Raw genomic sequence first — 69,847 nt, 5'->3', positions numbered from 1 at the left:
GGCCCAGTTGAAGCCAGAACAGGTTTTGAGGGAACCCGCCTAGCCTTCTGGGAACCCCCCAGGAGGAGGCGACGTTGGGTTCACCAGTCCAGCCGCCCGGAGGGCTCCTGTCCTGGTCGTGCAAAATACCTAGCCTCGTTCTTTGAGGACTCAACCTCCGAGACAGAGTCTTCACCCCCGGCAGACTCTCGAGCCGCTCGAGACTCTCCACCCCCGAGACCCACACCGCAGACGACCTTTCGGAGGCAAGGTACCTCCCAGACAAATTTATCTGGATGTTCTGGAACAGGATGTTAATGGCCAGTTATTAGGTCTCAGACTAATGGAGTCTGTAGTCTCCTGCTGGCCCTACCTTTTGGCTATACCCTCTGTTTTGAAGACTTTAAGTAACATGAGCAAAGTTCGGGAGTGCCTAGAGGGTTTTTTTGGGAGATCCCCGTGGTTCTCAAGAGTGGCCGGGTCTTAACCCCGCTACTCTACGCCAGTACCTGTGTCAAGCAGCGTCGGATTTAATTGCATCATTGCCCAAATCGGCCTCAGTAACTCCAACCTGGGCAAGAGTTCCAGACGCCATTAGGGCTGGGGGGCTTGCCAATCAGATCCTACAAGACAAAGTTGAACCTGGAGAGGGTTTTGAAGGAACCCATCTGGCCTGCTGGGAACCCCCCAGGAGGAGGGGGTGTCATGCTCACCGGTCCAGCTGCTCTGCGGACTCCGTTCCTGTTCCTGTCTCCAGGCGGGTCGCCGACACCGGGCCACCAGCTTCTGGCCAGGTCGACACCACGCCTCCAGCTCCACGTCTGGAGGGATTACGCCTTCGCCACTGACCTCCTGCTCTGCACCCAGAAGGGTTCTGCCTTAGCCAATGCTCCCCTACCGGCCTCCGAGTGAATATACGCCGTTGGCTTCCTGCCGTCCTCCCAGTGACTCTCGGCCTTCGTGGTCCGCTCCCTTTACTGCCTCAAGGTCGTCCTCCAGAGAGGTTCCTCAAGTCTGTCCTACCTCGCGGTCGTCCTCCGGAGAGGTCACTCAAGTCTGTCCTACCTCGCGGTCGTCCTCCGGAGAGGTCACTCAAGTCTGTCCTACCTCGCGGTCTTCCTCCAGAGAGGTCACTCAAGTCTGTCCTACCTTGCGGTTGTCCCCCAGAAAGGTTCCTCAAGTCTGTCCTACCTCGCGGTCGTCCTCCGGAGAGGTCACTCAAGTCTGTCCTACCTCGCGGTCTTCCTCCGTAGAGGTCACTCAAGTCTGTCCTACCTTGCGGTTGTCCCCCAGAAAGGTTCCTCAAGTCTGTCCTACCTCACGGTCGTCCTCCGGAGAGGTCACTCAAGTCTGTCCTACCTCACGGTCTTCCTCCAGAGTGGTCACTCAAGTCTGTCCTACCTCGCGGTCTTCCTCCGGAGAGGTCACTCAAGTCTGTCCTACCTTGCGGTTGTCCCCCAGAAAGGTTCCTCAAGTCTGTCCTACCTCACGGTCGTCCTCCGGAGAGGTCACTCAAGTCTGTCCTACCTCGCGGTCTTCCTCCAGAGTGGTCACTCAAGTCTGTCCTACCTCGCGGTCTTCCTCCAGAGTGGTCACTCAAGTCTGTCCTACCTCGCGGTCTTTCTCCAGAGTGGTCACTCCAGTCTGTCCTACCTCGCGGTCGTCCTCCGGAGTGGTCACTCCAGTCTGTCCTACCTCGCGGTCGTCCTCCAGAAAGGTTCGTCAAGTCTGTCCTACCTCACGGTCGTCCTCCGGAGTGGTCACTCAAGTCTGTTCTGTCTCGAGACCGTCCTCCGGACTGGGGCTTGCCTGTCTGTCCACCAGTGCGGTTCAGCCACTCCATCCACCCAAGTTTCCTTATTCGTTGTCCTCTGTTGTTGTGGTCCTCTGTCCCTCCTCCAGACCCCGTCCTCCCACCCGGTCCAGTCTGGTCACGGAGAGGCTCCCGTTGGGGGAGGGGGGTTTCTGTCAGGATCCCTGTCTGACCCTGTGGCTGCTGCCCTGAAAAATAAACATGAGCTTGAAGCACAAAAAGAACAATTACAGAGAAAGAACAACTGGAACTACAGACTGAACCGGCAGCTACAAACACTAAACTTAATGTGCTTGAAACAAATGGATCCAGAAACAACTCAAAAGTGTCTGATGGGATGAATTCTTATTATAGAAGAGGAACGGCTCAAAATGGAACATCTGCTGCATCACATCCACATGCAGGTAAATACTCACCCTGTGAAATGCAGCAAAACCAACATGTGTTAATGGAAAGCCGCTCTGCTTCTCAGCAACAGGTTGAGAGACCAAAAGTAAAAACTCCTGGATCACCTGTCAAAGCTCATCTAGCTCAGTACTCTCTCAAAGGCAAAATGTTGGGAGTCGTATACAAGAAGCTGAGCTGATGCATGTTAACGCTGCAGAATGACATCATTCAAAGACAAAATGACATCACTGCTCCTCTGGTTCAACTTTACCACCTGGAGACATTCCTGTTCATGATTCTGATGTTTTGCAGTATGAAACGTTTATCAGAGCATTTGAGGGAGGAGTGAAGAGAAAAACTAATGATTGCAGTGGCTGCTTGCACTTTCTAGAGCAGCACACCAGGGGGCGTCCAAGAGCTCATCAGCGTCAACATCGACCTCCTGACCGGGTTAGAAAAGATCCTGTTAGAAAAGATCCTGTTAGAAAAGATCCTGTTAGAAAAGATCCTGTTAGAAAAGATCCTGTTAGAAAAGATCCTGTTCAGCTTCAAAACTGCAATCAAACGGCAAAATCCGGTACTCGTCTTCTGGTCTGCGTAAGATCTAATAAACCGAGCTGTGTAGTAAAACGGGAACATGGACTAGCGGTACACAACCAATGTTTACTTTTCCAAGTTTTTGGACATTGAAAACAAATGTAATAACGAACTACAATCATTAATTCATTTATTTTACCGCCGCGCACAATTTATTATTTTCTGGTCTAGAATGGAAGATTGTATAATGGGGTCAAATAAATGTAAATATAACAATTGAATGCAAAAATTGTATTACATATTTTGAACATGAAAATCATAATTTTAAATTCATTATAAACGTATTAATTCTTTATGGCAAATTCTTCACTCACAAATGTAGAATCTCAAAAGTCTCCCCCAACTTCACCGGATTTTTGGGTGAATTCAAAGATTATATTAAAACTCTCAAACGTTAAATACTGAGAAAAGAAACAAAACCGTCCAACTATATGAAGAAATTCTTAGAGGAATAATGTTATTTTCAGGTATATGTATTTTTCTCCTTTAGTGTCTTTGCATCAAGAGAATTTATACATTTAAATCCATCTGTGTTTATGTATTTTTATTTTATTTATTTTCTTATTTTATACTTTTGTTATTTATCCGGAGAGACAGCAGACGAATAATGACTTTTACACTCAGAAGACTTTTTTTTAATCGCTATTTATAGATGATTGATTATTAATATTAGACGTTACGAGGTCTGATGTGTTTGGATTTACTGACGTTGTTGTTGTTTTTAACTGCAGGATGGTTTTTTTTTTAGAAATTATGTTGGAAGTTTTAAAGGAAACATTTTCAACAGTTTATTCTTAATAATCACAGAAAGAGAAACTGTATATTTATGTTACGTTTATATGTTGTGAACCAGGTCACCACAGGAACCACCGACACCGCAGTCTCGGAGAGGTGAGACATGTTTCACTTCCAGACCATCACAGGAGTCGACAGGAAACGACTGATCTCGAGTGATGAAATGTTTAAAAATGGAAAGAAAATCTTTTTTTAAACATTTCATTTTTTTTACGTCCAAATTGTTGAACTTTTTTTTTTTTTATGGATAATTTCAGTTTCACATACTGACTGTTTGTTGAAGTAAATCTTCTCCGGTCTCTTCAGCAGAGTTTAATCTGAAGATTAGTTTAACTTCAAACCTGCTAAAAGACGAATCGTTTCCACGTGATCGATCTCTTCTGGATCCGAGGAAATACACAAAACGGGTTTATCGTGAACAGATTCTGTAAGTTTGATGTAGAAATAACAACTATTCACGAGTCGAGAGGTTTTTCTGAGAAAGATGATGTCATTTTTTCTGCATAAATTTCTCGAACATAAACTCGAAAAAACAGAAGTAAAATGTGTGTTTTTGACTTTGAGTCACGTTTTGCTATAGTATGACTTTTTCTTCATATTTTGGACGACATGCTGGGAGGCACCAGCACTAACCAACCTTCTCAAGGAGGTCTGCAGTGATATTAAATATCTTCCTGTATTGTGTTGTGGATGCAAAACTTTTTCAATTTCTCCAAACGTTTCAACTAGAAGTTGAATCAGCATCAGCAGGTGGAATCTGAACCTTTGACATCAACCTTGGAGCAGTGACATGAGGAGTGAAACAGACAAACACCTTCTCACGCTACCTCCGCCTTTAGAGTCTCGTGGAAGCTTTGAACGGACAGCCGAGCCGCCCGGTACCGGAGAGAGCACAGGTACGGAACTTCTTCTCCCGGTTTGTCTCGTTGATTGTTCTGAACGTTCCTCTTATTCTGAAGTGAAAACGCGTTTCAGATGGATGATTTAATTCTGTAATGAATGAAGAGTCTGCAGTGATGTCTGGATGAAGGTTCTCTGTCTGTTCACAGACTTCACACCAAACTTATGTTTCCGTTTACAAACTCATTCATAGTTCATATGAGACAACTGAGGCGCGCGGGACACCGAGCAGGAAGCGGCCGGTTTGTCATCTCACCGGAAAACTATTACAGTGATTTAGATTATATTAGATTCAAGTTTTACTCAACAAGAACATCACGTGCGGTGTTTCACATAGAAACAGACAAAAAGGAACATTTAAAAATATAGAAAAGAAATGAGATTCATAAGAAACAGATCAAATGCCTGAAATTAAACACAAATAGAGTTCAAATATAAAATATAAAAGAATCTCGCGTCTCCGGAAGTTATCAGCAACAGATCAGACAGGAAAGGAAAGAAAGGACAACTTCCTGTTTCTTCACCAGGGTTGAACTTTTGTCTTTGTGGTGTGTGTGTGTGTGTGTGTGTGTGTGTGTGTGTGTGTGTGTGTGTGTGTGTGTGTGTGTGTGTGTGTGTGTGAGTGTGTGTGTGTGTGTGTGTGTGTGTGTGTGTGAGTGTGTGTGTGTGTGTGTGTGTGTGTGTGTGTGTGTGCGTGAGTGTGTGTGTGTGTGTGTGAGTGTGTGTGTGAGTGTGTGTGTGTGTGTGTGTGTGTGTGTGTGTGTGAGTGTGTGTGTGTGTGTGTGTGTGTGTGTGTGAGAGTGTGTGTGTGTGGTGTGTGAGTGTGTGTGTGTGTGTGTGTGAGTGTGTGTGTGTGTGAGTGTGTGTGTGTGTGTGTGTGTGTGCGTGAGTGTGTGTGTGTGTGTGTGAGTGTGTGTGTGAGTGTGTGTGTGTGTGTGAGTGTGTGTGTGTGTGTGTGTGTGTGTGTGTGTGTGTGTGTGTGTGTGTGTGTGTGAGTGTGTGTGTGTGTGTGTGTGAGTGTGTGTGTGTGTGTGTGTGTGTGTGTGTGAGTGTGTGTGTGTGTGTGTGTGAGTGTGTGTGTGTGTGAGTGTGTGTGTGTGTGTGTGCGTGAGTGTGTGTGTGTGTGTGTGAGTGTGTGTGTGTGTGTGTGTGTGTGTGTGTGTGTGTGTGTGTGTGTGTGTGTGTGTGTGTGTGTGTGAGTGTGTGTGTGTGTGAGTGTGTGTGTGTGTGAGTGTGTGTGTGTGTGTGTGTTAAAATATAAAAGAATCTCTCGTGTCTCCAGATGTGGTCTTTCAGCTGTTATCGGTGTCTCGACCCGGACGTCCAGAACGCGACCCAGTTGTACACGATGGAGAATGACCGTGGTTACCTGTGGTCCGGAGGAGGTGCTGCTCCCCTCTGCTCCTCCACCTCCCCTCCTCCACCCTCCCGGTGTGTGGTGTGTTTGGCCTTCCGGCTCCTCCACGCCGTCTGCTCCAGGCTGAACAACAGGACGCTGGTGATGGAGGGAGGCGGTGTTCAAATCCCCATCCAGAGCAGCGGTGAGATGCAGCTTCTTTATGTTCCTTTCTTCATCCGGAAATCTGTTTTTAAAGTTTCCAAATATCTGCTGAGTGTCTTCATCTTCTCACCTGCTTTGTTGTTTCTTGTTTTGCAGCGTGCCCTCAGCTCCTCGGAGACGGTGAGTCACCTTCAGACTCCAGTTACATGGTTGAAGCTCCGAGTGAAACATCTTCACCAACAACTGCTCTTTTCTCTGTTTCAGCCGCTGACCAGGATGGTGCATCCTCTGGGGACCCAGCGGGTCGGTCGATTTTCTAAACTACACCACGTCGTTTTTTTGAACACAGTATTCTGTCGTGGACGGTGAAGTTGTTACGATCAGTTTCTAAACTCTTTGAGTTTCGTATTTAATATTCACCCACTGAAACGTACGACGTGCTGTCTCCTCTGCGTCCGACAGGTCATCAGATGTTGTGGCTCCTCCTCCTCCTCCTCCTCCTCCTCCTCCTCCTCGTCTTCGCCATAGTCGTATTTGTTAAGTGGTATAAAAGATGAAAGGGTGAGGAAGACGTCTTCTCTTCCAGTATTCTGTTTTCTTTAAAGTGTATTTCACGCTGACTCAACAGTCCTGCTCAGAAGAAAAAAGTGCTTCTAGTGAAAACTGGAATCAGGGAGCTCCAACTTTCTGCCGGTTGTTCTTGTTTGCATAAATTCATTCAGTACATTTTTGGTCTTTGAAAAAGGAAACATGACTGAAGGTTGGACGTGTTGTTTGCAGGAGGAAGAGCGACGCCGACGCTGATGACGACCCTGGAGCACTTTGTTTTATCAAAACTTAACCTAATTATAACTGGATCTTTGTGGACACAAAGTTTTATTATTATAAATTAATTTAATTCAATTAATTCAATTTATTACATGTGAGTTGTCTGCAAATTTGATTAAAGTGCTGCGGTGTTTAAACCTCTTTCCTTTTTTCTTTTTTGGCTTGTAAAATGAAGCCGGTTCGAGTCGGACGTCTTCTCGGTTCTTCCAGTTTAACTTTTTATTCATGAGCTCAATAAATGAAGATGAAGAAATGAAAATCACATTCGACCCTGATCCACAAACAAACATGTTTAAAGATGATCACGTTCGGATCGAGATGTACGATTTCCAACAACAGGTGTAGATGTACCAGAAGAACAAGTTGTAACCCAGCACGAGGTCACTTTAAGTGTTTTATTTTGAAAAGCAAGAAAAACAACATAAACATCCTCTTCCATTTTTCTTATTCCCGGCATAAAAAGAAAATACACATTAATTACAAAGACATTTTTTATACTTTTAACTTTCAACTCCTTGTAATCACTTTAAATTGATACATTTATTTTTGTCGGATTTATTTTATCGATGTTTAAACAAATCAAGTTCAAATTAAAACTGCAAGTAGTGATGTACGGGCCCTCGCACTCCGGCACGCCGTGTCCCCGAAGCCGTCTCCCCGAAGCCGTGTCCCCAAAGCCGTGTCCCCGAAGCCGTGTCCCCGACGTGCAGCGGGCGAGGGACCACGTATACCCGCTTAAAGTTGCTATTTTTGTTTCGTTTCCTGTCTCCACTCGCAAAACACATCACATATGTCTCACCACGGTGGATGTATGTGACACGTTTCGTGAGGTTTCAAGCATCCTTTGATCTTAAACATCAACTTCCTGTCACAGCGAGACATCAAAGTTTGCCGCATCGTCATGGCGACGCCCATTGACAAAGTCGAAAACACACACATCGATGAAAACAAATTATTTTAAGAAGATTTAATCCCAAACATGTTTTCTATCCATAGAACCTAAATTCTCTATAGTTTATACAATATACTCTATACTCTATAGTCTATAGTCTATAATCTATAGTCTATAGTCTATAGTCTATAATCTATAGTCTATAATCTATAGTCTATAATCTATAGTCTATAATCTATAGTCTATAGTCTATACTCTATAGTCTATAGTCTATAGTCTATAGTCTATAATCTATAGTCTATAATCTATAGTCTATAGTCTATACTCTATAGTCTATAGTCTATACTCTATAGTCTATAGTCTATACTCTATACTCTATAGTCTATAGTCTATAGTCTATACTCTATACTCTATACTCTATAGTCTATAGTCTATAGTCTATACTCTATACTCTATACTCTATAGTCTATAGTCTATAGTCTATAATCTATAGTCTATAGTCTATACTCTATAGTCTATAGTCTATACTCTATACTCTATACTCTATACTCTATACTCTATAGTCTATACTCTATAGTCTATAGTCTATACTCTATACTCTATACTCTATAGTCTATAGTCTATACTCTATAGTCTATAGTCTATAGTCTATACTCTATACTCTATACTCTATACTCTATAGTCTATAGTCTATAATCTATAGTCTATACTCTATACTCTATAGTCTATACTCTATACTCTATAGTCTATACTCTATACTCTATACTCTATACTCTATACTCTATAGTCTATACTCTATAGTCTATAGTCTATACTCTATACTCTATACTCTATACTCTATAGTCTATAGTCTATAATCTATAGTCTATACTCTATACTCTATACTCTATAGTCTATAGTCTATACTCTATAGTCTATAGTCTATAGTCTATAATCTATAGTCTATAGTCTATACTCTATAGTCTATAGTCTATAATCTATAGTCTATACTCTATACTCTATAGTCTATACTCTATACTCTATACTCTATACTCTATAGTCTATACTCTATAGTCTATAGTCTATAGTCTATACTCTATACTCTAGAGCAGGGGTCTCAAACTTAATTTACTTGGGGGCCGCTGGAGGCAGAGTCTGGGTGAGGCTGGGCCGCATCGGGTATTCCACAAGAAAAGCTTTGTTAAAAAAATCCCAATCTTCTCAAATGTCTTTATTTTTATTTTTTTAACACAAAATAAGATGAAAAAATAAATAAACAAATTAAGAATTAATAAGTAAATAAGTAAATAAATCAGTAATAAATAAAATAATAATAATTAGATTTCTCTCGTCAGCAACTGTGTGGTTTCTTCAGTCTTCTATATCTGCTGTATTCAGATTTAAACATCTTTATTAACAGTTCTTTAACCTCAATGGGTTCTTCTGAACATGAATTGTCCTGAACATGAATGGAACATTGAAGAACATGAACTGTTCTTCTGAACATGGCTTCTCTTGCCTACTCCTTGCTGCTGGAGACCTGGCAGCGCTTCCTCTCGCATAGCTGAGCCACATTTGTCTCGAGGGAGGAAGCAGTTGAGACCCTCAGTATGGCTTGAAGATGATCATCAGTAAGTCTGGACCTGTACTTGGACTTATTGAAGTTCAAGGTGGAGAAGAGCTTTTCACACAAGTATGTGCTCCCAAAAAGGCACATGGTCCGCTTGAACATTCGGGAAAGCTCAGGGAAGCTGGGGGTCAATTCTCTCAAAAATGGCCCAAGCTTGTCTGCTTTTCCACTCACCTCCCTGAACTTGGCTTTGAGGTCAGAGTTGCACTGCAGGTCAATGAGCTCCATTTGAAGCACAGGAGGGGCATCTTGCACATCAAAGGAGAAGGGGTCCGCAAAAATGTGAAATGTGGCTCTGTGCGTCTTGAAGTCTGCAAATTTGTAATCAAATTCCTCCTGTAGCTTCAAAATGGCATCAACATACTTCTCACCACTGAATGGTGTGCCTGCATCCACGAGTGCCTTGCATGCTGGGAAATGGCAAAGGTTTGTCTGAGAGAGCTGGGCTTTCCATAACACAAGGTTTGTGGAGAATGCTCTCACGTTGTCATAGGCAGCACTGACCAGTTGCCCCTGGCCTTGTAAACTCTTGTTCAGTACATTAAGCTCATGTGTGATATCAACAAGAAAAGCTAAGTCCATGAGCCATTTGGGATCACTTAGCACAGGAACAGCCACCCCATCCTTCTCCATGAAGGCTTTCACTTCTGCTCTCAACTCAAAAAATCTCTTCAAGGCGTTTCCCTGCTGAGCCAACGTACCTCGGTGAAGTAGAGCACATCCCCATCTTCTGACTCTATTTCCTCTAAGAAAGCACAGAACCTTCCCTGGATCTGATTTGGTTGATGCATTTCACAACGACAGACATCACATTGTCAAACTTCAGGCATTTGCTGCAAAGGGCCTGCTGATGGATAATGCAGTGCAGAGCAATGGCCTCCTCTACACCCTCCTCTTCCAGTTTGTTTTGAACAAGTGCCACCAGTCCATTTGTCCTCCCTGTCATTGATGGCGCTCCATCGCTTGTTATTCCAACAAACCTCTTCCATGGCAAACCGGCATTCTCAATGGCATCACACAGCTGGTGAAACATCTCCTGAGCGGTGGTCTGGCCATGCATTGGGATTACTGTGAGCAACTCCTCTATCACTTCACAATTGTCATCGATACCACGGACATACATTGTGAGCTGGGCGGTGTCTCTGATGTCTGTGGTCTCATCAAGAGCGACTGAGTATACACTGAAATATTTGGCTTTCTCACACAGTTGATCATAAATGTTACTTGACAGGTCAGAAATGCGCTCTGCTACGGTGTTGGCAGAAAGGCTGATGTTGCTAAACTGACCTTTCTTTTCCAGACAGACGATACTTGCAGCCTGTAATATGCACTTTTTGATGAATTCACCTTCTGTGAACGGCTTTCCCGCCTCAGCAATCATCTCACTAACCACGTAGCGAGCTTCGACTGCTGCATTATTCTCTTTGGTTGCTTTCTTGAAGAAATCTTGTTGCCTCAGTAGACGTGTTTTAAGATTTGCAGCCCGGTTGGCTCTCTCATCTCCCTGGTATTTTACATACTCCTCAGCATGTCTAGTTGTGTAATGACGTTTCAAATTGTATTCCTTGTGCACCGCAACTTTATTTTGTCAGAGAGACATATATACGTATAATGTCCCACTGGGCAGCAACTTAAAAAACTTTTTTTTGAAGTGTAGTGAACGCAGCGCGCTGGGACGGATGTCCGGTTTACCGAATAGAAACGAGGCAGCCAGCCAGGCCCGGAAGAAAACTCTCCATGGCAACGCTGCTGTCACTTTCACTCATTGAGAAATGTTGCTCTGCTTGCATCAAGCCCGGTCGATGTCCCGCCCCCGAGAGCCAAATACCCACCGTGATTGGTCGGTTCGTTCAGCTCCGCACACAACACTGGAAAGTGTCATTCAGAGAAAACTCGCGGGCCGCACTAACATTAAACTTTCATATGAAGGTGGGGGCCACAAAATATCGTCTCGGCCCGCGGGCCGCGAGTTTGAGACCCCTGGTCTATAGTCTATAATCTATAGTCTATAGTCTATACTCTATAATCTATAGTCTATAATCTATAGTCTATAGTCTATAATCTATAATCTATACTCTATAGTCTATAATCTATACTCTATAGTCTATAATCTATAATCTATAGTCTATAGTCTATAGTCTATAGTCTATACTCTATACTAAAACTATATACTCTATACTCTAAACTAAAACTATATACTCTACTATATACTATATACTATATACTCTATACTACATTTTTTTTATCCCTTTTTGGAGTATGACCTTTTTCTGAACTGACTTGCATGCCTCAAGTTATTTCTTGGCAACTCTAACCAGTGCTCAATGAAAAAAAAGAAGTAATTCCATTAGTATGGCTGCACATACAAACCTGAATCTGTGGGGTTTACCCTTACATGGACTCACCTTTGGCGGTCACACCCACTCGCGACTCCACTAAAATAAGAAATTTTTCGCCGGGAGACATTTTTGTACCAACTTTCATGAGTTTTTGAATATTATAGAGCCTCCAAAAATGCATTCAAACTTTTCGGATAAAAAGAATAATATTTTTACAAATAAAAATAAGGCTTTCACACCTTTGGTGCTCGGGCCCTAATAAATATTTTGTATTATTTGACAAATTTTAAAGTTTTATCGCAGTTTGTTCCTGAATCCTCAAGATAATCCAGATTTATTTTTTATATATTTTTTTTGGATCAAAGATTTCCAATCTATCACGTGACTTCATCTAATTGTTTGTTTTCCAATAAACAACCCATTTTTCAGGATCCGATCGATGAGGAGCGTTGAACATTTAAAACATAATTTGGTTCGTTTACTTTTTTTTGTTTGTTTACTGAATAAACCTGAATGTGTTATTTCCCTGTGTTGAACCATGTTTCTGTCATAAAGCAGAGAATTCATCTTCCACCCCGAGACATCAGGGGGCGATGTGCGACTAAAACCACGAAGAAGAAAAACCGGATATTACGCAGTTTTCGCGCGAAACTCTTCGTCTTCATGACGGTTTCAGTCGAAGCTGCTGCTGAATTCAGGCAGATTGTTCGTGTCCGAGCGGACAGGATGGAGTCTTTCACCAGGATGGAGTCTTTCACCAGGATGGAGTCTTTCACCAGGATGGAGTCTTTCACCAGACTCAGAGTCCGGAGAGCTTTCAGGTGGCACGGGGAGCCGCAGAGTTTCAACCGGAAGCTGAAAACCTTCGACTACGAGTGAGAAACTCTTCTTCATCTTCATCTACACGTTTTACTTTACTTTTAAATCTGCTGCTTCTTGTTCTGTCGACGGTTTGAAACGCTTCAGTCGAGATGAAAGTACGTTTATTAAAGTAAAACATGCGGCGAAATTCGCATTTAGTCGGTAATTAGTTGACAGAATATCAAACTGCAAACAAACGTGAGAAGCGTCTGTTATTTCCAATCATGTATAAAGTACCTGAAGGCAACACCTCACCTTATTATCTCACCTGGAAATAACTATAAAATTATTAAAAAGTTTCAAACTTATTACTTTTTATCTTAAATGCACTCAAGTATTGAACGTAAAAGTTTTAAACTGTTATTAATAAGTGGTCAGAACTTTATGCTGTTAAAGTATAAATAATTCAACTTAAATGCTTCCAGATGCATTCATGTGCATTTTTACTGATCTAGTTTTTTTGTGATGTGATTTGTTTTGGCATTTTTATTCAGGCTGAGAAAACTCAGGAAAAAAAATAAACCGACTATAAAAAATGTTGCGTAAAACTCCCGTTCTGTGTGACAAAAAACTAAAATAATAAAAAATACATGTTGATTTAATGGTTTAAATGTGTGTGTGTGTGTCAGCTCCCTGCTCATCAGCGTGGAGGGCCTCCCGAGGACCACCCTCATCCGGACCGGTCAGCACATCCTCATCGAGGGCGAGGACGAAGAAAACCCGTACGTGGCCAAAGTCGTGCGGCTGTTTGGAGACGGTGAGTTTTAATCTGAAATCCTAAACTGGACGCGTGACTTCGACTGTAAAGACTCGTCTCCAATGACCCGACTCGCCGCCGTGTTTCAGAGAGCGGCCGTCAGAAGAAGGCGGCGGTCCAGTGGTTCGTGCGACTGTCCGAAGTGCCGCCGAGCAAACGGAAGCTGCTCGGCCGAGAGCCGCATCCTCAGGAGATCTTCTTCTACCGCAGCCGCCACGGCGACGACGAGGTCGACGCCCAGTCCATCCTCCGACCTGTGCAGGTGAGTCCGTCGCCATCTTTGCTAGTTTGGATCGTTAAGGATGGTTGTGGTTTGTAACCCCCACCCCACCCCACCCCCACCCACCACCAGGTGAAGCACCTGGATGGCGGCGCTCCGTTCCCCGACCCGGTCGACAGAGACACGCTGTACGTGAAGCTGTCCTGGGACTCCAAGACCTTCACGGCGCTGGATCCCGGTCTGCTGGGGTCTGAACAAGCTCCACCCACTTCCCCTCCTCCCCACCTTAAACCCTCCCTCCCCCCCTCGCCCGCTTGCACCCCGCCCACCGCCACCCCCCGCCTCCCGGGGAGCCGCCCGGCGGGCCCTGCCCACGCCGGACCTCGCCGTCCTGAGCAGAGTGGCGTTGGGGGAGGGGCGGTACGACGGTGTCGCCGCTGTGGAGGCGGAGTCTCTTCACTCGGTCACCAAACTGTCGGCTTCCAGATGTCTCAGTGCCAAGAGGAGGTCGGCGGCGGCGAGGACGCCCGGCATCCGCAAGAGACTCGTGCTCAGCAGTGAGTGTCGGCAGAAACACTTCCTGTTGGTGGCGCCAGAGAATCTCTATTAAACTGTCTTCCTTCCTCTGTCCTCCTCGTCTCCTCCTCTGTCCTCCACCGTCTTTGTCCGTCCTCCTGCGTCCTCGTCTCCTCTGTGCTCCTCCGTCCCCGTCCGTCCTCCTCTCTCCTCGTCTCTCAGGCCCTCAGAAGAAGCTGATGATCGGTGAGGACGTCCTGAACCAGCTGTTGGACGAGGAGCTGCTGTCTCGCAGGCTGCCGTCCTCCCACACCCCTCCGTCTCTGCCCCTCACCCACAGCCTCACCCCCCTCAGGAAGTCCCGCGGAGCCACGCCCACTCAGCCCGCCGTCGTCCTCACCAGACTGTCCCCCTGTGAGACGGACAGTCCTCCGTCTCCCGCCAGGCTCGACTCCACCAGGTCAGAAACACCAAACTAGTTTAAGAAGTTTGAGTTTAAAACGGTTCAAACATTCAGTTTGGATTTAAAATGGATTTAATCACAAATAAACTGGTTTAAAAGGCTTTAACTAAAATTAAATACATTTAAATTGGTTTGTTCAAAACCAAAGAAACTAGTTAGCTAGTTTAAACCGGTTTAAAGATGTTAAACCGGTTTATAACTAGTTAGTTTAAACTGGTTTCCCACCGGACCCTCTGGTCCTCTAGTCCTCGGCCGGGTGGCGAGACGGTGGCGAGGAGTCAAAACGCCACCCCGAAGAGAATCTATCCAACCAGGCGGCAGACGTGAGTCAGACCCTGAACGCCTCATCGGGTTGCGTTCACACCACCTGGTGAAAGTGGGAAAACTCAGAGACTGTCTTTTTAAGAGCACAGGGAGAGGAACTATGGGGTGCACAGCAGGGTGGAGCTCAGACATGTTCAAAATAAATGTTTAACCAATATGTCGTCCAACAGGAAGAAGGGGGAGGAGCCAAGAGCCCCGAAGGAGCCGCTGGCCATGTTGTGAGTTCCTGCAGACAGAAATCAAGCAGACAGTTTATTAAGTATCGCACACTTTTTAATCGTGTGTGTGTGTGTGTGTGTGTGTGTGTGTGTGTGTGTAGGGCTGAGGTGGACAACGAGAACTCTCCGCTGCTGCCGGTCGAAGGCACGCCGCGGACCTCCAAGAGGAAATCGGCCCTGCTGGTGTCATCTCGCATCAGGAAGCAGCTGTGAGTAAAAAAAAAAAACTGAGCGAATCGTCCCGCCGTGACCTTTGACCTCCCTGCAGCAGTTACCTGGACTCAGTTCAGCTCCCTGAAATCTGACTCGTGTGTCTTCGTCTTCGTCAGGAACCTTCTGGACAACCAGCCGGACCTGAACTCAGACGGAGACGAAGAGGACGAGTTCGTTCCGTCCAGGAAGGAGTTGCAGAGCAGCGAGGAGGAGGAGGAAGAGGAGGGGGCGGAGCTCGATAGTGATGAAGAGTTGGTGGTGAAGAAGAAGGGCCGGCGCTCTGCAGCTGGATGTCACACGCCTCAATCCAAGAGGACGACTCGTTACTCCACCAGAACGCCGCGAAAAACTCAGAGTTCAAAGGTCAGTGTCCTTCCCCTCACCTTGTCTCCTCACGTCGTCTCCTCACCTCGTCCCCTCCTCACCTCCTCTCCTCGTCTCCTCTGTTCTGACAGGTCGCGCCCGGCACGCCGCGGACGCCCCGTCAGGCCACGCCCATCATCCCCAGCCGGTCTCTGCCGGCCCAACAGCCCGCCAACGTCCTGGAGGAGGCCAGGACCAGGTGAGTCCACGTCTCGGACTGACTGACCTTTGACCCTGTATCCGGCTGGGATAGACTCCACCCCGCCTGTGAGCCTGCACAGGCCCAGATTTGATTGATAGGTGTTACCGTGACGACCTACAAACTCTGTGTTTCCTGGTCAGGCTGCACGTGTCCTCGGTGCCCGAGTCGCTGCCCTGCAGGGAGCAGGAGTTTCAGGACATCTACAGCTTCGTGGAGAGCAAAATCCTCGACGGCACGGGAGGGTGAGACGAACCCAAACCTGGAGAGGCTCGCTGGCTCCGCCCACTTCTGTTTTTTGTTTAATGACGCTGACCTCCCGTCCGCTCGTCGTTGCAGCTGCATGTACATCTCCGGCGTTCCGGGAACGGGAAAGACGGCGACGGTCCACGAGGTGATGCGCTGCCTGCAGCACGCCGCCGACGTGGACGAGATCCTGCCGTTCCGCTTCATCGAGGTCAACGGGATGAAGATGACGGACCCTCACCAAGCCTACGTCCAGATCCTGCAGGTGGGGGAGGGGCGGGGGCGGAGCTTAGCTGACGAAGGGTTTGATCTCGTTATTTATTGTTATCGATGTGACGTTATATCAGCAGCTAATTTTCCAACATTTGTCTTTTATTTTCTGAGCATAAAGATCCAGCTGCGTTATGGGAAATGTAGTTTTTGTTTGTTTTGTTTTTTAGTTTAACCCACTCTGAGGATTTTAAATCCTTATTCCTGCTGCAGATTCTTTGTATTCGGCCTCTTGTGACTCCATGAAAGTCTGTTACTGAATTTTCGGCCCCATGTGTGAGGATGATTTCTGATATTATATATTTTATATATTATTTTATATGTATTTCCCTGCAGAAGCTGACGGGTCAGAAAGCCACCAGCGACCACGCCGCCGCCCTGCTGGAGAAGAGATTCAGCAACCCGGCGCCGAGGAAGGAGACGACGGTGCTCCTGGTGGACGAAGTGAGAACCGTGTTTTAACTACTAATTTAAAACATTTTCTGGTTTCACCACCGACCTGAAACCAGAGCAGAGAAACCTCTGATTTCGGGTCAAAATTTTATGCAACAGAAAATTTTCAACACGCCTGTGTTTGAGCCCATGCAGTGATTTCCACTGCAGAATCATGGCTGCTTTTTTTTTTTTTAAAGCGATGTCGCCTGAAGGCCCGAAGATTACAGACATCCAATATTGTTTTTTGGTCTTTTATCCCTTTGTCTTTAGATTTTGTGGAAATCCCTGCATAGGCTCAGGAACACCTGCACACCTTCTACCTTCAGTAAATTTATGACTTTTGATAATCGTATCAACACTAGTGACAACATTTCTTATTACTTTCAGAGGTTTTATTTATTTTGAATTTTATTTCTTGCAATAACAATAATTAACATAAATTCAACAAATATTCACAATATTTTTAAATGTAGCAAAATTCCTGTGATTTAAAAAAATAAATAAAAAATTCACACAAAATTGCGTCACAAAGTCGCACAAAAACCCACTCAATTTAACAACTTGCTTTTATACCGCCACACTGCCCCCTACTGTTCATGCAGTGAAATGTGAGGCAGCCATAAAAAAACAAGTAAATCAGCCGTAAAAAGAATAAACGTGTTTTTTAACGAGACCTTAACGAGCTGTTCTTCATGTTTTTGGACGCCTGCAGTTGGACCTGCTGTGGACGAGGAAGCAGAACGTGATGTACAACCTGTTCGACTGGCCGACGCGGCGCCACGCCCACCTGGTGGTTCTGACCATCGCCAACACCATGGACCTGCCGGAGAGGATCATGATCAATAGGGTGGCCAGCAGACTGGTGAGGACTCACATCAGCGCTGATGTCAGCTCGTGAAGATCGCAGGTTTTGTAAATTCAGGGGAGGAAGCGACGACCTTCACGAGGGAAGAATCCAGTGTCGCCTCTTCATCGAAATCAACGTGACCGCTGGTACGTGAACGTTTGTGATTTCACCACGGACCATTTTGGGTCAAACTTTTGGAGAACAGAAAATCTTCCAACAATGTCGAGTGTTCCTGAGCCCATGCGGTGAGTTCCACTACAAAAATCACAGCTGTTTTTAAAAGCGTACTGGCCCAAAGATCACAACTGTCCAATATTTATTTCTGGCTTTGTCCTTTGCCCTTTAGATTTTGTGGAAATCACTGCATGGGCTCAGGAACACTCGGCTGTTAGCGAACATGTTGAAAATGTGAAAATCTGATGTTTCTCTGCTGCAGTTTCAGGTTTCACGGTGAAATCACAAATGTTAACGTACCAGCGGTCACGTTGATGTCGACCGAGAGACGACTCTGAATACTTCCTGCTGCTCTGCGTGCATCGCCGTGCTGCGTTCAGGAACACTCTCTGAACCCTTTGATCCTGGAGGGTTTTAAAACTGGTGTGAGCTGTTGTGTGGATGTTTTTTTTCAGGGTTTGACCCGGATGTCCTTCCAGCCGTACAGCTTCAAGCAGCTGCAGCAGATCATCACGTCGCGGCTGAACAAGTTGAAGGCGTTTGAGGAGGACGCGCTGCAGCTGGCGTCCAGGAAGGTAAGACGGGTCGACCCGGACGCTTCTCACGGGTCTCCGTGGCAGCGCAGGTCTCAGTGTTCCTCTCCTCCACCAGGTGGCGGCGCTGTCGGGCGACGCCCGCCGATGTTTGGACATCTGTCGCCGGGCGACGGAGATCTGCGAGCACTCCGACTCTTCTGCCTCCGCCGGATTGGTGGGAATGAGTCACGTGATGGAGGCGCTGGATGAGATGTTTTCCTCGGCCTACATCGCCGCCATCAGGTGAAGCGTGTCGCCGTGGTAACAGACCGTGAAATGCTGTTTTTGTGTGCGTGTGTGTTTTTTGACTGTGTATGTTTGCAGGTGTGCGTCGGTGCAGGAGCAGCTGTTCCTCCGGGCCGTCATCGCAGAGTTTCGGCGGCTGGGATTGGAGGAGGCCACGTTCCAACAGGTGAGAAACACACGAAGAAGACGCAGAAAAAAACAGGATTTTAAAACTAAAACTAAAATAAAAGGAAAATAAAACGGCTACAACTCAAATATTGTGAATAACTTTCGAGATAGAAAATAATCGACCCCTGAAGGTTTTGTTTTCGGCGTGTCCTACCTGTGGTAACGCCTCCCTGGGTTCGGTCTGGCAGGTGTTCGTGCAGCACCAGGCTCTGTGTCGGGTGGAGGGTCTGCAGCCCGTCGGCGTGTCGGAGGGTCTGGCGGTGTGTCGGCGTCTCGGCGCCTGCAGGCTGCTGCTGCTGGAGCCGAGTCGGCTGGGAGTCCTGCAGCGCGTCCGCCTCAACGTCAGCCAGGACGACGTGCTCTACGCCCTGAAGGCCGACTGAGATCCACGCAGAGGACGACGGATTGGAGCTCCGCCGGAGGTGAGCCGTCTCTGGAGGCGGCGATCTGATCTGTGGGAGGAGTTTCCAAACCCCGCACAAGTTTTACGATGCTGCACATTTTACTGAAACTTTTTCCCCACAAATCTGACTTTCGTGTTTTAGATCTTTTTCTTTTTTAATGGGAGACTTCTTGACGTCCCCAGTTTTATTTGAAATGTGTGATTTTTGCTGTTAATTTTAATGTCTTATTTTTTTGTTTCAATACTTGAATATGCAATAAAACTCTTATCTTTAATATGAACCGATGTTCTTTTTTGTTTTTTCTTACAGCGAGAGCATGAATTTTTAAAGTTTATGTAAAAAAAAAATGTTGGTGTTGTCCCTGAATGTTGTAACAACAGGTAGGTAGGTAGGTATTTACTTTATTAATCCCCGAGGGGAATTTTTTTTTTTAAAACAACAGAGTTCATATTAAAAAAACGGAGTGGCATTTAATGGCAGCTGTTAATATTTAGCTGCTACGTTAGCATCAAAATAATCTTGTTCGCCTAAACAAGCAAACGGTAGCTGCTACATTCAATTCAATTGTATTTATAAAGTACCAATCAGGGATCAGAGGTGGACGGAGCTTCTGTTAACAGAACCAGGATCAGAGGTGGAGAACATCTGTTAACAGAACCAGGATCAGAGGTGGAGAACATCTGTTAACAGAACCAGGATCAGAGGGCGGAGCATCTGCCTCCATTGGTTGGGGTGAGAGGAGAGCAGAGAGAGAAAAGGACAGCATAGAGAGAAGACATGAACGTTAGCCTTAATAAGATAATATAATATAAATAAAATGTTCTGCAATTTTTTTACACTGTAGTTTTATGTCAAATTTAAAATATAAGTCTTCAGTTTGAAATCTTCAGAAATGTAAATGTGTTTTAAATGGAGCTATTATCATACATGGTTTTATAAGCACTATATATATATACACTTCCATACTGAAAATCAGGAATTACGTTTTTATTTCTAAACCTGCATAAACTACAAAACAAATATGTTACCAGAGGGGAAACGGCTGTATTTTATTTTGAAATGCAGCGGAAGTGGTCGGAGCTACTCGGTCTGACTTGCAGAAGAAGAAGAATCACAAACAGTGGAGGGGAAAGAAAAGTGCCCGAATCTGCAGCTGTATCTGAGGGGAACGTTCAGAACCACATTTGTTGGAGGAAGATGGAGTCTCCGGCGGCGGAGATCGACGGCAGCGCGATGGAGGGCGTGAGTACCGCGTTTTATTCCCCGGAGCACGACGCCAACAACGCCGCTTGTTCCGCGCCGCTCGCGTGCTAACAGAAGGCTAACGAGCGAGCGGCGGCTAGCAGCCGGTTGTGACCGTCTTTCGATGTCGGTTCTCCGCAGGGCGGACAGATCCTGAGAGTCTCCGCGGCGCTCAGCTGCATCACCGGCACCTCCATCAACATCACCAAAATCCGAGCCGGCAGGAGCACACCGGGGCTCAGGTGAGTTAGCGGCGCCGCGCCGGCTAGCACGCTATAACGTTAGCCTATTCATTAAAGTTGGCTGATTTCACTCAGCATCGTTTTAATAACACAATCAAACGCCTGTGTTATTAATTTCAACCATAATCTATTAATACTCAATAAATCACATTCATCGGCTTTAACCTCGCGAAATTTATCTGGACGCTGCTGCTGAGAAACGAAGTGGAGACAACAGAAAAGAGCAGCTGGTTTATCATGAAGAGGAGCAGCTCGGTTTATCATGAAGAGGAGCAGCTGGTTTATCATGAAGAGGAGCAGCTCGGTTTATCATGAAGAGGAGCAGCTCGGTTTATCATGAAGAGGAGCAGCTCGGTTTATCATGAAGAGGAGCAGCTGGTTTATCATGAAGAGGAGCAGCTCGGTTTATCATGAAGAGGAGCAGCTGGTTTATCATGAAGAGGAGCAGCTCGGTTTATCATGAAGAGGAGCAGCTCGGTTTATCATGAAGAGGAGCAGCTCGGTTTATCATGAAGAGGAGCAGCTGGTTTATCATGAAGAGGAGCAGCTGGTTTATCATGAAGAGGAGCAGCTGGTTTATCATGAAGAGGAGCAGCTCGGTTTATCATGAAGAGGAGCAGCTGGTTTATCATGAAGAGGAGCAGCTCGGTTTATCATGAAGAGGAGCAGCTCGGTTTATCATGAAGAGGAGCAGCTGGTTTATCATGAAGAGGAGCAGCTGGTTTATCATGAAGAGGAGCAGCTGGTTTATCATGAAGAGGAGCAGCTGGTTTATCATGAAGAGGAGCAGCTCGGTTTATCATGAAGAGGAGCAGCTCGGTTTATCATGAAGAGGAGCAGCTCGGTTTATCATGAAGAGGAGCAGCTGGTTTATCATGAAGAGGAGCAGCTGGTTTATCATGAAGAGGAGCAGCTGGTTTATCATGAAGAGGAGCAGCTCGGTTTATCATGAAGAGGAGCAGCTCGGTTTATCATGAAGAGGAGCAGCTCGGTTTATCATGAAGAGGAGCAGCTCGGTTTATCATGAAGAGGAGCAGCTGGTTTATCATGAAGAGGAGCAGCTGGTTTATCATGAAGAGGAGCAGCTGGTTTATCATGAAGAGGAGCAGCTGGTTTATCATGAAGAGGAGCAGCTCGGTTTATCATGAAGAGGAGCAGCTGGTTTATCATGAAGAGGAGCAGCTGGTTTATCATGAAGAGGAGCAGCTGGTTTATCAGGAAGAGGAGCAGCTGGTTTATCACGAAGAGGAGCAGCTCGGTTTATCACGAAGAGGAGCAGCTCGGTTTATCACGAAGAGGAGCAGCTCGGTTTATCACGAAGAGGAGCAGCTGGTTTATCACGAAGAGGAGCAGCTGGTTTATCACGAAGAGGAGCAGCTGGTTTATCATGAAGAGGAGCAGCTGGTTTATCATGAAGAGGAGCAGCTCGGTTTATCATGAAGAGGAGCAGCTGGTTTATCACGAAGAGGAGCAGCTCGGTTTATCATGAAGAGGAGCAGCTGGTTTATCACGAAGCGGAGCAGCTGGTTTATCACGAAGAGGAGCAGCTCGGTTTATCACGAAGCGGAGCAGCTCGGTTTATCACGAAGCGGAGCAGCTCGGTTTATCACGAAGCGGAGCAGCTGGTTTATCACGAAGAGGAGCAGCTCGGTTTATCACGAAGCAGAGCAGCTCGGTTCATGATGAAGCAGAGCAGCTCGGTTCATCATGAAGCGGAGCAGCTCGGTTCATCATGAAGAGGAGCAGGCCTTCCAGAAAGCTCCGTTATCCTGCAGCTCCATTAAGTTCATTAGATTTTACTGATTAAAAATGTTTTGCCAAAAATACTTTTAGTTGACAAAAGCAGAAAAAAAACATTGACAAATTAAATATGTATTTATGTACGTTTTTCCTTTTAAAATCATGTTGTCAACGGGTTTTAACAGTCCCCTCAAAGGAAACTTTAAAATATAAACTATTGAAATGGAGTTTGGTGAGTATTGTTTGTGTGTGTTTGCAGACCGCAGCACCTGAGCGGCCTGCAGCTGGTCTCAGATCTGTGTTCTGGCGATCTGCAGGGAGGAATCATCGGTTCCACTGACATCAGTCTGACTCCAGGAAAGATCCAGTCTGGAAACCACACGGCCGACCCGCAGACGGCCGGGTGAGAGCGACGGACAGACCCAGGAAACAGCTGCTGTGACATTTGTTGTCTTGTTTTTAACACTGTGATGTGTATTTGTGATCTCTTTGTGTGTGTTAGGAGTGTGTGTCTGCTGATGCAGGTAGCTCTGCCCTGTGCTCTGTTTGCTGACGCCACCTCCCAGCTCTGTCTGAAGGGGGGAACCAACGCAGAGATGGCTCCTCAGATTGACTACACTGTCAAGGTGCACACACACACACACACACACACACACACACACACACACACACACTCTGTATCGCACACATCTGGCCCGTGAACCATCTTCATGCATCTTGATGACTACAGTGAGTCTGTGCTGCTATTTGACATAGTTTCCACCAGAGGGCGCACTGATGCAGGCAAAGAAACCAGACAGACCTGCTTCATCTCCATAGCAACGACCCTCTGTTGGAGTCTGTAAAATGGTTCTGATCCAGAAGTGTCTTCAGCTGCAATACCAGCGAGTGCCACTAGAGGTCGGCTCCAAAAAGCCTCCGGCTCCATAGACTCCCATTCAACTTCTCTCATCAAATCCAAAGTGAATAAAATGTGTCCATCAGTTATCTCGGTGTTGTTAGCTGAAGTCACTCCTTCTTATTAGTTTTCTGGAGGTCCATCTGAAAATAATCCCTCATTCATTAGAAAAGAAGATTCAAGAAGACCTGTTTTTGGGGGCGTGTCTGTTTGATTGACAGGCCTGTGGTCCAGTCAGGTTACAGCTATCGGTGGGCGGGACGTAGTATCGTCAGGTTTCAATCAGATCGGTCAGATCCACCTCTGGCTCCTCCCCCAGCTCATCCAAATATGGTCACTGAAACTGCTGAGTCAACATTTAACGGTTTCTTCTTCAGGTCTTTAAACCCATCGTCGAGCGGTTCGGATTCCAGTTCGACTGTGACATCAGAATGAGGTCAGTTTACAGACACGGTAGAAAACAAAGTAGAAGTGTGTGTGTGTGTGTGTGTGTGTGTGACTGACTGTGTGTGTTGTGCGTCAGGGGCTTCTACCCTAAAGGCGGAGGCGAGGTGATGGTGACGGTGAACCCGGTCAAAGAGCTGCTGCCCGTCACCATGACGGAGAGAGGAAACATCACCAAGATCCACGGCAGAGCGTTCGTCGCCGGCGTGCTGCCCTACAAAGTAAAGTTCACCACACACACTTTAAACACTGCAGGGTCACAGACAGGAAGTGATGTCACAGTAAACTTTAAAATAAAAGTTTTTTACATCCTGAGGTGACTTCTGTGCGATTATTGCTCGATATTAATGATGATTATAAAGTAATATGGAACAAATATTCAGCTTAAAGTTACGTAGCACTTTATTTTTTTCCCAGAATTGAAGATGTGTTTTTATTGCGCTGACTGTAGTTTTTTGTGCGTTTGTCGCCCTCAGCTGGCTAAAGACATGTCGACTGCTGCTGTTCGAACCATCAGGAAGGAAATCAAAGATCTTTACATCAACATCCACCCGCTGCAGGAGAAAGAAAATGCTTTTGGCAACGGGAACGGCATAATGTAAGCCCCGCCCACCTATCAAGGCAGCTATAATTCAACAGGAAGTGGCAGCTGAGTGACAGTTTGACAAAAGCTGTGATAATGTAAAACAGTTCAGTGACTTTATATTTAAACTGGAGTTTCCCACATCCAGTAAATGCAGCATTACAAAGCAGGTGTGTCATCAGCAGCTCTCTGATTGGTCGATTTCGTCTCTTCTGTTTCAGAATCATAGCAGAGTCCTCTACAGGTTGCATGTTTGCAGGTTCTGCTCTGGGAAAGAAAGGTGAGGAGTCGACCAGCAGGTGGCAGCAACGCTGATCGGTCAAGCTCTATAGAGCAGGTGACGGGTGTAAGCAGACAGCTGTGATTGACAGCCAGGTAAACACTCACCTGTGTGTGTGTTTCAGGTGTGTACGTAGATAAAATCGGTATCGAAGCTGCTGAGATGTTACTGAGAAACATCAGACACAACGGCTGCGTTGACGAATTCCTGCAGGACCAGGTGAGACACGCCCACTGATACGTACCTGCAGACCTCGCTGTGACCTCACCGTGACCTCACTCTGACCTCTTCTTCCTCCACAGCTCATCATCTTCATGGCGTTGGCAAAGGGAACGTCTCGGATTCGAACCGGCGCCGTGACACTGCACACGCAGACGGCCATCCACATCGCAGAGCAGCTGACTCAGGTGAGAAGGACACACACAGTACACACACAGTACACACACACAGTACACACACACAGTACACAGCACACACACAGTACACACACAGTACACACACACAGTACACACACACAGTACACAGCACACACACAGTACACACACAGTACACACACACAGTACACACACACAGTACACACACACAGTACACAGCACACACACAGTACACACACACAGTACACACACACAGTACACACACACAGTACACACACACAGTACACAGCACACACACAGTACACAGCACACACACAGTACACAGCACACACACAGTACACAGCACACACACAGTACACACACACACAGCACACACACACACAGCACATACACACACAGTACACACACACACACACACACAGTACACACACACAGTACACACACACAGTACACACACACACAGTACACACACACAGTACACACACACACAGTACACACACAGTACACACACACACAGTACACACACACAGTACACACACACACAGTACACACACACAGCACACACACACACAGTACACACACACAGCACACACACACACAGTACACACACACAGCACACACACACACAGTACACACACACAGTACACACACACACAGCACACACACACACAGTACACACACACAGTACACACACACACAGCACACACACACACAGTACACACACACAGCACACACACACACAGTACACACACACAGTACACACACACACAGCACACACACACACAGTACACACACAGTACACACACAGTACACACACACACAGTACACACACACACAGTACACACACACAGCACACACACACACAGTACACACACACAGTACACACACACAGTACACACACACACAGCACACACACACACAGTACACACACACAGTACACACACACAGTACACACACACACAGCACACACACACACAGCACACACACACACAGTACACACACACACAGTACACACACAGCACACACACACACACAGTACACACACACAGTACACACACACAGTACACACACACAGTACACACACACACAGTACACACACACAGTACACACACACACAGCACGCACACACACAGCACACACACAGCACACACACACAGTACACACACACAGCACACACACACACAGGACACACACACAGGACACACACAGTACACACACACAGCACACACACACACAGGACACACACACAGGACACACACAGCACACACACACAGGACACACACACACAGCACACACACACACAGTACACACACACAGTACACACACACACACACACTGACTTCTGAAGCTCCGACATATTGAGTCTGAACTTTAACGTGTTTGTTGGTTTTTATTCGCAGGCAAAGTTCACGATAACGAAGTGCGAGGACGAGCTGAGCAGCAACGTCACCTACATCATCGAATGTCAAGGATCAGGAGCAACTAACCCCAACCTGTAGTCCAATACACACACACACACACACACACACACACACACACACACACACACACACACACACACACCGTCTCCTGGACTCGGCCGACCCGCTCAGCTTCTGTCTCTCAGGGTTTTTCCTTAAATACTGTAATGAATAAATAAAACTCTTTCCAGCGGTCGTTTCTGTCTGTTTCTCATTGATTTAAAGGGTCATTACATATTTCTCACTTCTTCTGGACCTCGTTTGAGTCGCAAGATACCGAGTCAAGTTCAAGCCAAGATTCTTCAATAAGTCGAGATTTAAAGGGTTTAAAATTGAATTTATGGCATTTGAGTCAAATTAAGTTTATAAACCTTCAGAGAAAGTTCTGAATCGTACGTAGAAAATTATGATTGTAAAAGATTATTACTCGTGTGTTTACACTTCGTTGATATGACTTTTCACGCGTGAGACGAGAACAATTCCTCCATTTAAAGAGTTTAATATCTGAAAGATTTATAACTTTTTAAAGCATAAATGAACTTTCTAGCTGAAAGTATGTTAAACTAGTTAAAGTTCAAAGTAGAGAAAGTTTTTAGAGGTTTCAAACTCTTCATTTCAATGGGAAAAAAAGTTTTAATAAAATGTTTCATATTTTCCAAAAGTATAAAAACAGTCAAAAGGAATCCGATTTGCTCGAAAGAGCTGAAGATTTTGGTAGTTTAAGTGTTTAAGCAAAATAAATTAAAGACGGAAAAACTTACAGAAGCAAAAACAAGAATCATAAATAATCAAATAAGTCAGTGAGAATTTTTTTTTTTTTAATTTTTATTTTAAAGGTCGGTTACGACTTTTTGAGTGACAGTTCTCGGATGAAATATTTTGCTTTTGCAGTCGAGATCCTGAGATTTCTCTCCTTTAGCTCCAGTTTTTTTATTTAACATTTCATCTGTTGTTGCTTCTGATTTTCTGGCTCTGAAGTTGATTTTGCTCCGACAGTTGAATTCTGGGAACTGTAGTTTATTTCAGTTTGAGTGTCAACAGGCCGCAGTGAGACGGTCGGTTGTCTCCGTTCGTCCCTGCGGGTTGAACCGGGTGACCTCCGCCAGGCTTCCCTGCTGGACCCGGTCCCAGACTTCCTGCGGTCCCCGTCCTTGTTTCCGTGATGTCACCGGCGTGGTGTCGTGTTTGATAGTCCCTCTAACCTCTTTAAGTCACCTGCCGCAGGTGAGCCGATGTACAGTGTGTACAGCAGGAAGTCCAGCTCGGACCTCAATTGTGTGTTGAAACCGGAGCAGGCTGTAAACTCACACTTCTGTCCCCTCTGGAACCAGGAGAAACCCGATCCAGGTCACTTGACACCGCCTCGGCTCGGCCAAGTCCTCGCAGTCTGCTTGCCGCCCTGCAGCATGGCAGACACCGGGGCCTGGAGGATGCACCAGGAGGGCCCCCGGATCCTCCAGCCAGGACCGGGACCGGGACCGGGATTAGGACCAGTACCGGGATTGGGACCGGGACTGGGACCGGGGTCCGGACCAGCTCCAAACCGTGTGTGGATCTCACTGATCGCAGGTGAGTTTGATAAACAAAGGGTCGGCAGATATTAAAGGACCAATCTGTAGTTTAAACAGCAATACATTTCAGCCAATCAGAACAGATTATTTCACCTGCTGCCAAAACAAATAAATTGATTTATTCTGCGAAGGAAGGAAGAAGTAACACCAAAATAAAATAATAACTTTCAGTCTTGTTTATAACTCACCAAACCGAGAACAGGCGAAGCCCCGTCACTAAACTGGTTGTTTTCCTTTTCTGGGGACGAGAACGAAGACGTCTGCAGCTCCTTGACATGTCTTTTAATGTCCTTTAATGCAGTTTGACAAAAATATATGTACGTCTCCCAGTTATTATTTTCCTGAAAGTCTGCTGTGACTTGAAAGATTAAGAAAATGGTGAATAAATAACAATACATAACTACAAAACCTTTATTCAAAGTGAGATTTGAGATTAACTACAAAAAAAAGTGATAATTATAGTTAGATAAACTGGGATTTAACTGTAACACTCCTATAACAACAAAATAATAATAACCCCAGAGAGAAAAGAAAGATGATGTATTCTCTAATGTTATGTCTACATGATAATAACACACACAAAAAGTCGCGTTTTTACAGCTCTTTTATGTCCATGTAAACAATTGTACGTTTTAAAAAGTTAAAAACAACAATTACACGCACAGTAAACCGAAGTTTTCGGTTTAAAATCTGTTCTGCAGTGTCGCAGTTCAGTAAAAACGGCCTCCGCGTCGTCCTTTGTTCCTCTGGTACCCTGAAAGCCTCATTGTTGACGTGTTTCCCAGCGGACCGTGAAGGCAGCACGGGGGCTGTTCTGTGGGCAGCGGCTCCCGTTGCCCCGGCAACGAGTCTTAAAGACGGACTCGGTCCATCAGAGCGCTCAGACTCTTCGGAGCGTCGAACCGGGAGCTAACATGCTAAACCGGGAGCGCTTACCGGGTAAAAAAACCGAAAAACAAAACAGCGGAAGCGTTCGTCAAATCAAAGAGGAGCCGCGGAGGCTGATGGGAAACTGAGGAGAAAGTTTTTAAAACTTTTTAAGGAACTCTGCGTCCGGCTGCCCGCTAGCCGGCTAACGGCTAAACGAGCGGGCTCGCAGTTTGAAAAGTTTGCGGAGCTCGAAGGAGTTACCGACCGGGAACTAGACGGTACCGACCGGGAACTAGACGGTACCGACCGGGAACTAGACGGTACCGACCGGCAGTTAGACGGAACCGACCGGGAATTAGACGGAACCGACCGGCAGTTAGACGGGCCCCATGACGGTGGAGCGCGTGAAGCACTCCCCGGTCCTGTCCGTCCTGTTCAGGGCGGCGGAGGACCGGGAGCCGCAGGGAGCCGCGGAGTTCATCAAAGGTACCGTCCTCCAGCGGGACGAACACGGACGAACTTCTGCTTAAAAACAGCTCAGCTGCTGAGTTTATAAACGTTAAAAAGAAAATCAATGTTTTAGGTTTTTTGACTCTAAAAATCAATACAACTTTATTGTCTAACTTTGGAGCACAAAATTCAGTTTACAAAACAATAAACATCAGACATCGGTGGGAAGTAATCAGATTACTGAGGTACAAGTACAAGTACTGCAAAGTATAAATACTCAGGAAGTTGTTGTTTGTTCGCTCTGCATGATATCTGATTATATATGACATCAGATTACTGATAATTATATTTTACTCTTATTTTCCTCCGTCTGCAGGTGTCACATCACAAAAAGTAAAAACTATATTAAAGTCAAACTTAATAATAAAACAGTAAATGATTGAAAAGACAATTTAATTTAGAGTTTTGTTGAAGTCGTAAATACACATTATTTTATGGGTTTTTCAATACAAACTGAATGAATTTAATTTAAAAATGTTTCATTAAAAGGTTAAAAATGAGTTTTTAAAGTAAGAATAATTCGGTATTTCAGGTTAAACGGACATTAAACAAGAAGTTAAAGTTAAATACATCAGGTGGTCGTTGGTTTTAAAGGAAACACACTTTTTACTTCTCATTAAAACTTTTATCTTTGATTACAAACTTTTTCCAAAAGCACATTTACGTGTGAATATAAGTTTGCCGTCTGTTCCTGTCCGACAGAACGTTTGTACTTCGCCACGTTACGCAGCAAACCGAAGAGCACCGCCAACACGCACTACTTCTGCACCGACGACGAGTTCGCCTACGAAAAGTAAGTCCACCGCCTGCCGCACGGCATTCTGGGTACCCGGGTTTGTGTGATTATGATTTTTAATGTATTTTATTTCATGTATGTTATTGTATTTTGTTTGACATTATTTTAATTTATTTAGCGTTATTTCATGTTATTTAATTTAACGTTATTTAGTTTTATTTATTTTATTAAACTTTTTTGTTCCTCATAAAATAAAACCACTTCAGCTCGTTGTTACGTAGCTGCGTTGTGTTTATGTGCGCTGCTGTAACTCCACGTGATATTTATCCGTCGTAAATATCATTTTTCAAACGTGTTTGTTGACTCGAGGCAACGAACAGGAGTTTCAGCTCTGACAGATGTTGACAGATGTTAGTGAGTTCAGTCAGATCAGTTCAGGACCGACGTTTGTGTGTCAGCAGCTGGAGGATGTGTGTGATGGACTCGTCTAAAGTGTGTGTGTGTGTGTGTGTGTGTGTGTGTGTGTGTGTGTGTGTGTGTGTGTGTGTGTTTCTACAGTTTCTACGCTGACTTCGGCCCTCTGAATCTCTCCATGTTGTACCGATACTGCTGCAAACTCAACAAGAAGCTCAAAGTGAGTTTCTGCTGCTGCGACGCTCCCAAAGCAGGAATGTCCAGAATGCAACAGGAGAGTCACAGATTCACTCCTTCACAGCGAGGTCTCACTCTGTCACAGATTCACTCTGTCACAGATTCACTCCTTCACAGCGAGGTCTCACTCTGTCACAGATTCACTCTGTCACAGATTCACTCCTTCACAGATTCACTCTGTCACAGCGAGGTCTCACTCTGTCACAGATTCACTCCTTCACAGATTCACTCTTTCACAGATTCACTCTTTCACAGATTCACTCTGTCACAGATTCACTCTGTCACAGCGAGGTCTCACTCTGTCACAGATTCACTCTTTCACAGATTCACTCTTTCACTGATTCACTCTTTCACTGATTCACTCTTTCACTGATTCACTCTGTCACTGATTCACTCTGTCACTGATTCACTCTTTCACTGATTCACTCTGTCACAGATTCACTCTTTCACTGATTCACTCTTTCACAGATTCACTCTTTCACTGATTCACTCTTTCACAGATTCACTCCTTCACAGCGAGGTCTCACTCTGTCACAGATTCACTCCTTCACAGATTCACTCTGTCACAGCGAGGTCTCACTCTGTCACAGATTCACTCTTTCACAGATTCACTCTTTCACTGATTCACTCTTTCACTGATTCACTCTGTCACAGATTCACTCTTTCACTGATTCACTCTTTCACAGATTCACTCTTTCACTGATTCACTCTTTCACAGATTCACTCCTTCACAGCGAGGTCTCACTCTGTCACAGATTCACTCCTTCACAGATTCACTCTGTCACAGCGAGGTCTCACTCTGTCACAGATTCACTCTTTCACAGATTCACTCTTTCACTGATTCACTCTTTCACTGATTCACTCTGTCACTGATTCACTCTGTCACTGATTCACTCTTTCACTGATTCACTCTGTCACTGATTCACTCTTTCACTGATTCACTCTGTCACAGATTCACTCTTTCACTGATTCACTCTTTCACAGATTCACTCTTTCACTGATTCACTCTGTCACAGATTCACTCTTTCACAGATTCACTCTTTCACAGTGAGGTCTCACTGTCTGATCGTTGGGTGTCTCCGCTCCTCCTTCACACTGTAAACATTCGTCCTCTGTGTTTTGTGTTTGATGTACGTTGCCATGGTGACCACATTCCTCCAGTCGACTGGTTGTCAATTCATCATGACAGAATCCTCCTGTCCTCCCTGGTCGTCATGTCCTCCCTGGTTGTCATGTCCTCCCTGTGTAACACAGTGTTTACCTGTCGCACAGTGTCCACGCTGAAAGTGTCTCCATCTGTATATAAAGACGGACGTGTCCCCCTGGTGGTCCTCGGTGGTTTTACACTTTAAGACGTCGCTGCTCGTTGTTTTTTCTTCTCTTCACTGTAAACGTGACTCGCTGCATGTTTTTCCTCTTCATCTTCTTCTTCTTCTGCGTTCTTACCTCGTGTCGGCGGTCTCTGTGGGGTCGTGACCTCCTGCGGGAGCTGCAGCTCGGTGTCAGGTGTTATTTTGGATGATCGGAGGATCGGCGGTCCGTCTCTAATGAGAAAAATGAGGCCGAGCATCTGACGGTCGGCTGTGAGAATCTGCAGCTGACCGTTGATCGCTGACTCAGCAGCTCCGTCCACAACAAAAAACACACAGACGGAAATTACAGTCTTGACTATTAATCAATGATTTAAAAAAAAAAAAAAAAAAAAGGTTTCTAACGATCTTCCTGTGCTGCTTCCTGTTGTGTGCAGTCGTTCACTCTGACCAGGAAGAGAATCGTTCACTACGCCAGCTTCGACCAGAGGAAGAGGTCCAACGCTGCCGTACTGATCGGAGGCTACGCTGTGAGTACATCGCTTCTTATTGGTCAGCGGGTGGAAATAAAAAATAAAAACAACAACAACCGAGGTGTCCCTGAGGAGACCTGAGACGTTAAAGTCCTCAGAGACCGAAACCCTTTAAATCCACTTAAATCAAAGGAAAGAGGTGATGCAGGACCTGCTTTACAATTAAGGTTGTTTTTAGGTTTTCTTCGTTGTCACGGTGATCCAGTGATGGTGATCTGTACATCTGCATTACACACAGGAAGTGTTGACGGGTAATTCGGCTGCCAAACATTTTAATTTACTGTAGAAAAACAAGTTTGTGTTTGTGAGAGATATACGATATAAGTCCAGTGTTTCCCTTCGATTGGGACCCCTGGAAAAAAAACAGCTCCACCTCTGCTGTGTTTCTGTCCTCTGATCTCTGTGTGTTTGACTGTGGGCGGAGCTTAAACCGCTGCTGCTCTGACACGGTGAGGAGCAAACACACACTCGGACAGATTAAAAAATAAAATGATACAAAATGCTAAAAAGGGTTGCCAAATAAACTAAATACTAAATGTCCTTCAGGGCAAATTGAAAACAAAGTTACAGTGATTTAAAATACAAATCAGGCTTTTACCCCGATGTACAACGGAGGCTGGAAAAAAGAGGAGTGACCCTTTAAAGTGGACTCTGTCTGAATACAGACCTCTGCAGGTGGATCACACACACACACACACACACACACACACACACACACACACATACACACACACACACACACACACACTCTCCTGCTGTGGTTTGTGTTGAATATTTGATGCCGGTTGAAGCAGCTGAAACAAAAGTTGATTGTGTGTCCAGAGCAGCTTCAGACAAGAACACACAATGTACACACACTGTACACACACTCAACACACACTCAACACACACCAACGTGTGGAGTTTATGTGTTTTCTCTGGAGAAAACTAGTTGACCTGTTTTTAATTCTGCAGACCAGTGAAAAGTGAAGGACTCATCCCATTATTTCTCCGTCAGGTGATCTACCTGAAGAAAACCCCAGAAGAAGCCTACCGAGCTCTGATCTCTGGTTCAAACGCCTCCTACCTGGCCTTCAGGTGAGTCTCAAACATTAGCCTATAAAAGAACATTATGAGAGTCTTCGATAACATCGTCTGGTCAGACGTGACACGTGAACACGTCTCTGGCGTGTTTTACAACATGAGGATCAACAGGAAGTTTAATAAAGACGATGACAGCAAACAGGGCGGCGAAAGTTAGTTTGAAGCTTCACTCGTTTCTGACAGAGGAGACGAGCTGTGTGTGTGTGTGTGTGTGTGTGTGTGTGTGTGTGTGTGTGTGTGTGTGTCAGATAAAGGGCTTTTTGTTGCCACCACACACACACACACACTCTGACTGAGCCGTTATGTAACATCAGTAAATGGAGGAAGTCTCCGTTCTCCTGTCGGCCTCATGAGGAGCTCCGACCTCCCTACAGGCCTTGGAGGATTAAACACAGCGAGGGAGGCCACGCCCACCAGTGAGGGGGGGGGGGGGTTATTGTGCTCCGTGCAGTCTGAACTGCTGACAGCTGAATTATTGATGTTAAATACAGATGATCCAATATTCAAATTTAATAAACAGCTGGTGACGCTAAATCCTCCAGAAGATATAAATACCCGCCCCCTCCACCCCCCACTTCCCCCGACGTGGAGGTATGCGTGAGAGACGTGAGAGTTTCTGTCGCCGCGGTGATAACGAAGCTGAACGTTCACACCGAGGACAATGTTTAAAAAACAATCTGCAGCTCCTCAGACGTGGACGTTAATGAGAGTTCAGCTGCAGGTGAAGATCCTGAAACACCTGACGGGTGACGTCAGCTGACAGTCAGCTGATCCTGGACCTGCTGCAGCTGACAGTCAGAGTTCCTCACTGTCAGCTGCAGCAGGTCCAGGATCGCTTCCTGTTCTGGTTATTTAACCAAATCACATCTAACAAATGATGTAAAGACAAAAACAAAATGGTACTTTAATAATTTAAAAAGTTTAGTGACACTGAAAACGTTTCTGTTTTTATGTTTATGCTGTTATGACTATTGATCTCGTGATGAATTAATTAGTAGTTAATTAAACCTCCATCAGGCCGAGCTGTTAATCCGTTTATCTCACGTGTCTCCGCAGGGACGCCTCCTTTGGGAATTGCACCTACAACCTCACAGTGCTGGACTGTCTGCAGGGCGTCAGGAAGGTGAGAGGAAGGAGGGGGGGGACTTTTAGTGTCCGGTGGTTCCAAAAGCGCCGCAACGATAACCTGACGAGATCCTATCCAGGTGATCTGTGATGACTCGTCGTCGACCAATCAGGTGCGAGCTCTTCGGTAGCAGGTTAACGACACCGCGGGGACTCGGTGACTCACAGCAGAAAGTTACGAGGTGTTTGTTTGGGATCCAGACTGTCGGGATCACAGTCTGCAGCTCTTTCAGCAGATTATTGTTACGTAACAGCTCGGCGACACAAGGAGCCGTTGTCCTGAGACGGCGGCCAATCAGAGAGCAGCAGCAGCTCCGTGTTCACTTCAGCAGATAAGTTCTCCCACCTGGGACCTGACGGACGTGGGAATCATTCACACCGTTAACTGCTTCATTGATGAGCTTTGACAGTTGTTGTTGTTTTTCCTGATGAATACAACGCAAAATATTTTAGTTTCATGGTTTATGAAGAGGTTAAAAAGACATAATAAAACCAAAACATGTCAGATTTATCAGAAGAGTCTGAAAGTATAAAGCGGCATTTCTTGCAGGAGGATTAGATCATAACGGTTCAACGCTTCTCTCCCAAACACAAAAACACCTCAGAGGCTCTGCAAGAGGATTTATTTCATTTCATTAATGGTTTTTAGTGATTCAGTGATTTGAACCCTCTTCTGAAATGATTGTTTATTTTACTGTCCTGTCTTTAAAACATTAGATTTATATGTTCTCTTTTCATCAATATCTCTACGTCTATCTCTACGTCTATCTCTACATCTATCTCTACGTCTATCTCTACATCTATCTCTACGTCTATCTCTACATCTATCTCTACGTCTATCTCTACATCTATCTCTACGTCTATCTCTACGTCTATCTCTACGTCTATCTCTACGTCTATCTCTACGTCTATCTCAACATCTATCTCTATGCCTGTCTCGACATCTATCTCTACGTCTATCTCGACATCTATCTCTACGTCTATCTCTACATCTATCTCTACGTCTATCTCTACGTCTATCTCAACATCTATCTCTATGCCTGTCTCGACATCTATCTCTACGTCTATCTCGACATCTATCTCTACGTCTATCTCGACATCTATCTCTACGTCTATCTCTACATCTATCTCTACGTCTATCTCTACGTCTATCTCTACATCTATCTCTACAGCTCTACATCTATCTCTACATCTATCTCTACATCTATCTCTACAGCTCTACATCTATCTCTACATCTATCTCTACATCTCCATCTCTACATCTATCTCTGCATCTCTATCTCTACATCTATCTCTACATCCATCTCTACATCTATCTCTACATCTCCATCTCTACATCTATCTCTGCATCTCTATCTCTACATCTATCTCTACATCTATCTCTACATCTCCATCTCTACATCTATCTCTACATCTCCATCTCTACATCTATCTCTGCATCTCTATCTCTACATCTATCTCTACATCTCCATCTCTACATCTATCTCTGCATCTCTATCTCTACATCTATCTCTACATCTATCTCTACCTCTCCATCTCTACATCTATCTCTGCATCTCTATCTCTACATCTATCTCTACATCTACCTCTACATCTCCATCTCTACTTCTATCTCTGCATCTCTATCTCTACATCTTTCTCTACATCTATCTCTACATCTATCTCTACATCTCCATCTCTACATCTATCTCTGCATCTCTATCTCTACATTTATCTCTACGTCTATCTCTACAGCTCTACATCTATCTTTACATCTCTAACTCTACGTCTATCTCTATGTCTATCTCTACATCTATCGCTACGTCTCTATCTCTGTATCTCTATCTCTACATCTATCTCTAAGCTTATCTCTACATTTCCATCTCTGCATGTATCTTAACGTCTATCTCTACATCTATCTCTACGCCTATCTCTACATCTATCTCTATGTCTACCTTTGTATTTATCTCTGCATCTATCTCTATCTCTATATCTTTATCTCTATATCCTTATCTTTATCTCTATCTTCATCTCTGGCGGACTGAATTTAATGAGAAGCTGTTTAACGGATGGAAATGTCCCGTCAATATAAAGATCCTTCGTAGGTTCAATACCACCATATTTTTTGTTTAATATATGAAGATACAATATTGGATTAAATCCACGTTAATGTTGTTACTAATCCAGCCTGCAAACATTTTGGTCGCACACGCCAACAAAAACCGATGAAATGTGAAGAAATATTCTCATCGGTCAAACAACGATAAAAGTTTTCTGCTGGCCGTCTTGTGTGTTTCAGGCTCTGCAACACGGCTTCTTCGACTTCGAGACGTTTGACGTGGACGAGTACGAACACTACGAGGTGAGAGTCCTGCTGGCGCTAAGCTGACTGAGCCGAGTCACGATTCAACGAGACGACGCGACTCCTTTCTGTCTGATTGGTGGAGATCTGATGGAAAAATGGCTCAAACCAAACTCAATGCAAATTTTAGACGAAATAAACAAATCTCAGTGCTTTGATTCTGTGGCGGAAAACAAAAAGCGCAGGAAGCTGCTGTCTCCAATGCTGTAGACCATTTTAGTAAATCGGCCTGTAGCGCCCCCCTCAGGACGACCAGAGTAATGACAGACAGACAGAAGAACTTTCATCAGAGAACAATTCAGAGTTTAATACCTGCAAACATTCATCCATAATCAAAATGACTCCTTTATTTAGAGATTATTAACGTGAAACTTGTTTGTGTCAGCGGGTCGAGAACGGAGACCTGAACTGGATCGTCCCGGGGAAGTTTCTGGCTTTCAGCGGACCTCATCCCAAAACCAAGATAGAGAACGGTGAGCGAACGCCTTCGGTCCCAGGAATTTAACCAAGTACATTTATTCAAGTACTTGTGTACAAATGTGAGGTATTTTATCTTCATTTGAGTATTTCCATTTAATACAACTTCATACTTTCTGTAAAGTCTCTTTTTTCTTCTTTTTTTTTTTTTTTGCTGGTTTCAAATTCAAAATAATATGCTCTTTATTTTTCATAAAACAACATTTTATATATTGTCTTGGTCTATTTTTAATTACATATTGAATTTGACATGATTTGCAAATAGTTGCATTTTGTGTTTATTTACATTTTACACAATTAAACCAACTTTGTTAGAAAACACGGTTATAAGTTGTAGAAATTCAACTTTTTACTTTTTAGTTTAATATAATCTCCATGGAAATGTAGGACATTAAATTCACAATTTTATTTAAACAATTTTTAATTTTTACTTTAAATTTTTTTAATATTATATATTCATATTGTATTTATTTTTTTATTTTTGACTGTTTGTTTCTTTGACAGTAAACCTAATAAAATATTTGTCATAAAACCCCATACATTTTTAGATTTTCTGTAAAAGTCCACAAGTGTACCAAGTTTTTTTTTTAAAGTTTTATGATGCTCACAGTTGTCATGGAAACAGATGGAAGGTTACAGGATCCTTTTTATTAATTACAAAACAACAGTCACATCTTGTAAACTTCTAATTTCACTTATTTGTAGTTTATAAATTGTCAATAATTCAGAGAGGTGCATTTAATTTGACTTGACGAGCACGTGAGCAGACTGTCCACCCAGCAGGGGGCGCCGCTGCATAGAGAAGGCAACACATTGACATGAAACCCTGTTAAAAGGATCTTAAAACAGACAACCAGTGAAGGGACTTTGGTACAGGTGAGGTGTTAACACCTGTGGTTGCTCCACCCCCCCTGTAGGTTACCCTCTTCACGCCCCCGAGGCTTACTTCCCATACTTCCGGAAGCACAACGTGACCACCGTCGTCCGCCTGAACAAGAAGATCTACGACGCCAAGCGCTTCACCGACGCCGGCTTCGACCACTGCGAACTCTTCTTCGTGGACGGCAGCACGCCGAGCGACATCATCACGCGCCGCTTCCTGCACATCTGTGAGAGCACCGAGGGCGCCGTTGCCGTCCACTGCAAGGGTGAGACGCTTCCTGTCCTCTCTGATGTCCTCCCACCTCCTCCTGTCATGTAAACGGGAGGTGTAGTTATCAGAGTGTCCAGCAGAGGGCGGCCTGCTCCTTCTAAGAGCTCATATCTGCAGATTAAGATGATGTCATGGTGAAGACAGACTGTTTACAGCTCCGTGAAAACTCACTTCAGATGTTTAGATTCAGAGTTTCTCCTGAAACTCAAGAAAAGCAATTTATTTTCATTCTGATGCTGCGTCCGTTTGAGATTTATTTCATGTTTGGAAATCTCTGCTTTACAGGTTTAGACTGAATTTATGATTGGTTTTGATCTGGTTTTAGAACTAGTTCAGACTGGTCTTATACCTGTTTTGGAACTGGTTTTTATACCAGACTGGTTTTTAGAACGGACTGTTTTGGACCGCTTCAGTGTGACTTCAGAAATGAAGCAGTGTGCCGGTACTTTGAGTGCATCGGGTCACAGTGTTCATCTGCAGCTCTGTTCTTTGGTTCTGATCCGGACAACCAGCAGGAAACCAGCCAGTGAAGCGCATCAGAGGTAAACTGCTCTGCTGAATCATCACATCTCCTCTGGTCTCTCCGTCTCTCATCAGCTGGTCTGGGCAGGACGGGCACTCTGATTGGCTGCTACCTGATGAAACACTACCGCTTCACGGCGGGCGAGGCCATCGCCTGGATCAGGATCTGCAGACCGGGCTCTGTGATTGGACCGCAGCAGAACTTCTTGGAGGAGTGAGTCTCTCTCTGGTGCTTCAGTTTAACCCGAGACGTCAGAATTTATTTTGTGTTTTTATTGTATTAGTGTTAAATTGGTGTTTTATAATCAAAATTTTAAGATGCAGCTCAAAACCTCCAAAAAAATAAGACTCATCTCTTTAATCTTCCGGTTCTGTTATCAGAGTTGAAACAAAACCAAATTCAACAGGAAATTCCGACGGTCACAATGCTGATTGTGTTCTGATGACTCGGTGGAACGCTTGTTGTTTGTGCTCTGACATGTTTTACATGGCTGCAGGACAGAATTCCAAAACTTGAGGGGAAAGAAAAGGGAAAGTTGAGGGAAAAACAAATGTTGGTGTGAACAGTTTCAGTTTTTGAATGAGCAGCAGGTTTTTCCACCATGAGGTCAGACTGACAGGAGCTCGGTTGTGTTATCTGCAGACCTGCTCCTTTACCTTGAATAGGTAGCACTTAAAATGGCACTTACTGACAGCACTTTGAAGTTTGGCTCTCTTGAAGAAAATTTTACTTTCTTAATTGTTGTTGTTCTGAATTTGTACCCTCATGGTTGAAATGTACTTATTGTAAGTCGCTTTGGATAAAAGCGTCAGATAAATGAAATGTAATGCTCTGTTATCTCGGGTTCCCACGCTGCGGCTGTTTGTATCTCTTGGTGCCGAACTGTGTGTTTGTGTTGGCCTCCCGGATCAGGACCAGGACCAGGACTCTGAGGCCGGCCGAGGTCTCCTCTCCAGAGCACCGGGTCGATCAGAGCTGTGTTTCTATCACATGTTTGACTTAAAGTGTTAAAAGTACGCGTGTTTGTGTCTTTGTACTTGTGTTCACAGGAAGCAGACAGCGCTGTGGTTGCTAGGCGACAGCCATCGTTCCCAGAAGGCCAAGCTGGAGGAGAGGGCGATGCCTCACCTCGTCAGCGGCATGGACGAGCTCGCGTTAGGCCCCGCCCACAACAGCAACATGTGCAGATCGCCGAGCTCCGACCATCTGCAGGAGGTCGGATACACACACATTTTCCAACAATGAAACAATTTTGTTTTAAATATTTAGCAAAGTCATTCAAGAAAAAAAACATGATTTTTCTTATTTCTATCATCACGTATCTTGTTTGTCTGAGTTTAGTCTGAACTGTAACATGGTGCGTTTGTTTTATCCTCCAGAGTGAGCTGACAGACGGTGGGCCGGGTCTGACTCAGGGAGACAAACTCAGAGCCTTGAAGGGCCGACGTCCGCCCCGACCGGCCACCACCGGAGCCCTGAGGTACCAGAACCAGAACCAGAACCGGCACATTCTGAGACTCTGATTATTGCACTAGAGAAGGTGGAGACTGACGGACGTGTTGTGTTTCAGGTTGGAGGAGATGAAGACTCACAGCCGGTCGTCCTCTCAGCCGCTCAGGTACCTTCAACACCACGAACTGGTTCCACTGGTTTTAAAACTATAATCGATGCATGTGTTGATCTGGATTTTACACGTCTGCGCCCAGATTGTCGATGGGGGTCGGTCAAGGCCCCGCCTCCCCCCTTAAGTCCTCCAAGTTCCCAGCATCCTCTGCTTCTGCCGCGGCCAAGAGGATCGGGAGAAGTCCGTCGGCATCAAACAACAGGAGGTCAGTGATCTCAGCGACTTCCTGTCGGACTTTAAACTGATTTAGACCCAATGTGAACCGGATTTAAAGTGGTTTAATGATTATATGAATTCATGTGTTCAGAACCAGATTAAACCTCATTTTAATCAGGTTTAAAGTGTGATTACATCATGTTTTAAGATGACTTGATCTAGTTTTAAACTGTTTTAAACTGATCCAGATTTCATTCGTGTTTAAACCTAAATCAAAGATCCAGATTTATTTGTTGCATTATTTGTGAGAACAAGTCAGAGCCTCAAAACAGAATTTTTAAACAGAAAAAGAAAAATAGCTTTAGCTAAAGCTATCTGAGAAGCTGCTGTAATTAGCCGAAGTTATTATTAATATTTGTATTCTGAATTCAATATAAATATAAATAGCATGTTTCCGTGGCAACATAATGTTCATCGAGTGAAACGGTCTTTGGTCAGTGCAGCAGAAGTTCTCTAGCATGTAGCATGTTTTACTGTGTTTCATGTTGTTCATGCATGTTGTATGTATGTATGTATTGGCCCCGCCCCCTTGCTGACATCAGCTCTGCCCTCGGCTCCCGATTGGCCAGCTCCCTCAGCGATCTGTACGCTGCCGACATCGAGGAGGACCGGAAGGCGCCGTACTCCTCTCTTCCTCCCCCCTCATCCGCCTCCTCCTCTGTGTCACTAAGCCCCTCCCCCTGTCATATGGCCCCGCCCCTTTTATCTCGCTACGCTAACGGACCTCGCAGCACGCAGCACGAGGTCAACAACAACAGCGGCCCGTACGCCGGCTCGGCGGCCCCCCCCGCGGGGAAAAGCTTCGCTCGGCCGGGGCCTCAGGACTTCATCGCCTACAGGAGCCCCGTGGCCTACAGCGCCATGAAGGGGCCCTCGGGACGCTACCTGAGCCGCTCCATACCTGTAAGTCCTCTGACGCAGCAGCAGCTCGGCCCCGCCCCTCCCTGCTCATTGGTTGTCTCTGTTCTGACATCACTAACACACTGGACGCAGCAGAGTAAAAAAATTATCAATAACAGTTTGTCTCATTTTGAAAATCTTCTAGTGAAATAAATAAATAAATGTTTAGTTTACAGCCAATGAAAACGCGGCGTTCAAAGCCTGATGTCTCCGGTGTGTTTCTGATCTCTGACTTCCTGTTCTTTATTGTCTCTGGTGTTTTCTGTGTTCTGACTGCTCGGGAGGTCACATGACGAGGTGTCAACAACAACAACAACAACAGTGCAGGATGAAGAGGAGATAAGAAAATATTCAAACACGGCTGTGAATGTGATTTTTTTTTTATTATTCTTGGTGTCATGTGACGTTATTTTTAATGTCACACTATTTTTAATGTCACATTATTTGTAACGTCACATTATTTTTAACGTCACATTATTTGTAACGTCACATTATTTGTAACGTCACATTATTTTTAATGTCACATTATTTGTAATGTCACACTATTTTTAATGTCACATTATTTTTAATGTCACATTATTTGTAACGTCACATTATTTTTAATGTCACATTATTTGTAGCGTTCCCAACGTGTGTTTGTGATGAATTAATTCTCGGTGGGGTTCTGTGGTGTTTCTCTGACGTCGTGTTAATGTCTCTGACTCACTAACTGGAAGCTGCTGCTGAGCCGAGGAAACCTGCTGACGTCTAAATCAGCCGGGGAACAAGTGGGCGGAGTCACAACGTTTTTAAAGTGTTCTGCTTTGAATAATAATCGAATTAAAACGGTGTCGACGCCTCAAAAGATCCAGAATCTGTAAATAAACCGCAGGATTTTCTACGTCACTGAGGACTATCCTCGGTGTTCGTCCGGTTTCTACGTCACGCTGCCGTCGTGCTGCGTTTTAATTCAACGCGGAGCTTTGCTGGCGGGAAGTTTACGACTTCTCTAAATCCGAACTCCGACTGGGAAATTTCCAGCACTTCAAACTTCACTGAGAAACAGTTTCTCTGTCATAAATCGCAGAGTGGTCGTAGCTTCAAAGTGCCATAAGGTGCAAAACCACTGAGGGCCACTAGGGGCTGGCTTCAAATAAACAACTCGCCGCCGTCCTGATGTGAAGTTTCAATCATTTAACGCCTTCAGGTGGTTTCGACGTAACGCGACACCTTTACCTTCATTCAGTCAGTGCGGAATTATGAATATGTAAATAAGACCCCGCCTCTAACTCCACCCACCACTCACCTGCAGCTCGATGATATGGAAAGCTCCGCCCTCTAGTGGACGGGATTGGTTCTGTGATGTGAGTCTGAATGAGCCTGAATCTTTTTAGACTTTGGACAGAAATGTTCAGCCATGAATGAATATTACACATAAAACTTTAGCATGTCGTTCGCTGGAGAGACTTCAAGGAAATAAAAATGTTTTTAATCCAACGAGAACGAGGATTTTTGGAAAATTAATTGAACTATTTTTTTCTTTTCTCCAGAGAATAAAACTGAGACTTTCCTCAGCGATGTTTGATACTGGACAGATGGACATGTTTTTTTTTTTTTAGATAACCTGCAGTTGGTGTAATAAATATTAAAATTGAATGTAAAAATTTTAAATTAGATCTCAACTTGAATACAGATGTCACCAGTTCAACTTGTGTTTTCATGTTTTTTGTCTTTCAGTCTCTTCAGTCTGAGTACATCCAGTACTAAAACCACAGGTCGGACCTGAGGACGCATTACCCAGAATCCCCTCCTGGTTACCCAGAATCCCCTTTGTGTGTCGGATGCTCAAAGGGAAGCGGCGGGAGTTGATCTCCATCAGGGCCGTTCACACTGTATGTAAATATGTTGTAATCTACACGCGTGTTCGGCTGAAGATATATTTACATGAAGAAAGACAGATTTTATATTTCTTATTTGTGACAGAAGAAGACATATTTTTGTTTTAACAATCATTTTAAGTTTTTTTGTTTTTTGTTTTTTTTGATAAACTGAAGGATCAGCTGACGACGCCTCGCTCCGTCGTCATAGTTACAGTATTTACGTCCTGCTTCGGTTAACCGGCATATTTATTTATTTTGTTGGTTTGACTGATCGTTGTTTGTTTTTTTTTTCTTCTAATCAACAACAATAATAATGAAATTAATAATAAAAATAATAACAGAAGAAGAAAGGGACCCAAACCAGAATGTAAACTCAGGGGATTAAAGTGTGTGTGTGTGTGTGTCGACGTCCGCTCGGCCTTAACGAAGCTTTTGAAGTTCTGCTTTTTTTTTTTTTTTTTTTGAAAGTCGTGGTTACGACTCGCGTCTCCGGATTAAAACCGCAGCCCGAAAGTAAAGACGACTTCCTGCCGCCATTTTGTTTGGATGGCGTCATTTTAAAACCAGTGTATGTGTGCGCAGTCGGAGGAGGGGGTGGAGACATTGTATCGAGGCCCCGCCTCCTGCCCCGCCCACATGTGAGTACACCAATCCGTTCTTATTCACAGGGCATCAAATTTTGATTTTTTTATTTTGATTTTATACACTTTATTAATCCCCGAGGGGAAATTTCTTCATGTTGTTTAACCGAAGCTGTTTCAGAAAAACGCACGAGCTGCTTTTACATTCAGGGACCAAAAAACCAGTTCGATTCACAGATCGTAGTTTCACTTTCACGTACGCAACATTACGTTCTTAAAGTATATTACGTATGTGAACGACTTTTCGGTACTTAAAAAGAATCCACGTTGATTTTGCTTTGTAACGGATTCAAATCCTAAAAGTCGTGAGTTTGTTCGGTCCGACCTCTTTTCACGATCTTTAACCGTATTTGAACTTCGACACGACGTTCTTCAACCCGACTCGTCACGAAGGCGTACAGTAATTTGTACGAATGTTTTAAGACGCCAAAAGGCAACTTGTGCGTTTCTTTCTGATGCTAACAGCGAATCTCGCGCTATCGTTTTCTAGATAAACGAGATCAATACCTGCTAGCTGATATCAGCTACTTTTTCCCCGTAGACTTGTTGTGCTCATAGCTTGCTACAGAGGGCAGGAGGCGGGACCTCATTACCAAGGCTCCGCCCCCCCACAGTCTCTTCTGCTCTGGTTGTAAATGACGTCACCCGAACAAGATGGCAGCCACGTATCAGTCCACCTGGAGGAGAAACCGTTAATTACTTCACGTTAATGGAAAATTAACCGGCTACTTTTCTAATAATTGTTTCATAATTTTGTTCATATAAACGGCTGAATATCGTTGGTTCGCAGGTGGTTTTCTGAAAGTCAAAATAATAACCGATAATGAACCGATGGATCAATGAACGCTGCAGCCTGTAGGGGGCGCTGGAGAAGACTGAACACGTCACCGTTTATCACTCGGACTGTGAAGTCCTATTTGTAATAATGATGAAGACGATCTGCTGACGCGTTTTTTGTGGCAAATAATGTGATAAAATTCAAAAAGTGCGTTTTCACGTTTTGTACGAACTTTTATCCCCAAAAAAGTTCCCTGTATCCGTTCCTTAAATAAAGCTCCTGAAACTGTTCCCGTGGAAACGCAGCTGAAACGATTCGAACTGCAGAGTTTAAAACCCCCGAAGATGTTATTTTTTGTTAACGTCCTGCTGCTCAGGTGTGCTCCCAGACGCTGTGACATCACTGGTGGGTGTGGCTACAGCTGAAACCGCCCAGAGAAGGAAGCTGCTTTGGGGTTTTTATCCTCGTTGTTACTTTCTCAAACCCGAACTTAAAGACTTTTCGTCCACGTGAAGGATAATTTAACATCCGTCAAACCGATCGATCAGAAAATATTTTTAGTGTTTGAGGATTTCTACCTCGTCTGATGAAGAACAATAAAATGATTTTATATCGCACACATATCAGAGACTCCGGAGCCTTTTAAGACATTTAATGATGACACAGCTTTCAAAATAAAAGCTGCCGGGACCAAAACAGAAGGATTGACCCTGAAGGGAAATATTTTCAACAGCTATTCGAGTGATTCTTCATGAACGGACCCAAAGTGCCTGAAACATTTTACATGATGTTTGCTACATCAGGAGGTTTATCTTTTAGTACAGGCTTTTATTTTGGCATCACGTTAACCCCGTTAATATGTTTAGATGAAGCTCAACCGTTGTTTACGCTCATGAATGTGCTGATTCTGTATCTAATGTTTTATTGAAGTCTTTTCAAAGGAAAAGTTTGTAGATTTGTTTTCTTTTAACTGACAGCAGTTTCTATCTGAGCAATAATGGAAAAATAAAATAATTATTCTTCTGACTTTGACTTTGTGTCTGTTTCTTTGCTGAAAACCTCAGTGAGGTTTGTTAGGATGAGTCGACGAAGCCACGAGTCCGAACCAACCGTCAAAACAACAAACAAGTCCAAGTTAAGATGTTAACGGAGCCGAGACGGTTCTGAGTCTTGAAACACTTTCTCAATCTCAAAATATTGAACTCATCAACTTTATTTATGAGGGAAAGAAGCAAGACGGAAAGAAAAAGGTGGAAGGAAGGAAAAGAGGAAAGTAGGAAAGAAGATAAGAAAGGAAGTTAAAAGGGGAGGAAGAGCCGTAAAAGCGGGAAGATTTAAACACCGGAGAGCCGATCTGGTCTGTCCTGCAGAGGGCGCTGCGGTAGGTCTCCTCTGTAGTTTCCTGTCTGTCCTGCAGAGGGCGCTGCGGTAGGTCTCCTCTGTAGTTTCCTGTCTGTCCTGCAGAGGGCGCTGCGGTAGGTCTCCTCTGTAGTTTCCTGTCTGTCCTGCAGAGGGCGCTGCGGTCTGCGGACCCTCAGACATAAAGAGCCGCTGATCTGATCGGTTCAGTCTGTCTGCGTTCCGCCGCTTTTCTGCTTCAGACGCTCGAACAGCGACACAAAGGAGCTGCTGCTCCGTTATCGATCCTTCATCCGTCCATCAGTCCATCCGTCCATCCTTTATCCGTCCATCCGTCCATCAGTCCATCCGTCCATCAGTCCATCCTTCATCCGTCCATCCGTCCATCAGTAGGATCGGAGCCGCTGAGCCGTGAGGATGGATCTGCTGTCTGTCTGCGTCCAGCTGATCTCAGGTCAGATTTATATTTAAAGTCTCTGATGTTTGTATTTTAATGAAAATAGAAAGAAGCTTGTTTTCTATTCTATTCTATTTCTATGATTTTAATCATCATAAGTCGTTTTTAACGTGTTGTTCTTCAGCTGCTGTGCACGTGGATAATATATTGATAATAATAATAATACAAAGCATAAAAAGAGATCAATTAAAATCGACATCCATCCAAATTAAAATTAAAATGAATCCGCTTTTGTGATTTTAGGTTCCAGTGCGGGAATCAGACGTGTTCATTAGTTTTTTTGATTGATCACTGGATGTTTCGATCATCAGTTTATCAGACGTTTTAAACGTCACGTGACTTCATCGGCGTTTCTCCTGTCAGCTGCTATCGATTGATTAATCAATCAGCAGGTAAACAGCTATAATTCAATAATTGATTGTCAGAAAAGCGGAACACAAACTTCTTCCAGTGAATTGAATCTCTTTTTTATTGTTTATTCGACTAAATTAGACGTAAATTTGGACGTCACAGTGTTTGTCAACGTTTTCTGAGGTTTAAAAGACCAAATAATTAATCAAGTAATCAAGAAAAGAAAATAATCAGTGACTGAATTTTAAATCTGATGTGAAACTGAATAAGTAGTGTAGTTAATAATGTAAAAATAATGTAGTTTATGATGACAGCAGAATCCAGTGGTGGAAAGTACTCGTTTAGTGTAGAAGTACTTGTACTTTACTCGAGTACTTCCACTTCAGGACATTTATTTTATGTTAGTTTAGATCCTACTGAAAAATAGAATTAATAAATGAGTTTAAATTCGAATAAAATTAGTTTTTGATTGATTCTTGTTTTAAAAATCTGAAATATAAAATCATTCAAACGTGTGAATGCAGAGATTTAATTTTGCTGAAGTATTTCCTCCTGAAGAATCAGCTGTTTCAGTCCAAATGTGCGGAGCTGCAGCCTCCTGTGGTCCCTGAACGCCCCGATGACACCTTCATGTTCCCAGAACAACAGATAAACGTCAGAAGGCCTGTTTTCAGCTCGAGCTGCGACTCCTGATCGTTTCCCTGATTTATTGATTATTAGTTCAGTTTAAACTCTGAAGATTGTAACAGAACAAAGTTTCTGGGCCGATTTAGTTCCCCCTCTCGGTTAACTTTAAAGACGTGTTTATTAACTCGGCTCTTTTTGTTTTTTGACCGTGTTTAGTTTAGCTGGTGGTTAAAGGGGGCGTGGCTAAAGCGGGGGAAATAAAAAGTCTTTGAGAGCTCTTCGAGCACACAGTGAAATTAAATGCGTCCCAAATTGTTTACATTGTTTGTTTGTTGTTGTTTCCACAGCCGTGCTGCTGATGTCACCGCGGTGCGTTCAGGGTCTGAGCGTGGAGCTGCGTCCCCGGCGGCCTCTGTTCCGGCTGGGCGAGCGTCATCGGCTGGTCTGCTCGGTCCAGGACTGTCCCACGACCCCCCGCATTTCCTGGCTGCAGCCGGGGGACCGGCCCCTGACGGTCAGCGCCACTTGGGACCGCTCCGTGGTGACCTTTGACCCCGTGATGAAGGAGCACGAGGGAGGGCTGGTTTGCGAAGTCACCTGCGGAGAGGAGACCAAACACCTGAAGACCTCGGTGCAGGTTTACTGTGAGTCCAACTCGGGTTTAAAAAAAACGGGAACGAATTCGAGACATCTGACACAAATTGTTTTGATGTCAGTTTTTTTTCTGGAGCTTTCGACGGTGTCACATGATCTTCTTCAGCAGATGTTGTTTGCCCAGTTTGATTGTTGTTATCAGCTGTTTCAGAGATGACTCCCTGAGGAAGGTCATGTGACGCTGTAGAAGCCTAGCAGTGACCGCCGTGTGCTTTTCCAGCCTTCCCATCAGCCCCGGTGGTCACGGGCCAGGACCACCTGAGACGGGGGGCGGAGTCAACCCTCACCTGCCAGGTGTCTGACGCGTACCCGGCCGATCTCCTGAACCTCACCTGGCTCCGAGGAGACACCGTCCTGCAGAGCATCATGGGAGATCCCGGGTCCAGCTCGGTCCGGTCCGAGTACAGGTTCACGCCTCTGCAGCAGGACTCAGGAGGGAACATCAGCTGCAGGGCCACGCTGGAGCTGATGGAGCTGATGGAGCTGATGGAGCTGCCGGCTGAGAACCGGACCGCAGAGACCACCGTCCCCCTAAACCTCCGCTGTGAGTCCCGAATCTGAGTCCCGAATCTGAGTCCTGCTGAGTCTTTGCCTCCTCAGTCCTGATGGATCTGGACCATGAATCCTCTCCGTCTCCTCTGCAGATGCTCCCGTTGTCGTGGCGATATCGGACTCCGTGGTGTTGATGGACGGGTCCTCGCTGACTCTCAACTGTTCAGCGGTGGGAAACCCCGAGCCGACCGTCGCCTGGATCTCGGGGACGGCGGGCGGTCGAGGCGGTCGAGGCGGTCGGCTCGTCTTCGATCCGGTGAGACTCGCTGACGCCGGACGGTACGAGTGTGAAGCCCGAAACACCGAAGGAAACGACAGCGCCGCCGTGGACGTCAGCGTTCACGGTGAGAGTGGAGATCCTGTTTCACTTCTGTCCTGTTTGTCGGCTCCGCCTTGTTTACCTCTGACGCACCTGTCTGCCCCCCACATAGCTCCGCCCACCAACACCTCCCTGTCGGTGAGTCCAGGTGAGGACGTGGTGGAGGGTCAGCGGGTGACCTTCACCTGTCGCTCAGACGCAGCTCCGCCCCCCGCGCTGGTGCTGAAGAAGGACGGGGTGGAGCTTAAGAGGACTGACCCCGCCTCCTCGTCCTCCTCGATCACCTTCAGCCTCTCCTCCGCCTTCCTGGAAGACTCCGCCCTCTACAGGTGCGAAGCGTCCAATCAGTACGGCTCCCAGCTGGTTTCCAGCTCCGTCACCGTCAGAGGTACTTTCTCACTTTGTTTTCACTTTTAGTTTTATGTCTCAGTTTTGTTTTGATTTTCTTTCATCTTCCTTCGTATCAGTTTTACTTTTAATGGCCCTCTAATGAGATTTTGTAACGTGAGATTAAATTCCTGAATCGTTTTTTTCCCCTCAGACCAAACAGGAAGACGGAAAAATTCCCCGACTAGAAACGACAAAAGACATTCTGTTAATGATTAATATTATTTTAAGGATAAAAATGTTTCCTTTCAATAAAATAGTCTAAACTTATAAGCAGGGTTGATTTGACACCTGAGCACCTAAAACTACATAAATAATGCTGTAAACATTATTCACGGCAAAATATACAATATTTATCTTTGAATCTTTCATTTTTGGAGTCGCTATAAAAACACTTTTCTTGGAGGAAAAATCTTAACAACACAAAACACAAAAAGGAATTTACAGTTTGTTTTTATCCTGAATTGTTCTGATTCTTTAAAGAAAAGCAAAGCTGGTTCTAAAGTTTCTCGTCGCTTCTTCTCCGAAACAAATCAAGATCTGAATAACTTTAATGTTTGACGAGATTGTTTGTCTTTGAAGAAGATAGTTCTGATTGAATCGCCCTGAAATTAGATACGAGATTCTCTCCGTGTCAGTCGGAGTCTGTTTCTGAGCCAATAATCAGATACAGAATTATTTTTAATAACCTGTAAGACTTATCAGTTTAAATTGCAGTTTGAGGCCGAAGGGTTAATAAAATGTTAAATAAAAGGATTCAGCTTCACGTGTGTTTGTGTAACGTCTCCTTATTTCCTTATGTTTCATTTATTTATTAAAACCTATTATTTCAGCGCCTTCAGCCACCATACTTTTCCTGGTTTCCTGATATTTTACTGGAAACTTTCCTAATAATTTCCATAAAAGATTAGCTCGATGTTTGTAAGTCCAGCAGAGTTTGGTTTCTAATTATGATGGAAAGATGTGAAATACCTGCTGGTTTCAGGAAAGCAGCTGTCGAGAAAGAGTCCGGTCCACGGTCATAAATCAGAGTTTGACTCCAGCAGGTTTTATCCTGAATGCAGATTATTGTCGATCGTCACATTTTCATGTTTGTTTTTAACATTGAAACGTGTTTGTTTCCACGAACAGAATTAAAATCAACTTTTAAAAAGCGTTTTATTGCACCTGATTGGTGGAAGTCGTCCTCGGCCGGTCGGTAATCGGCGGTTGTTCCTTCAGCTCATCCTCTGCAGGTGGAGGCGAGTCCTCGGGTGTCGGCGGACCGCGGCTCCGCTCTGATCCTGACCTGCCGGGCCTCCGGGTGTCGCCACCCTCCGACGCTCACCTGGAGGAGGACGGACCGGGACAGGACCGTCCTGCAGACGACGCGGCAGCAGGACGGACTGTCTCTGCTGCACCTGCAGGACCTGGACCTCCGGGACCAGGGAGGCTACGGCTGTGAGGCCGAATGTGACTCCTTCATCAGGAACAGAACCATCCAGGTCCTCGTCTACTGTGAGTCTGACACACCTGAGACACCCGAGACACCCGAGACACCTGAGACACCTCAGACACCTCAGACACCTGAGACACCTGAGACACCTGAGACACCTGAGACACCCGAGACACCTCAGACACCTGAGACACCTGAGACACCTGAGACACCTCAGACACCTGAGACACCTGAGACACCTGAGACACCTCAGACACCTCAGACACCTGAGACACCTGAGACACCTGAGACACCTGAGACACCCGAGACACCTCAGACACCTGAGACACCTGAGACACCTGAGACACCTCAGACACCTCAGACACCTCAGACACCTGAGACACCTGAGACACCTGAGACACCTCAGACACCTGAGACACCTGAGACACCTGAGACACCTCAGACACCTCAGACACCTGAGACACCTGAGACACCTGAGACACCTGAGACACCCGAGACACCTCAGACACCTGAGACACCTGAGACACCTGAGACACCTCAGACACCTCAGACACCTCAGACACCTGAGACACCTCAGACACCTCAGACACCTGAGACACCTCAGACACCCGAGACACCCGAGACACCTGAGACACCTGAGACACCTCAGACACCCGAGACACCTCAGACACCTCAGACACCTGAGACACCTCAGACACCCGAGACACCTCAGACACCTCAGACACCTGAGACACCTCAGACACCTCAGACACCTGAGACACCTGAGACACCTGAGACACCTCAGACACCTCAGACACCTGAGACACCTGAGACACCTCAGACACCTGAGACACCCGAGACACCCGAGACACCCGAGACACCTCAGACACCCGAGACACCTCAGACACCTCAGACACCTGAGACACCTCAGACACCCGAGACACCTCAGACACCTCAGACACGTCAGACACCTCAGACACGTCAGACACCCGAGACACCCGAGACACCTCAGACACGTCAGACACCCGAGACACCTCAGACACCTCAGACACCTGAGACACCTGAGACACCTGAGACACCCGAGACACCCGAGACACCTCAGACACGTCAGACACCCGAGACACCCGAGACACCTCAGACACCTCAGACACCCGAGACACCTCAGACACCTCAGACACCTGAGACACCCGAGACACCCGAGACACCTCAGACACGTCAGACACCTCAGACACCCGAGACACCCGAGACACCTCAGACACCCGAGACACCTCAGACACCTCAGACACCTGAGACACCTGAGACACCTGAGACACCTCAGACACGTCAGACACCCGAGACACCCGAGACACCTCAGACACCTCAGACACCCGAGACACCCGAGACACCTCAGACACGTCAGACACCTCAGACACCTGAGACACCTGAGACACCCGAGACACCTCAGACACCTGAGACACCCGAGACACCTGAGACACCTGAGACACCTCAGACACCTCAGACACCTGAGACACCCGAGACACCCGAGACACCCGAGACACCTGAGACACCCGAGACACCTCAGACACCTGAGACACCTGAGACACCCGAGACACCTGAGACACCCGAGACACCTCAGACACCTGAGACACCTGAGACACCCGAGACACCTGAGACACCTGAGACACCTCAGACACCTGAGACACCCGAGACACCTCAGACACCTCAGACACCCGAGACACCCGAGACACCTGAGACACCCGAGACACCTGAGACACCTGAGACACCTCAGAACATGTCACTCACATTCATACTTCAGCTGAGAAAAGGAGAAATATATAAAAGAATAAAGAAACGCTGCAAACAGATAAAACAGTGTCGTCTGCAAACTGGAGAGTTTTTCTTCACTATAAAAGTAAAAAATCACTTAAAATACTGCAAGTTAATTCTTCATTTAACCTCACAATCACATTCACCTTCATCAGGAGATCCTCTGTTGAATTAATATGAAGAATTACGCTACTTTGAAATGATAAAACATCCATTAACTGTCAGTTTACAAAGAGTTAAAAAAGAAAAAGTCAAAACCCCTTAAAAACAACATTTCTTTGTCCTAAAGTTTTAATTTAAGATGCTTTTAAATCGGTCCTCCGTTTATTAATCCTTAATTTACTGCTTAAAACGCACCAGACACCATTTATAATTCATATTTTGGTGTTTTTAAGAGGGTTTCATTCCAATGAAAGCTGAAGAGTAGAAACGTTTTCACTCCTTAAAAAAATTCCCTCAAACCATGAAGAAATCTCATGAAATACAGTTATTTTCTTAAAACTTAAGTGAATCATGCAGGTGCTTAATTACTGCAACGCGAGTATGAAACTTAATCCGATTTTCTAATTTTAGGAATTTAAGGGAAGATTTTAGCGGCTCTTGTAAAAAAAAAAAGAAAACATTAAAAACAAACAGGAAGCAGACGGATGTAAAAAATATCAGAAATATCTTATTATTATTATTATACTATATTATCAGATATTATTAATGAAACTGTAATGCGACTTCACGTGTTGTAAGAAATAAATAAAGTGGGGAGGTTGATGCTTTAGAACGAGGTCTCGTGAGGAACTCTTAAAGTCCATGTTAGGTTTGTTTTACTGAATATTCCCGGCAGGTTCTGGAGACTCGGACTTCCTGTCAGAGGTTTTTGCAATAAAAGAGAAGCGGCTCGTAAATCAGTTACCGCCGGCTTTCAGCTCGGGTTTTGTTTTCGGACACGTTGAGTCCTGCTGCTGCTGCTGCGAGCGCAGAGGTCAAAGGTCGCAGAGCTTCACGCTGTTGGTTTAGTGTTACAGAATCCGACTCAGGATATTTCTATTTAAAAACAGGCATTCCTTTTCATTACAGCTGAAAGCAGCTGATAAAAAGCACCGTGTCACCGTGTTCGAGTTATGTAACTAAGAAGTGCGATAAGCAGCTGGTACCGTCCATCAGTTAGACTTTTTTTTTTTTCCCAAAATAAAAGTGTGTTTGTGGCTCAGAGCTTTTATTGTTGACGGTGAGAAAAATGTTCCTCATCCTTTAATCTCAACTAAGGAGGACAAACTCCAACGCTCTGACTGCCAGGAAGTGGCACAGCAGGGGGGGTGAGAAAGAAGCCAAATCTCTCACCCCTCCGACCCCCCCACCTCCCCGACCACTTTAACTCAAACAGTGAAAGCCTCCCACACAGAGACTCCGTGTTTCATCAGGCAGCTGAACTCTGGTCAGAAGTTCACGTCCTCAGAGACTAAAAGCATCAACGTGTTCCTGAGCCCACGCAGTGATTTCCACTATAGAATCATCTTTAACTTGTTGTTTTGTTTTGTTTTTTCTTCTCTGCAGCGTTTCCGTCCGATCCAATTCTGGAGGACCCCGGTCCCGTCCTGCTGGGCCAGGAGGCGGTCCTTCGCTGTGATGTCATCAACGTCTTCTCGGCCAATCAGCTGAGGATCCGGTGGCTGTCGGGGAACGCGACGTTGTTGTTGGAGTCGTTCGGGTTCTCCGGTTCTCTACGGAACGTCTCGTCTGTTCTGCGTCAGCGGGCCGAGGAGGATCAGCCGGTTCTGACCTGCAGAGCGGAGCTGCTGACGGAGGACGAGGACGTGTGGAGGTCCAGGAGGACGGCCGTCCTTCTGCAGCTTCACTGTACGTTTTTATTCCTTCTGGGAATGAACGGCTTCTCAAAGGTTCCAGGTTTCAGTGTTCAGGTGGAGCGACCGGCCAAGAACATTCAGATTTGAGTTTGATCAATTAGGATTCAGGTTTTAATTAACTCTGATTAAGGTGTGTTAAACACCTTTGTACGCAAGGTTTTCTATTCTCTGATTCAAGTTGATCTAAATTCAGATTCAAATTTAGTTCATTTCAGTTTATCTTCAATTCTGATTTAGATTCAAGCTTTTTTTAAACTCACGTGAAATTCAGGTTTTAAACATTTTGGTTTTGTTCATCTCAGATTCCAATTTAGTTTTTCTCAGATTCATGTTTTTTAAAACTAGGATTCAGGTTTTATTAAATTCAGATTTGGACTAGTTAAACTTAGATTTAGGTTTTGGTTAAATCAGATTCCAGTTTTGTTAAACTAAAATTCAGGTTTTGTTAATCTCAGATTCCAGTTTTGTTAAACACCTGATCCGTCTGTACTTCAGACCCTCCGAGAACAACCGTCCTGTCGGTGAGTCCAGGTGAGGACGTGGTCGAGGGTCAGCTGGTGACGTTCACCTGCCGCTCAGACGGAGCTCCGCCCCCCACACTGGTGCTGAGGAGGGAGGGGGAGGAGCTTCACAGGACCGACCCCGCCTCCTCCTCCACCACCTCGCTCACCTTCAGCCTCTCCTCCACCCTGCTGGAAGACTCCGCCCTCTACAAGTGTGAAGCATCCAATCAGCACGGACACCAGCTGTTCTCCCGCTCCGTCACGGTCAAAGGTCAGACGATTAATAATCATATCGATAAACTTTCATTCACAAAATGACGTGAAGGTTGAAGTGTTTTACAAGAAGGAAGTCAACTCATAAATCTCTAATTAAATAACCTAAATTCATATTTAACTCCAGCTTTGATTCAGTCCTCCTTCACTTCTTCCTCTGCTTCTTGTTTTTTTTTCCTGACTGTGTTCGGTTATCAACGAAGTCAACGACCTCTCACTCCTTCATAAGAAGCTGAGACAGAAATAAACTCTGACTCCACCTCTGAGTCACGAGTCCGACACCTCGGCCGTCAGCCTCCTCAGCGAACTCAACCGATTATTAAAAAAAGCAGCTATTAGAAATCAATTTATTTCTCATGATTGACAGTTGTCCTGCGATAAAACTGAAAGGTTGCTTCTTTGGTGAAACATTTTAAAACTCATCCGATAACATATTTCACTTCTGTACGGAAAGTTTAAACCCTCTGAGTCAGAATTCATCCAGACGACTGCAGCCGGCATAAAAACGCATTTTTATCAATGGAAGTCTTGAATGTAATTCAATAACTGACCTGTTGTGAGGCTGAAATAGAGCCAAACATCTCAACAGAAGGCTTTTATACATAATTATAGAATATTTGCATATAAATAATGTGAATTAAATCTCATTTTCTGCACATTAACTGATTTTCATTAAAGGAAGAAAGTTTAAAAAAATGACAGGAGAAAACGATGAAGAGATTAAATTTAAGATGATCTTTTAATGTTTCAGTTCTTGTGAGACTGATTTGCCGCAAAAGTCTATTAAAAGATGCAGAACGGTCACGTGACGACGTCGTCACCCGACGACGAGGTGACGACGTGCTGATTGAAGGTCTGACAGGAGGTCAAGAGGTTCAGCTGAGCTGCTTCCACAAACAAACATGCTTCATAAATATGACTCATTTTTTTACAAATCCACATTTTAACAGTTTGTTTATATTCAGTTTAACTTTAAATACAAAAAAACATCATCAATAAAACGAGTGCAAAGTAAACGCGTGTTCCTTCCAGTCGTTACCGAACGGAGATCCCGGCTTCTGTCCGTTATCTGCGGAGGTCGGCGGGTCGTCGTGCTGCTTTCCATCCCAGCTCCTTCAAAGTGTTGGAATTAGTCACCAAAACCGCCTCCGCACAAAATCCCCCTCGAACATCCTGCGATTCATCAGAGATCATTTCAGCTCGCGGGAGATGTGACGGTCTGACTGACAGGAAGAACAGCAGCAACACAAACACGACTTCAAACCCGCGTTGGGCGATGTGTCACCGCGGCGACGGGAAATTAACTCGTTCACTGCTTTAAAAAATGCCTCCTTCACAGATCTTTATCACAGATGTCAAAAGTGACAAAAATGCAGCATCGGTCGGACTTTTTACCTCAATTACACAGATTAAACAAGTAATTCTTAAAATACTTGGTAGAATAATGATAAATGTAAATACAGCGTGAGACCACTTTGTCTTTTTGTTGACGTTGACTTCGGGTCAGCTGATGACGTCCGTTTACGTCGTCAGTATTGTTTTTTTTCTCTGTCGATGACGTCATCGTCTGAGATGCTGAAGGAAGCTGAATGTGATCTGGTTTCTTTCTCAGCTCCTCCGAGGAACACCACGGTCCTCGTCCTGCCGTCTACGGTGGTCCAGGAGGGACAAAATGTCACTGTCTGCTGCCAAACAATCAGCTTCCCGCCGTCAGCCGTGATTCTCAAGAAACTGACCAACGGGACGGAGATATATTCCCCCAATGGCACCTTCCTGTTGGTCAACGTCACCGCCAGAGACTCGGGGCTGTATCAGGTCAACGTGACCAACGACCTCGGTTACCAGGTCAAAGTCTTCAGCATCAGCGTCAGAGGTCCGTCAGTTAGACCAGTTTACCGGCCCGGTTCTGGTCTGACATCTAATTTGAACACATTCTTTTTTTAAGAAGACGGTTTAGAAACAGATTTAGTTTGACAAACAAATTCTCTCCTTGTTTTTTGTGCAGAAAGAAGCACCCGACGTCCTGTGAGTCTCGGCGTCGGCGTCATCCCAGCCGTCTGCGTTGCCGCCGGGCTAGCGGCTTCCGCTCTGATCCTCGACTTCCTGAGGCGATCCAAGAAGAAAGGCTTTTATCAGTTGCAACAGTCGACGCCGCCTTCGGCCTGAGGCTCACACTGGACTAACAGACTCGTTGATGTGGCTACCAAATTCCAAAATATGGCTGCCACTTCAAGACATGGTGCTTTTAAAGTCCTGTGTGACTGCCACGTCTCAACATGTTGCTACCAAGTTTTAAAATATGACCAAAATTTGGCTGCTAAAGTACAACATCTCACTATAGCACATGTGGCTTTGTGCCTTTTAAACGTTTGGCTTTGATTTGCCAAAATGTGGCTGTCATGTCCCAATATGAGGCCACTAACTTTTCATCATGTGGCTTCACTATGTACAGCTACTATTTCCAAACATGTGGCTACTGGGGTTCAACATGTGGCTACCTTATCCCCTATCCTGTGGCTTTTTTATTGCAACATTTGGCTGTCATGTTCTAACATGTGGCTACTAATTATTCAATAATTCAATTATGTGGCTTAAGTCTCCTAACATGTCACCACCACATTACAATATGTATTACCCACCTCCCAACACGTGACTACCAAGTTCGAAACTTTGACTACAACATCACCCGAAGTTAGCCATGATCTTGGAATATGTGGCTACTAAGGTTGTACATAGTCCTACAAAGTCTTAACGTGTGACTTTGATGTCCCAATTGGTGGCCAGTACTTTTAAGATCCCAGTATGTGGCAGCCACCTCCAAATATGCTGCTTTAACAGCTTCACGTGTGGCTAGCAATTCTTAGAATATGACTACCTCTTAACATTTTACTGCCACTTTCCGTATTTCCAACATTTGGTTTCAATGTACCAATATGTGAAAACCACCAGCTAATATCCTGACATGTTGCTACCAAGTACCAAACTATGGCTGTCATTTACTAAGATGCAGCTACCACGTCACAATGGGACTACTCCATTCCAACATGTGGCTGCTACTTCCTAATATGTGGCTACCACCTCCCAACATGAGGCTACCACTTCTCAAGATGAGGCTACCACCTCTCAACATATGGCTACCACCTCCGAGATGTGTAACACTGCAATAAGTGCCAAAATGTGACTTTAATATCCGACCACCTCATAATATGACTTGTATGATATACAACGTTCGGCTACCATCACACAACACATGACTAATGGCTTAGAATATGTTGGGTCCACCACCCTATAAATGGCTACCAAATATTATCATGTGACCGGTGTCCCTGCATAACTGCTGCCACACAAACCTGTTGTTATAACAATCCAGTGCTTGGTCACCAACTCCCAACAGGAGGCTACAAACTCCCAACCTGAGGCTACCAACTCCGAACACGTGCCACCACCACCTTTTGTGTGATTTTGATGTTCAGACATTTGACTACAACCTTCTGGGATGGCACTACATCCTCACCGTATGTGACTACTGCATCCCAACATGCCGTTTTGATGTTCCAGCATGTGGCTATCATGTTCCAACATTTGGCTACCACTCCTTAACAACAGTTTAGCTTGAATAATAATAATAATAGTGGACACTACAAATCTTACAGTAATATAAAATGACATTTTCTGTTGAACCAGCAACTTTTCGGTGACTGTGACCTCTGACCTCCTTTTCGGTGAACTGTCCCTTTAACTGCTCGGCCTGAAGGAGCTGAATCACAGAAAAGCTGCTCAGCTTTTCAGCATTTAACCTTTGACCTTTTTACTGACTGTTGTCCTCCTGTTTTCTCGGTGTCCTCAGCTCTCGGATGGTTTGGTACTGCTGCATCTTTATCTGCTGGATTTCATAGGTTCTGTGGGTTGATTGTAGATATTTGTACAGTTTCTTTCTGTTTGCTTTTATTAAAGATATTTATTTCCTCACTCCTCTCCTGGGTCTAGTTGGAACATGACTTTATTTCCTGAGGACTTTTTTTCTGGGAATTTCCTGTGATTACTCTGACTTTCCCTTTCACTTCTGTCAGATTAAGTGTTTACTGGATGTCTCCCTGGCGGTTTGGATGGTAACCATGGTGACACCTCGGCTGCCAGACTGTTTGTTTTTCTGTTTTCTTACTGCTGGTTTGAAGAAAACGTTTTCTGACTCTGAGAGAAGTTAAAGTGATGCATCGTTCTCGCTGGAAAGTCAGAGGACACACACAAAAAAAAAAGACATAAAACAAAAGGACACAAAACAAAAAAGACACAGAACAACCACAAACAGGAGGAGAATAACTTCAGATATGTTATTATTATTATTTGTAATCATCTCTTTCTCTCGGGGCTTCTTCCTCCTTGAAAAGACGGTTGGAGACGTTTACTTGTCCGTCCTCGGCTTTCTGTCTAAAGAAGTCCGTGTTTGGCCTGAAGTGTCTGAGTGTGTCGTTTAACCCTCTTCAGGATTTATATTTATAGCTGCCTTTAAATGTTCCTGCTGAGTGGAGGAGGTCAGGTCTGTCGTCAGAGACGTCACCGATCACCTCAAACACTGTCGTCTACAAAAAGAAGCTCCAACCCAGAACAAAGGCGGTGATTCAGGCTGCGGTGGGATCGGTCGAACTCCTGCAGGAGCAACGACCTGAACCGATGGATTCAACACGTTCTGGTGGGCTTTTGTCTGCAGCACGAAGCCCATTGGCTGCTCGGCCTGTCGTCGTGGAAACAGGAAGGCTTCAGACGCCGAGGTGTGAAAGAGGAGTGAGTGTGGACCGGTTTCAGTTCAGAGCGTCTGTTCTCGAGGTCCGTTTATTATTTGGGGCTGCAGCACGCACAAACAGCCGGTGTGAGATTGGATCAGCGGGAGGGACGCTCTGCCCGTGATTGGCTGTGATGTCGTGGGAGGAGTTGATTGATAGGTGAACAACCAATCACAAGCAGGTTACAGTTCAGAGCGTGCATTCCTCCGGCCGATCCAATCTAGCACCGACTGGCATGAACGACTCTCAAAGTTACACAATTGGTCGACTTGATACCGCGACTTCCTGTGTTGGTTTCAAATTAAAAGCCCTCGTTTCAAATTAAAAGCCTTCAAACATTTCACGCACAGTCCGGCCGACACGGCAGGTTTTAACCGCGGTTTGTTAGAAATTAAATTTGTTTTTTTTTACAAGTTCAGATGAATTCGGAGAGTCGTCAAAAGTTTGTGGACAGTCTGATCACTTTCAGACACTCGGATCTCACAACAAATTATTTTTCAAAAGTCGGTTTCATAAAGAAAGTCTCGTGTTTCCGCTCTTCTCAGAACTCTGGCCGACGCATTGAAAAGACGTGCGAGTTTAAATTTAACTTTAAGAGTTCACGAAGGTCGAAGATGATCGATACGGACGATTCCCCCGCCGCCCCGAAGTGTTTGAAAGCTGCAGGAAAACAAAAGAGCTCAATCTTCTTCTTCTTCTTCTCCTCAGACAGGAAATACCAGCGGAGCAGGAGTTTAAAATGACAAGACGCAGCAGATCTCTCGTCCTCTTTTTGCACAACGGCGTTCAGAGGTCAGAGCTGGCGGAGGTCCAGCTGGACGAGTGAAAAACACCAAATGGAGCAAAAAAAATAAAAATAGAAACACATTCATCAAGTCCTTTAAGAGTTTCAGCTGAATGCGCACAAACTGAAGAGGCGGATTCACCCGATGAGGAGGGTGAGACCAACCCTCTTCATCGGTCCCTGCACCAGAAGTATGCAGACAGCTTCCACACGAGTTTCTTCTTCTTTCATTTTAAAACAGTGAATAATAAATGAAAGTCTGAGCTTTAATCTGAGCAGGTTTGTGTGGGAGATTCAAGCTTTTTTAACGTCTCGCAGTCCTGAAAGCAAAAAACCAGCCGAGATGAGCTAACGAGCTAACAACGACGTCATCAACGTTAACGTTACTTGAGCTCCTTTTACTGTCAGTGTGACGGGGGATTTTCAGAATAAAAGGTCTGCAGCAAAATTTGTTAACGTAACTGGATTTACAGTCACACGAACACTGTGCCTGTCAACAAGTAAACAGTTGAAAACAACAGGCGTAACCGTGGTAACTACAAATAAAATGGCGACAGCTGTAGCCTCAAACTGCGTTAAATATACTGTCGCTGTGAGGGGGAGGGGGGGTTTCAGAATAAGAGTCTGTTTTGATTCAACCTGTGATAAACGGAGCAGCAGAGGTTCTCCATGTTTCAGGAAGTCACTCTCCACCTTGGGCGAGCGGCGACCAATCGTGTACACTTCCCGTTTTTCGAACTGGCCAATTGCTTCGTCTTCCTGTCGGTGATCAGACCTCGCGTGGAGCGTCGGTGTCTTCTTCTCCATCCCGATGAGGTCACTCAGGGTTTGTGGTCGCCATGGAAACTGATCAGCGAGTCCTCTCATCACCACAGTCACACGGACTGATTTCATAACGATGACTGATGTTTCAACATTGTGGGGAAATAAACAATTCAGGGTTTTTTGTGTGTTGAAGTTTTTTATAGTTTTCAGGACAAAATAAATCCAACATGAGGACGGAATAAAGTTTGTTAAACTCTCATAATTACAAAATAAAACATCATATAAGGTTGAATTTTGAGAAAACATCTCATAATTATTGATAATGTCTGAACAGGAAGTGGCAGCGTGCTCTTTAAGCAGCAGGTGGTGTAGAGTTGGATGTTCTGCTTTGAGCAGCAGGTGGTGTAGAGTTGGATGTTCTGCTTTGAGCAGCAGGTGGTGTAGAGTTGGATGTTCTGCTTTGAGCAGCAGGTGGTGTAGAGTTGGATGTTCTGCTTTGAGCAGCAGGTGGTGTAGAGTTGGATGTTCTGCTTTGAGCAGCAGTTTGTTTTCCAGCTGTGTTGAATATATTCCAAAAGTTTGAACCTTGAGCTAAAAATTACTAAAAGTTAAGATGTTTGGCGTTAAAGAAACTTAAGTTATCAGTATTCAAAATAATCATTCAACAATCATTTTTCATAATAAACCAGTTTTCACAGTTTTTATACTTCGTCTCTGTTTCACGTTGTTTCAGCCTCTTTTAAAGCTTTTAAAAGACTTTTTGTTTGTGAAATCAAATTTTGTTCTAAAAAAAAAATCTCAGAAATAAATGTGAAAAATATATATATATATTTTTGTTTTTGTTTAATCAGTTTTCTACATGTCGCTTAAATAAATAAATAAACGAAAATCATCAACAACATCACAACAGTAGAATTCAGTAGAAGCTGGATGAGACTGACACATGTCAATCACAGACTGTCTGATCGATCCGGTGGGATTTGAATTGATCATCTATCTGTTGGTATCTCCGTGAACAAACATTGATCCAGCAGCAGCTCCGGACTTTGAACCCGAGAGGCTCCAGATTCACTGCAGAGCGACTTGACTGAACGTCAGCTGCACAGGAGCGCCACCTGCTGGTCACCTCAGGTCCTGTCGCCAGGCTTTTATTTTGAAAAACAAGAACATTTGAACCAGGAAAAAGCGCTTAACTGGAAACGTCATCGTCCAAAATGTGAACAATGGCTTCAATGTTGTGCAGCTTCAAAGCCGGAATTAGTGAAAAGAAATGTGTAAATGATAAAGACGTTATCCAAACAGAATTTTTTTGTATCATTTCAGACATTTTATTTTATTTTAATTAAACAAAAAAATGTTTTAAGACCTTTTAGGAGACGTTTGAAGGATCTGAAGATAATTTGGATGTAAAATAAAAAATCAGATCAGTAATAGTGAATGCAGTAGTTGTAGTAGTGAGTGTAGTAGTTGTAGTAGTGAGTGTAGTAGTTGTAGTAGTGAGTGTAGTAGTTGTAGTAGTAAATGCAGTAGTTGTAGTAGTAAATGCAGTAGTTGTAGTAGTGAGTGTAGTAGTTGTAGTAATGAGTGTAGTAGTTGTAGTAGTGAGTGTAGTAGTTGTAGTAGTAAATGCAGTAGTTGTAGTAGTGAGTGTAGTAGTTGTAGTAGTAAATGCAGTAGTTGTAGTAGTAAATGCAGTAGTTGTAGTAGTAAATGCAGTAGTTGTAGTAGTAAATGCAGTAGTTGTAGTAATGAGTGTAGTAGTTGTAGTAGTGAGTGTAGTAGTTGTAGTAGTGAGTGCAGTAGTTGTAGTAGTAAATGCAGTAGTTGTAGTAGTGAGTGTAGTAGTTGTAGTAGTAACTGCAGTAGTTGTAGTATTGAGTGTAGTAGTTGTAGTAGTGAGTGTAGTAGTTGTAGTAATGAGTGTAGTAGTTGTAGTAGTGAGTGTAGTAGTTGTAGTAGTGAGTGTAGTAGTTGTAGTAATGAGTGTAGTAGTTGTAGTAGTGAGTGTAGTAGTTGTAGTAGTAAATGCAGTAGTTGTAGTAATGAGTGTAGTAGTTGTAGTAATGAGTGCAGTAGTTGTCGTCGTAAATGCAGTAGTTGTAGTAATGAGTGTAGTAGTTGTAGTAGTAAATGCAGTAGTTGTAGTAGTGAGTGTAGTAGTTCTAGTAGTGAGTGTAGTAGTTGTAGTAGTAAATGCAGTAGTTGTAGTAATGAGTGTAGTAGTTGTAGTAGTGAGTGTAGTAGTTGTAGTAGTAAATGCAGTAGTTGTAGTAGTGAGTGTAGTAGTTGTAGTAGTAAATGCAGTAGTTGTAGTAGTGAGTGTAGTAGTTGTAGTAGTAAATGCAGTAGTTGTAGTAGTAAATGCAGTAGTTGTAGTAGTGAGTGTAGTAGTTGTAGTAGTAAATGCAGTAGTTGTAGTAGTGAGTGTAGTAGTTGTAGTAATGAGTGTAGTAGTTGTAGTAGTGAGTGTAGTAGTTGTAGTAGTAAATGCAGTAGTTGTAGTAGTGAGTGTAGTAGTTGTAGTAGTAAATGCAGTAGTTGTAGTAGTGAGTGTAGTAGTTGTAGTAGTAAATGCAGTAGTTGTAGTAGTAAATGCAGTAGTTGTAGTAGTAAATGCAGTAGTTGTAGTAATGAGTGTAGTAGTTGTAGTAGTGAGTGTAGTAGTTGTAGTAGTGAGTGCAGTAGTTGTAGTAGTAAATGCAGTAGTTGTAGTAATGAGTGTAGTAGTTGTAGTAATGAGTGTAGTAGTTGTAGTAGTGAGTGTAGTAGTTGTAGTAGTAACTGCAGTAGTTGTAGTATTGAGTGTAGTAGTTGTAGTAATGAGTGTAGTAGTTGTAGTAGTGAGTGTAGTAGTTGTAGTAATGAGTGTAGTAGTTGTAGTAGTGAGTGTAGTAGTTGTAGTAGTAAATGCAGTAGTTGTAGTAGTAAATGCAGTAGTTGTAGTAATGAGTGTAGTAGTTGTAGTAATGAGTGTAGTAGTTGTAGTAATGAGTGTAGTAGTTGTAGTAGTGAGTGTAGTAGTTGTAGTAATGAGTGTAGTAGTTGTAGTAGTAACTGCAGTAGTTGTAGTATTGAGTGTAGTAGTTGTAGTAATGAGTGTAGTAGTTGTAGTAGTGAGTGTAGTAGTTGTAGTAATGAGTGTAGTAGTTGTAGTAGTGAGTGTAGTAGTTGTAGTAGTAAATGCAGTAGTTGTAGTAGTAACTGCAGTAGTTGTAGTAATGAGTGTAGTAGTTGTAGTATTGAGTGTAGTAGTTGTAGTAATGAGTGTAGTAGTTGTAGTAGTGAGTGTAGTAGTTGTAGTAATGAGTGTAGTAGTTGTAGTAGTGAGTGTAGTAGTTGTAGTAGTGAGTGTAGAAGTTGTAGTAATGAGTGTAGTAGTTGTAGTAGTGAGTGTAGTAGTTGTAGTAGTAAATGCAGTAGTTGTAGTAGTAAATGCAGTAGTTGTAGTAATGAGTGTAGTAGTTGTAGTAATGAGTGCAGTAGTTGTCGTCGTAAATGCAGTAGTTGTAGTAATGAGTGTAGTACTTGAAGTAATAAATGCAGTAGTTGTATTACTTGAAGTAGTAAATGCAGTAGTTGTATTACTTGAAGTAGTAAATGCAGTAGTTGTAGTACTTGAAGTAGTAAATGCAGTAGTTGTAGTACTTGAAGTAGTAAATGCAGTAGTTGTAGTACTTGAAGTAGTAAATGCAGTAGTTGTAGTACTTGAAGTAGTAAATGCAGTAATATCTGAGGTTTCTTAGCGTTTGAGGAACTTAAGAACTTTTTCACGCCTCTTATTATGAAATCTGCCCCAAAACCGGAAGTTGACAGTTAGCAACTACCCGTGAGTGAGTGAGTGAGTGAGTGAGCGAGTCCCGGTGTGAAAATGTTACCTTTATCTATGAAAGACGACGAGTACAAACCGGCGAAGTTCAACCTGCTGGTGAAACTGTCGGGATGGTTCAGGTAAACCCGCCGCTGCTAACTGCTAACTGCTGCTAACAGCTGTTAGCACTCATTCAGATGACTCTGAACGCTTAAGCTGCTAGCCGGATGCTAACCGGCTAGCCCGGATAAACCCGGTCCTTCTGCGGCTCTGTCTGCTTTAAACTCGGGTTTTATCAGCTTGTCAGCGGTTACCGTGTGTTTGTGACGGGGGGGGTGGGGGGGGGGGGCTGATAGCCCGGTTTGGTCCTCTGACTGTTTTCTGTTCCAGGTCGATCCTCGCTGATAAAACCTCCCGGAATCTGTTCTTCTTCCTCTGCCTCAACCTGTCCTTCGCCTTCGTGGAGTTAACGTACGGCATCTGGAGCAACAGGTAGGCTGGCGCGCGTGCGTGTGTGTGTGTGTGTGTGTGTGTGTGTGCGTGCGTGTGTGCGCGCGCGCGTGTATTCAGGATGTGCCACGTATGTGTTAGCATTAGCCTGGAGCAGCTCCGCGTGTGTGTTGGTCAGCAGCTTGAAGCTCCTCCCACACAGCTGATCCTTCATCACACGTGTTGTTATTTATCAATCAGAACATGTAAATAACAGCAAAAGTTAACGTCACAGAAAGATGAGAGAAAGAGGAATAATTCAGGTCTCTGACTGAAACACAACAACTGGATTCAAAATATTACTGAAGTATAAAAGTAAGTGAGTACTTTACAGTAAATTGTACTTCAAATATGAAAAGTAAAAGTAAACACTGCGGTAACCAGGTAAACAAACAGGTAAACAAACAGATAAACAAACAGATAAACATGTAAACAAACAGGTAAACAAACAGATAAACAAACAGGTAAACAAACAGATAAACAGGTATACAAACCGGTAAACAAACAGGTAAACAAACAGATAAACAGATAAACAAACAGATAAACAAACAGATAAACATGTAAACAAGCAGATAAACAAACAGGTAAACAAACAGATAAACAGATAAACAAACAGGTAAACAAACAGGTAAACAAACAGATAAACAAACAGGTAAATAGACAGGTAAACAAACAGATAAACAAACAGGTAAACAAACAGGTAAATAGACAGGTAAACAAACAGATAAACAAACATAAACAAACAGATAAACAAACAGATAAACAAACAGGTAAACAAACAGGTAAACAAACAGATAAACAAACAGGTAAATAGACAGGTAAACAAACAGATAAACAAACAGGTAAACAAACAGATAAACAGATAAACAAACAGATAAACAGGTAAACAAACAGGTAAACAGGTAAACAAGCAGATAAACAAACAGATAAACAAACAGATAAACATGTAAACAAACAGATAAACAAACAGGTAAATAAACAGATAAACAAACAGGTAAACAAACAGGTAAACAAACAGGTAAACAAACAGATAAACAGGTAAACAAACAGGTAAATAGACAGGTAAACAAACAGATAAACAAACAGGTAAACAAACAGATAAACAAACAGGTAAATAGACAGGTAAACAAACAGATAAACAAACATAAACAAACAGGTAAATAAACAGGTAAACAAACAGGTAAATAGATAAATAACAATAAAATAAGTAACTAACTGCAATCAGTGAAATACACATTAATACAGCAGTAATAATAATCCAAAACCAGCAAGTTGTTTACCTGTTTTTTTTTACCCGGTTGTTTACCCGGTTTACCTGGTTGTTCACCCACTTGTTTACCCGGTTGTTTACCTGGTTGTTCACCCACTTGTTTACCCGGTTGTTTACCCGGTTGTTCACCCACTTGTTTACCCGGTTGTTTTCCCGGTTGTTCACCCACTTGTTTACCCGGTTGTTTTCCCGGTTATTTGCCCGGTTATTTACCCGGTTGTTTACCCGGTTATTTACCCGGTTATTTACCCGGTTGTTTACCCGGTTGTTTTCCCGGTTGTTTACCCGGTTATTTACCTGGTTGTTTACCCGGTTATTTGCCCGGTTATTTACCCGGTTGTTTTCCCGGTTATTTACCCGGTTATTTACCCGGTTGTTTACCCGGTTGTTTTCCCGGTTGTTTACCCGGTTGTTTACCCGGTTATTTACCCGGTTATTTGCCCGGTTATTTACCCGGTTGTTTTCCCGGTTGTTTACCCGGTTGTTTACCCGATTGTTTACCCGGTTATTTACCCGGTTATTTACCCGGTTGTTTACCTGGTTGTTTACCCGGTTGTTTACCCGGTTGTTTACCTGTGTGTCCTGTGTTCAGTTTAGGTCTCATCTCAGACTCCTTCCACATGTTCTTCGACTGCACCGCCCTGCTGGCAGGTCTGGCAGCTTCCGTCATATCCCGGTGGAGATCCAACGACAGCTTCTCCTACGGGTGAGACCCACCTCCGCTCTGACCTCTGACCTCTAACCTCTGACCCTCTGACCCCCAGCGTGTTTGACCGCTCTGTTTTCCTGTCTGTGTCGCAGTTATGTGAGAGCAGAGGTTCTGGCGGGCTTCGTCAACGGACTCTTCCTCATATTCACCGCTTTCTTCATCTTCTCTGAAGGAGTCGAGGTAACACACACACACACACACACACACACACACACACACACACACACACACACACAGAAACACACACACACACAGAAACACACAGAAACACACACACAGAAACACACACACACACACACACAGAAACACACACACACACACACACACACACACACACACACACACACACACAGAAACACACACACACACACACAGAAACACACACACACACACACACAGAAACACACAGAAACACACACACACACACACACACACACACACACACACAGAAACACACACACACACACAGAAACACACACACACACACACAGAAACACACACACACACAGAAACACACACACACACACACACACACACACACACACAGAAACACACACACACACACACACACAGAAACACACACACACACACACACACACACAGAAACACACACACACACACACACACACACCCCTTGCATGGAGTCATCAGTGTGTTGGTGTATCTGCAGGTAAACACAGTCTGCTTGACTTTTATTCCCTGACTTTAGTCTGTAAGGCAGATGGAAAGATGGAAAACATGAATCAGAAAAACTTTCTAGGTTTGATTCTGCACATGTGCATCACTGTGATGATGTCATGTGTCCCTCTGTCTGTCTCTCTGTCCACCTGTCCGTCCGTCAGAGAGCTCTGGAGCCTCCTGACGTCCACCACGACCGGCTGCTTCCTGTCTCTGTTGCCGGTCTGCTGGTGAACCTGGTCGGGATCTTTGTGTTCCAGCATGGAGGACACGGTCACTCACACGGAGACGAAGGTAAAGACCTGCAGAACCTCCAGAACCACAACGGTCTGCGTGGGATCTGGTTCCATCTCTGTAGAACCAGTGAACCAAACTGCAGATGTGTAGAACCTCCCATCAGATGTGTAGAACCTCCCATCAGATATGTAGAACCTCCCATCAGATATGTAGAACCTCCCATCAGATGTGTAGAACCTCCCTCCAGATGTGTAGAACCTCCCTCCAGATGTGTAGAACCTCCCTCCAGATGTGTAGAACCTCCCTCCAGATGTGTAGAACCTCCCTCCAGATGTGTAGAACCTGGGTTCTCTGACCGCTCCCTCTCCGTCCTCAGGTCACGGTCACAGCCACTCACTGTTTAACGGCAGCCTGAATCACGGCCACAGTCACGGAGGAGACGACCACAAGCACAAACACGGA

The 69,847-nt window shown here is 44.5% G+C and overlaps 5 protein-coding genes across 9 annotated transcripts in view; all 5 read left to right on the top strand.

Annotated features, from left to right (window-relative positions):
* Positions 1-12,305: 12,305 nt before the first annotated feature.
* On the top strand, positions 12,306-19,413 carry orc1 (origin recognition complex, subunit 1). The gene is given in 18 exon segments (XM_069141995.1): positions 12,306-12,515; positions 13,131-13,258; positions 13,348-13,520; positions 13,611-13,814; positions 13,816-14,035; positions 14,217-14,454; positions 14,952-14,999; positions 15,101-15,208; positions 15,329-15,575; positions 15,668-15,774; positions 15,918-16,019; positions 16,114-16,285; positions 16,627-16,734; positions 17,438-17,587; positions 18,202-18,321; positions 18,398-18,564; positions 18,646-18,733; positions 18,924-19,413. Coding segments are annotated over 18 exon segments (2,724 nt in total). The 5' UTR covers positions 12,306-12,366; the 3' UTR covers positions 19,119-19,413.
* Positions 19,414-20,218: 805 nt separating this feature from the next.
* rtca (RNA 3'-terminal phosphate cyclase) lies at positions 20,219-26,598 on the top strand. The gene is made up of 11 exons (XM_069141989.1): positions 20,219-20,381; positions 20,523-20,623; positions 22,623-22,766; positions 22,866-22,989; positions 23,639-23,697; positions 23,785-23,926; positions 24,182-24,303; positions 24,510-24,568; positions 24,693-24,787; positions 24,871-24,975; positions 26,343-26,598. The coding sequence occupies exons 1-11, from the start codon at positions 20,337-20,339 to the stop codon at positions 26,439-26,441; spliced, it is 1,095 nt and encodes a 364-aa protein (XP_068998090.1). The 5' UTR covers positions 20,219-20,336; the 3' UTR covers positions 26,442-26,598.
* Positions 26,599-27,916: 1,318 nt separating this feature from the next.
* cdc14ab (cell division cycle 14Ab) lies at positions 27,917-46,329 on the top strand. 3 transcript variants are annotated; one of them, XM_069141984.1, is made up of 16 exons: positions 27,917-27,971; positions 30,056-30,146; positions 30,648-30,723; positions 32,488-32,580; positions 33,581-33,660; positions 34,723-34,789; positions 37,070-37,132; positions 37,518-37,605; positions 38,527-38,757; positions 39,360-39,498; positions 40,335-40,500; positions 40,665-40,765; positions 40,856-40,903; positions 40,992-41,114; positions 41,668-42,028; positions 43,742-46,329. In XM_069141984.1, the coding sequence occupies exons 3-16, from the start codon at positions 30,682-30,684 to the stop codon at positions 43,769-43,771; spliced, it is 1,632 nt and encodes a 543-aa protein (XP_068998085.1). In that variant the 5' UTR covers positions 27,917-27,971; positions 30,056-30,146; positions 30,648-30,681; the 3' UTR covers positions 43,772-46,329. The 3 variants fall into 3 exon arrangements, with proteins under 3 accessions (XP_068998085.1, XP_068998087.1, XP_068998086.1); XM_069141986.1 differs by lacking the exon at positions 27,917-27,971 and adding an exon at positions 28,877-29,329 and having other exon boundaries at positions 41,695-42,028; XM_069141985.1 differs by lacking the exon at positions 27,917-27,971 and adding an exon at positions 28,877-29,329.
* Positions 46,330-46,859: 530 nt separating this feature from the next.
* vcam1b (vascular cell adhesion molecule 1b) lies at positions 46,860-59,833 on the top strand. 2 transcript variants are annotated; one of them, XM_069141983.1, is made up of 11 exons: positions 46,860-46,973; positions 47,022-47,116; positions 48,445-48,741; positions 48,972-49,295; positions 49,396-49,647; positions 49,735-50,010; positions 51,231-51,506; positions 54,778-55,080; positions 55,584-55,862; positions 57,477-57,737; positions 57,870-59,833. In XM_069141983.1, exons 2-11 carry the CDS (start codon positions 47,080-47,082, stop codon positions 58,028-58,030), a joined length of 2,466 nt encoding a protein of 821 aa, XP_068998084.1. In that variant the 5' UTR covers positions 46,860-46,973; positions 47,022-47,079; the 3' UTR covers positions 58,031-59,833. The 2 variants fall into 2 exon arrangements, with proteins under 2 accessions (XP_068998084.1, XP_068998083.1); XM_069141982.1 differs by having other exon boundaries at positions 46,860-47,116.
* A 6,185-nt stretch (positions 59,834-66,018) lies between these two features.
* slc30a7 (solute carrier family 30 member 7) overlaps positions 66,019-69,847 on the top strand; it is an 8,723-nt gene continuing 4,894 nt past the window's right edge. Inside the window, exons 1-6 of one of the 2 annotated variants that reach the window (XM_069141953.1) lie at positions 66,019-66,142; positions 66,393-66,494; positions 68,354-68,467; positions 68,563-68,650; positions 69,313-69,442; positions 69,762-69,847. The exon at positions 69,762-69,847 is cut by the window's right edge and continues 106 nt beyond it. In XM_069141953.1, coding sequence (XP_068998054.1) covers positions 66,063-66,142; positions 66,393-66,494; positions 68,354-68,467; positions 68,563-68,650; positions 69,313-69,442; positions 69,762-69,847 — 600 coding nt within the window. In that variant the 5' untranslated portion in view covers positions 66,019-66,062. Of the gene's footprint in view, positions 66,143-66,392; positions 66,495-68,353; positions 68,468-68,562; positions 68,651-69,312; positions 69,443-69,761 lie in introns of those variants that run through there. The other variant, XM_069141954.1, reaches the window with a different exon arrangement.

This window comes from Embiotoca jacksoni, unplaced genomic scaffold (genome assembly GCF_022577435.1).
Source record: "Embiotoca jacksoni isolate LCO1_2020_lvr unplaced genomic scaffold, fEmbJac1.0.p SCAF_94, whole genome shotgun sequence".
Lineage (NCBI taxonomy): Eukaryota > Metazoa > Chordata > Actinopteri > Embiotocidae > Embiotoca > Embiotoca jacksoni.
This window is presented reverse-complemented; position numbering and strand designations above follow the sequence as displayed.

Excerpts from the sequence above, each read along its gene's own strand:
- rtca (XM_069141989.1), top strand. The coding sequence starts at position 20,337 with ATGGAGTCTCCGGCGGCGGAGATCGACGGCAGCGCGATGGAGGGC. Across the intron at positions 23,927-24,181 it reads CCGGCGTGCTGCCCTACAAA|CTGGCTAAAGACATGTCGAC; the intron begins GTAAAGTTCACC and ends TGTCGCCCTCAG. Across the intron at positions 24,569-24,692 it reads TTCTGCTCTGGGAAAGAAAG|GTGTGTACGTAGATAAAATC; the intron begins GTGAGGAGTCGA and ends TGTGTGTTTCAG.
- cdc14ab (XM_069141985.1), top strand. The coding sequence starts at position 29,233 with ATGACGGTGGAGCGCGTGAAGCACTCCCCGGTCCTGTCCGTCCTGTTC. Across the intron at positions 40,766-40,855 it reads GCCACCACCGGAGCCCTGAG|GTTGGAGGAGATGAAGACTC; the intron begins GTACCAGAACCA and ends GTTGTGTTTCAG. Across the intron at positions 42,029-43,741 it reads ACCTGAGCCGCTCCATACCT|TCTCTTCAGTCTGAGTACAT; the intron begins GTAAGTCCTCTG and ends TTTGTCTTTCAG.
- vcam1b (XM_069141983.1), top strand. The coding sequence starts at position 47,080 with ATGGATCTGCTGTCTGTCTGCGTCCAGCTGATCTCAG. Across the intron at positions 47,117-48,444 it reads CTGCGTCCAGCTGATCTCAG|CCGTGCTGCTGATGTCACCG; the intron begins GTCAGATTTATA and ends TTGTTTCCACAG. Across the intron at positions 51,507-54,777 it reads CATCCAGGTCCTCGTCTACT|CGTTTCCGTCCGATCCAATT; the intron begins GTGAGTCTGACA and ends TCTTCTCTGCAG.